The following is a 72,089-nucleotide window of genomic DNA, read 5'->3' as shown; positions in this document are numbered from 1 at the left end:
GGGTTTTTTCTGTTTCAACGAGGCAAATTTTTATATGACCTATGGGGTTTTTTAAATTAATGAAATATCCTTTACTCTCTCTTTGAATATCTTACTTTTAGTTATTTTATGTATCTTGTATGTTTTCTTAAAATGTTTCCTTGGGTATCAGGTGTTTCATTTGTTGCATTTATTGTCTCTCTCTCATAATATTTATTTTGTTCAGACGTTTTGTCTTTCTTGACCCTGCAATAATTTTTCATGTTAGAGTCTTTTGGACACCCTAGAGTTTCTATCTGTGAATCTGACTTCAGGATATGAATATGATTATCCTGCCATTTGCCCTTGGATTTCTTCTTGTACTAAATTTGAAGCATGCCTGGAACTACCACTCATATGTTTTAGTAGTATTATAGATGGTATTAAGTATACATTTTGAGTATTGATTTCCTTATTTAATATCATTCTTTATGTTATCTCTCCCCAAGAATTGTATATGAATCTAGGTCTATTGAGTTTCCCCTCACTGAATTTGAGTGTGGTTATAGATCTTTTAAAAAGAATTTCCTTGTGATTCTGAAAGTCTTGATGCAGAAGGGAAGATTCTATAGTGTCTATCTAGTTCACCGTCTTCAAATGGAGATCGGCAACATTTTTCTGCTTTTGAAAATCATACAGAAGCTTCCCAATGAAAAACAAGGAGATAATCCCTGCATTTTGGCATGAATATTTTATATCCTAATTCCCCCACTGTTGATCACTGCCTAGTTCTGGGGATTTGTGTCAATAACAATAACAAACAGTAAGCTATTGTTTCTTTGTGTTCTCATCTCAAACCCCTTTTCTCCCCTTATTTTACCATATATTTTAAGGCTGTCTTGTATATTTATTTCTTTATAATTGTAAGTTTCAAAAACCTTTCAGTTACAGATGTTTGGTGAAGTTCCTCAATAAACTAATAAGAAGAAACAAGATATGGCTAACCGTTTATGGTTTGTTTTTTGGGTTTTTTTTTTGCATTTTCTCAGGAGATAGAGAAAAGTTATAGAAAATTATTAAATTTAGGATTACGTGACAAACTTAATAGATCTCTTTCTACAATAGGCTGACTCCAGGGATCATTCTTTTGATGTTATGTAAATGGGACTGTTTTCTCAACTTTGTTTTTGGATTTTTTCAATATTAATGTATAGAAATTCAACAGATTTTTAAAAATATTTTTATTTAAATTCTAGTTAATTAACATACAGTGTAATATTAGTTTTGGGTGTACAATATAGTGACTTGACACATCCAAACATCACTTGGTGCTCATCAGACAAGCACACTCCTTAATCCCCATCACCTATTTCACCCATCCCCCCACCCACCTCTCCTCTGGTAACCATCAGTTTTTTCTCTATAGTTAAGAATCTGTTTCTTGGTTTGCCTCTCTTTTTTTCCCCTTTGCTCATTTGTTTTGTTTCTTATATTCCACATGTGACTAAAATCATATGGTATTTGTCTTTCTCTGACTTACTTATTTCTCTCAGTATAATACTCTCTAGCTCCATCTGTGTTGTTGCAAATGGGAGGACTTTATTCTTTTTCATGGCTGAGTAATATTCCATTGTATATATACCACAACTTCTTTATCCATTCATCACTCAGGGGACATTTAGGCTGCTTCCATAATTTGGTTAATGTAGATAAAGCTGCTATAAACATCAAGGTGCTTGTGTCCCTTCAAATCAATATTTTTATAACCTTTGGGTAAATACCCAGTAGAGCAATTGCTGGATCATAAGGTAGTTCTATTTTCAACTTTTTGAGGAACCTGCATACTGTTTTCCAGAGTGGCTGCACCAGTTTGCACTCCCACCAACAGTGCAAGAGGGTTCCCCTTTCTCCACACCCTTGCCAACCCCTGTTGTTTCTTGTGTTCTTTATTTTAGCCATTCTGACAGGTATGAGGTGATATCTCATTGTGGTTTTGATTTGTATTTCCCTGATGATCAGTAATTTTAAACATCTGTTCAGGTCTCTGTTGGCCATCTGTATGTCTGATTTTAGTGTGCTGATTTTGTATCCTGCAACACTGTAAATTTGTTTCTTAGCTCAAATAGGTTTTTTTTCTGGTGTATTCATTATGATTTTCTACATGATTTTATAATCATGTTATCTGAAAATAGAGATAGTTTTACTTTTTCATTTCTGAATTAGATGCCTTTATTTCTTTTTTATTGAGTAATTGCTCTGGCTAAAAATTCCAGTCAAATGTTGAATAGAAGTGGTGAAAGCAGACATCCGTGGCTTGTTCCTGATCATAGGGGGAAATTTTTCATTCTTTCACCACTGAGTATAATGTTAGCTGTGGGATTTTTATAAATACACCCTGTAAGCTGAGGACATTATCTTTTTTTTTAAGATTTTATTTTTATTTATGTGACAGAGAGACAGCCAGCGAGAGAGGGAACACAGCAGGGGAGTGGGAGAGGAAGAAGCAGGCTCCCAGCGGAGAAGCCCGATGTGGGACTCGATCCCGGAACGCTGGGATCACGCCCTGAGCCGAAGGCAGACGCTTAAGGACTGCGCTCCCCAGGCGCCCCAGAACATTATCTTCTATTCATATTTGATTGAGTGTTTTTATTATGAAAGGTGGCAGATTTTGTCAAATTCTTTTTCCGCATCTGTTGACACAATCATATATGTAATCTATCAATGTAATACATCATACAGTGTTGTGATGTATTACATTAACTTACTTTCTTATTTTGAACCGCACTTACATTCCTGGAATAAATACCACTTGGGCATAATGTAGAATACTTTTAATATGCTATTAGATTCAGTCTGCTAATATTTTACAAAGGACTTTTGCATCTAAATTCATAAAAGATATTAGTCTGCAGATCCTGTTAATTCTTCTTTAAATGTTTGATAGAATTCACCAGTGAAGTCATCTGGTCTTGGCCTTTTATTTGTTGAAAAGTTTTGATTTCTGATTAAATCTCTTGTTATAAATCTATTGAAATTTTCTATTTATTTTTTAGTCAGTTTTGTTAGTTTGTGAGTTTCTAGAATTTTGCCTATTTCATCTGGGTTATGTAATTTGCTACAGTACAGTTGTTCGTAGCATTCTATTTTAATTATTTTTATTCCTATCAGGCCATTAGTAATATTCTTACTTTCAATTCTAATTTTAGTAATTTGAGTCTTCTCTTTTTTCTTTAGTCTAGATAAACATTTGTTAATTTTGTTGATATTCTCAAGGAACCAAATTTTTGTTTCATGAATTTTATCTATTGCTTTTCTTTTTAAAAGCCATTTTATTGAGGTGTAACTGACATACAAAAAGTTGTACATATTTACTGTATACAACTTAATGAGTTTGGGAATAAGTCCATACCCATAAAAGCACCACACTGTATACCCATAAAATCACTACAATCTATGCTATAAATATATCCATTCCCTCCAAAAGCTTTGCTTTGTCTTCTTTATTTATTATTATTCTTATTTTCTTGTGATAAGAGCACTTAACATCTACCCTCAGCAAATTTTTAAGTATATAACATAATATTATTTACTATAGAATTTCCTTTATTTAAGGCTGAATAATATTCCACTGTATGAATAGACCACATTTTCTTTATCCATTTATTTGTCAATGGATATTTAGGTTGCTTCATTTCTTTTGGGTATATTTCCAGAAGTGAGATTAGTGAATCACATGGTAATTCTATTTTTAATTTTTTGAGAAAACTTTATATTGTTTTCCACAGTAGCTGCACCAATTTATATTCCCACCAATGGTGGACAAGTGTTCCCTTTCCTCCATATCAACACTTTTCATCTTTTGTTTTTTGATAATAGCTACTCTAACAGGCATGAATTGATCATTGTGGTTTTCATTTGCATTTTTCTGATGATAAATAATGTTGAGAACCTTTTCATTTATCTCTCAGCCACTTGTATGTCTTTTTTGGAAAAATGTCTATTCGGTTCTTTTGTCTATTTTAAACCTCTTGAGTTGTAGGACTTCCTTATGTATTTTGAATATAACTCTTTATGAGATATATGCCTTGCAAATGTTTTCTCCCACTCTGTAGGTTGCCTTTTCATTTTGTGCAGAAGCTTCTTAGTTTGATGTAATTCCACTTGTCCATTTTTGCTTTTGTTTTTGTTTTTTGTTTTTGGTCATATTGCCAAGGCCAAAGTCAGGAAAATGTTTTGTCTGCTTTCTTCCAGGAGTTTTTATGGTTTGGGCCTTATGCTTAAAATCTTTAATTCATTTTGAGTTAATTTTTTTAAAAAGATTTTATTTATTTATTTGACAGAGAAACATGAGCAGGGGGAGGGGCAGATGGAGAGGGAGAGGGAGAAGTAGGCTCTCCACTGAGCAGGGAGCCCAACATGGGGCTTAATCCCAGGACCTTGGAATCATGACCTGAGCCAAAGGCAGATGCTTAACCAACTGAGCTGCTCAGGAGCCCCATTTTGAATTAGTTTTTGAGAGTGGCATAAGATAGGGGTCCAATTTCATTCTTTTGCATGTGGATGTCTGGTTTTCCTAATACCTTTAATTGAAGAGGCTATCCTTTCCATGTGTATCCTTGGTGTCCTTGTCAAAGATCAGTTGACTGTAAATGTGTTGATTTATTTCTGTGCTCTTTATTCTGTTCTATCGCTCTGTGTATCTATTTTTATGCCAGTGTCATACTGTTTTGATTATTGTACCTTTAACATATTTTGATACCAGGAAGAATGATGCCTCCAGCTTTGTTCTTTCTCAAGATTGATTTGGCTATTTGGAGTGTTTTTGGTTCTAAATGAATTTTAGGATTTTGTTCACATTTCTGTAAAAATTGTCGTTGGAATTTTGATAGGGGTTACATTGAATCTGTAGATGACTTTGGGTAGTGTGGACATTTTAGCGATATTAGTTCTTCCAATTCATGAACACAGTATATCTTTCCATTTATTTGTACCTGTTTAAATTGTTTTCATCAAAGTTTTATAGTTTTAGGTGTACATGTCTTTCACCACCTTTGTTAAGGTTATTCCTAAGCATTTAATTCTTTTTGATGTTAATGTAAATTGGATTTTTAAATTTCTTTTCGGACAGTTCATTGTCAGTGAATAAAAAACTCTACTGATTTTTGTATATTGATTTGAAGTGATGAGAATGATTATCCTTGCTTTACTTCAGATCTGGTTAGCTTCTGGCTTTTCATCGTTGACTATGATGTTAGATATAGGCTTTTTATATATGGCCTTTATTGTTTTAGGTAAGTTCTTTCCGCATCTAAGTTGTTGGGAGTTTTTATCACAAAAGGGTATTAAATTTTGTCAAACGCATTTTTGGCATCTGTCAGAACGATCATGTGGCATTAGTCCTTTATTCTATTATTGTGGTATAACATATCGATTGATCTGTGTATGTTGAACCATTCTTGCATCCTATGGATAAATTCTACTAGGTCATGGTGTATGATCCTTTCAATGTGCTGTTGAATTTGTTTTCCTAGTATTTTGTTGAGGGTTTTTGCATATGTTCATTATGGATATTGCCCTGGTCTTCTTTTGTTGTAGTGTCTTTGTCTGTATTAAGGTGATGCTGGCCTTATAAAATGAGTTTGGAAGTTTGAATGGTTTATGACATAGTCGTATTAATTCTTTAAGTATGTGGTAAAATTCACCGGTGAAGCTTTTGCTCTTTGCCCCTGGCTTTTCTTATTGTTGGGAGGTTTCTGATTACTAGTTCAATCTTTGTGTTTGTTATTGATCTTTGAAGTTGTCTATTTCTTCTTAACTCAGTCTTGGTAGATTGTACATTTCTGACATGGTTCTTCTTCACTATTGTATTGACCAGTCTGGATCTTTTGATTTTTCATATATGCTGTAGAATCAGTTTGTCAATATCCACAAAGTAACTTGCTGGGATGACGTTTGGGATTGCATTGAATCTATAGATCAATTTTGGAAGAACCAGTATCTTAACAATATTGAATTTTCCTGTGCATGGACATGAAATATATCTCCATTTATTTAGGTATTTTAAAATTTTCGTTCCATGTTTTTCTTTTTTTCAGTTTTGGAAGTTCTCATTGATGTATTTTTAAGATCAGTTATTCTTTCTTTGGCCATGTCTAGTTCTGATGAACCCACCAAAGGCATTTCATTTCTGTTAGTGTTTTTGATTTTTAAGTCCCTTTTGAATTTTTCTTAGAATTTCTATCTTGTGTCTTACATTACTTTTTTTCATGTCTTACATTACACATGTATTCTTGAATTTGTCCAATTTTTCATTATATCCCTTGCATATTTTTCCTAGTTATTTTAATTCTCAGTCTAATGATTCTAAAATTTCTGCCATAGCTGAATCTGGCTTGATGAATTGCTTTGTCTCTCAGACTGTACTTTTTGCTTTTTAACATGACTTGTAATTTTTGTTGTTGTTGAAAGTGTGACAAGATGTATCACATAAAAGGAACTGAAGTAGATAGGCCTTTAGTGTAAAGTTTTAAGTTTACCTGTCTAGGAGTTATGCTGTATTTACTGTTTGCTGTAGTGCTGTGTTGGAAGCTAAGATTTCCCCTAGTGTCCTTATCATTGTCTCCCCTGTTGCCTTTGGGTTTTCTTAGAAACTTCTAAACTAGGGTTTGAGGCTTGCAGTTGTTTGGTTTTTTAAAAAGATATATTTCTTTCTTTCTAGAGAAATAGTGGTGGGGAGGGGAAAAGGGAAAGGGGGAGTCTTAAGCAGACTCTACACTGAGCATGGAGCCTGATGTGGGGCTCCATCTCATGACCCTGAGATCATGACCTGAGCTGAAACCAACAATTGGACACTTAACTGACTCTGCCACCCGGGCTCCCAAGGCTTGCAGTTGTTTTAGCTGTAATCCCCAGTTATTCTACAGGAGCCCAACTGATGTGTGGTGAGCTGTGGGGAGAAGGGAAGCATTCTATAGTGCTATGACTAGGTCTTAGTCTTTCGGTGAGAATCGAAGTCAAAGGGAGCTAGAGTTGGATATTTCTTTTTCCCTAGTCCACTTGGGCTTTAATAAAACTCTAGTAGATTAGGCTTGAGTAAAATAGTTTCCCTTGAGCAGACTTTGTGAATGACAATGGAGAGCTCTGTGCATATTTCAACATGGTTACTTTTCCCCTCCCCCTGCTATGAGCACAAGACGATTTTTCTTTGATCTTTAAAGTAAGATTCCTACAGAGCTCCTTAAGTTTCAGTTCAAGAAAGCTCCTTCAAAACTGATAATTCTCAGATTTTTTAACTCTCAAACTAGTCTATACTGAGCTTTGAGCATTTCATCAATTACAGTTTAAAGTGTTTCTACTAATATTGGCTTCAACTGCCGGCTTTTGATTCTGGACTTTTGTTTCTGGTCAGTTGTGATTCTCTGTATCTGTCTGTCAGACTCTTCAGGTTGGGGGACAGCAGTTTGCCCTGCGACTTCAATTCTCTGATGACGTTTAGGAAGAGCTGTTGATTTTCTGATTTTTTCTTATCGTAAGGACAAGAGTGATATCTTCTAAGCTTCTCCTATATCATACCATAAACTGGAAAGGTCCTTACACAATGTATTTTTTAAAAATAAATATGAAACTTCAATGTGCAGTTTACATGTTATAGCTTCATAAATTCATAATTATACCTTACCTGTTTGACGGACTCTTTTATAATACATGTTAAGCATTTTGTGTATATTCATTCTATCAAGAAATATTTGTTTGCTATCTACTATCGCTAGGTATTGCATATGCAATTATGGGAAAATGGAATGATGTGGTCCTTATCTTCATGATACCCTACTGTCTCACTTTTTTAAGTTAATAAGAATATTTAATTTTCACACATAATAGGAACTGTAGAAATGGACAAATCCAGAATTATGAGGTGGTTCAATAGTATGAGGACATTTAATTTGAATTTCTGCTATTTTCTTGACCTTGCCCTCATGGTTGTAAGACAGATGTTTCTCCAAGGCTCATAACTTATTTAAAGAGAATTCTCAAGGAAGGAACAGGGAAAATGTGGAAAGGGGGGATAATCCCCTTTTAAAAAAATTTTTTTATTATATTATGTTAGTCAGGGATAATCCCTTTAAATTAACTATTTTCTTTCACATAAACACAGAATCAAGGGGTTTGATTGCAATAAATATCCAGGTGAGGCTAAAGAGTCATTATTTTAGTATAATCAATGTGGGTATCTCCATTATAATTTCATGAAACCTACATGTCTTAACGATAGTATCAAATGTTCCCAGTTGCAAAAAAGGAATCTGATTAAAAATATTCAAATAAGTGCACAAACAAAGATATAGCCAAAGATGGTGGCAACAAGACAAAAGGTACTTAGTGGGGAACATAGTAATGAAATACCTCAAACTCTTTGACTGACACATGAAAATCAAATTTAACATGTAAGAGAATATGCTGTCTCTAAATTAAGTATGGGTAAAGTTAAACCCAGTGACATACTTTGTCCAACCAAACGCTAGATGAAAAAACCTGTATGTCAAAATACTGTAATATATAAGTACAGTGGAATATTATTCAGTCATAAAAAAGAAGTTATGATATGGATGAGCCTTGAAAGCATCATGCTAAGTAAAACAAGCCAGATACAAATGAACAATATTTTTAATTTCACTTATATGAGGTATCTAGACTAGGCAAACGCACAGAGATGGAAAGTAGAACGGAAGTTACAAGGGACTCAGGCAGCAGGGTTCCAGGAGCCACTGCTTATATAGTGCAGAGTTTCTGTTTGGAATGATGAAAAGGTTTTTGAAATAGAGATGATGGTTACATAACACTGTGAGGGCACTTAACTGAATGATGCACTGAATTATACCCTTAAAAAGATCATTAAAATGGTACACCTCATGTCATATATATTTTGCCACAATAAAAAAAGAAAAAAATTTAAAGAATCTAGGAAAAATATTAAAGGGATTGTTAGGAGCAAAAAAACCAACTAAATGGGAATTAAGTCTGAAGAATTGCTTTAACTAGGGTTATAAAACTATGTGAATATAACAAATAATCCTTGAAAGAGAAATGGAAAACCTAAAGAAAAATTAGTGATCATAACAACAATAATATGATTCTAAAATTATTTTAGACACCAAGTATGCAACAAGGTAAAGAGGAAAGAGGGGAAGCAAAATATTGAAATTTTTTAAGTGTTCAGACTGTTTTTTCATTATTGATGTTGCAAAAGTCAGTTTGAAACCCTTCCCCTAGAGAAGTAGCATTTTTCTTTTTTATCATTTGACCATAGGGCCTTAAACCCAGTGTGTACAGTGGGCGTAAGACAAAATTGGGGTGAATATCAATGGCATAAAATGCTCATATTCAGCACAGTCTTTCCCAACTCACTCCTTGGCACACAACCAGAGTTACACTTTTTTTTCTTTAAGATTGTACTTACTTATTTGTCAGAGAGAGAGAGAGAGCACAAGCAGGGGGAGAGGCAGGCAGAGGGAGAAGCAGTCTCCTCTCCATGCAAGGAACCCTATGTGGAACTCGATCTCAGGACCCTAGAATCACGACCTGAGCTGAAGGCAGATGCTTAAAAGCCACCCAGGTGTCCCGAACCAAAGCTACACTTTAATGTTCGTCTAATTTGTCTCAGTCAATGTGGTAAGCATTTTATAATCATTGCCTCATTTAACTTAACAGCATTTCTGTAAGGCAGGAATAATATGGAGGGGCATCAATATGGGGTAAGGCCAACTCATTGTCATCTCTCATTGAGACACAGATATGGAACAGTTTAAGGTTAGAGAGAGAGGAGGAAGGAAACGAGTTACCCTCTCTGGTAAATCAAGTTTTTGTAGGTCTAGAAGAGTAAAGAAAGAGGTAAGCAAGCTGAATAAACTAAATTCGAGATATGAACTAACAGGAATCTGACCTATTTGAAAGAGAGAGGTGGTGGGAACTACATAAGAGGACAAGATGCAACAAATGGAAACATTAAAGAGTAACATAAGTGAGGACCTAGGAAAAGAACAAAGAAATCCTAGAGAGAGGAAAGGTAAGAAGCAACAGGGGTTCGCTAAATTAGGATGTGTGAATTTCACTGATAGGCATCAAGAAAGAAAGATACGGTTGCACGCACGCACACACACACACACACACACACACACACAATCCCAGTAAAGTCTTAGCTAACAGAAAGACTAAGTGTGTACTTAGGGTACCATCAAATTAATGCAACTGGGGAAATTTTTCATATTCTAAATATAGAACAAACCATTGAAGGAGTAATTGTTGGGAAATAATCTAGAATCTTGTTGGGCTTCCTTACGTATTTTTATTTTGAAGTATGTATATGAAACAGCACCATCATGTCTTCAGACCTTGGAACAGCCTGAAGGTCTTGATCTTGGTCCTGTGTCCTACACAGCTCTCGCTACCATCCCTTTTCTGCCCTCCTTGTCTGTGTAAGGACCAGTAGTGTTCAAGTCAGGTCAGTTGAATCGTGTTCCACAACATAGTCTTATGAGCGAAAACTGACCTGGAAAATTAACAGTCCTTTAACCCAAAGTCATAGCCTTCCAAATCATATGAGCCTTTGTGAACACATTGTAACCCTCATTTTGATTGCTGTAACTCAGAGTTGCCCACTTTTACTTCCTTTCCCTGTTTAGGAAGAGGTCATAGTTCTTACATTGACTACATTTCCTCATTCCTTCCAGATTTACTTCCTCTTCATGATTACTTTCTCCTTCCCTTGCTAACCCTAGAGACAGTAGCCAGGGAAGGCAGACTGTGGAAGGAAGAAGAGCATGGCAAGAGGTGAAAAATTCAACCACAAATTCTCCTAAGTAATAAACTCAGCATTTCCTCTCGCACTTAGTTTCGCTGATTCCAGAAGGACTTACCCGGTAATCCTGCTGACACACATATTCTTCTGTCTCCCCTTGCTTTCCTCCTGTTCTGCTTTCCCATATCTTTCTTAGTTAGCCACTTCTATTGCTTCTTTCTGAAATAATTTTGGGCATTGTGTGTGAGTATATATTTTTAAAAACATTTAATAACTAAAACATTCTGCTGTCCTCACACATGACAGATGAGTTGATTGAGTAGAACTATTGGGTCATCAATATTTTAACAACGCATTAGTCTATATTCATCGTCACCTGTTGCAGAAAATAAGTCTGGGGGGCACCTGGGGGGCGCAGTCGTTAAGCGTCTGCCTTCGGCTCAGGGCGTGATTCTGGTGTTTGGGGATCGAGTCCCACATCCGCTCCTCCGCTGGGAGCCTGCTTCTTCCTCTTCCACTCCCCTGATGTGTTCCCTCTCGCGCTGGCTGTCTCTCTGTCACATAAATAAATAAAATCTTAAAAAGAAAAGAAAAGAAAAAAGTCTGGGGTCAGTGTCGTTCTGTTCCTTTAGTGTATGGGCTACCTATCTTTCCCCTTGTAGTTAAAACATGTTGCTGAAATAATATGTGTGATTCTCTTTTTATTATTTATTTCCCAAAATACAATGATCAATTTTAATCTACATATTTCACTATCTTTTTCTCTTTAGAAACCTTTTGTTACTCCAATTACATATTTGATACATATTTTCTTTTGTCCCATCTATCGCGATACTTAGAAAAGACCTTTACTTCCTAGGTTGTATTTCCACTCTCCGTCTCCTGTAGATCATTTTTGTCCTTCTCCTCAATCATCTACTTGAGTTTCTCAGATTTAGCTTCCCCTTATAAATTTATTTTTCTATACTGTTAATTACCTTCTTTACTTCCTGCCATACAGATTTTAATTACAATGTAACATCTTTAATGTTCTGCAAGCCTTGCTAACCTCACCAAGCCATCACCCCAACTCTTCCTATTATAATATGATGCTATCATGCTCTCTACCCATGTTTGATTGTTTATACCTCTTAAAGGCTACAGTATGTGGAAACCTATTGAGGATGACAAAATAATTTCTCAGGAGTTGCTTTTCCTCCATGTCGATACTCCTTGTCTTACCCAATAATCCTTCGTAGCATAAGGCTGATTTTTTTTTGTTCATTCAATATATAAGTTACAAATGTGTGTTACTCATGTTTACTTCTGCATATCTGTATGTTAATTTGTATTCTGTGACTTTACTGAGTTCATTTATTAGTTTTACTAGTTTTTTGGTGATTGAGGGTGCTCTCTCTATAGTATTATGTCATCCACAAATAGTGACGTAGAAGTTTTACTTCTTCCTTTCAATATGGATGCCTCTTGAGCTGTGGATCTTGACGAACATTTATATAAGTAAAATCCTTTGACCAGTATCTACATTTTAAAAAAAATCTTCCCGGGGCACCTGGGTGGCACAGCGGTTAAGCGTCTGCCTTCAGCTCAGGGCGTGATCCCGGCGTTATGGGATCGAGCCCCACATCAGGCTCCTCCGCTATGAGCCTGCTTCTTCCTCTCCCACTCCCCCTGCTTGTGTTCCCTCTCTCGCTGGCTGTCTCTCTCTCTGTCGAATAAATAAATAAAAATCTTAAAAAAATAAAATAAAATAAAAATTAAAAAATTCTTCCCAATTTTCAGTTTAAGGACAAATAACAGAAACATTAAGAGAAAAAAGAGGAGACTGATTATGTCACCCTTTACACAAATTAATATGTTTGCTCTTGGACATATTGTTCAGAACTCTTACTTTATTCTAATGTCTTCTTGATAACCTGTGGGACCAGAAATATACTTACAAGCACTGGATAGATCTAGGCAGTTCTAATATCTTGAAACCAAGGACATATGCTGTTCATACATGTTTTTTCTAGTTCTCTCTAGACATCATCAGGTAAGTTATTGTTAATTAAAAAGGCAAAAAAATAAATGTGGAAAAGAAACCATATTGTATCAAGTTCAGTTGGATGAAACGAAAGCAAATTGTGAGTATAAACTGCTTTTTCACAAAGAACTCTAGAAAGGGAAAAGCAGGAGTTGAAAGTCCATGCTGAAGAACACTGGGAAACTCAAACATGAAAAGCTGAAGATGTCAAGTATAACATGAGTAAGCTCCCAGGGATGAAATCCAGCCAGATTTGGAGCGAAGAGTTTATATTACAGAAGATGTGGAGAAAGACCAAGATCAAGAACAGGAGAAGGGTCAGTGTGGGATTATCTCTAACACGTAATTCACTAGCTGTTGTGTACACAGAGTATGATTGTTTTGACTAGCTTAAAGAGCAAATAAAATGTTAAGCAGATAATAATTTTCAAGGGTATCATAAATGTGTAAGGGCATTTATAATATCACTTAGTTGAGAAAAATAATGTAGATTCAATATGGGAGTAATATAGGCCAGTTGTAAACCATAAACCTTTGATGTTAGATAGTTTAACCATGGCAATGGTTGGTGTAAAGAGAAAAATACCCAGTTTCTGACTGGTAGTAAAACAGTATGAAGACGATATCTTGCTTCTGTCTCCTACATATTGGTTGTAAAGCAGGACCCCTAGTCTTGAAGCACTCAAGAATTTGGAGAGGTAATCAAGATAGTGTAAGTGAGGCATAAGTAGAGCATATGAAACAAATGATTGGCATTGGCACATGACAAAAGCTGTCACAAGGCTGGAGCAAAGTAGAAGTCCAACTGCTAGAATTGAGGGGAAAAAATCAGAGTATGACGGAATCAAAGCCAGCTATTAGTCAATAAGCAGCCTACAATGAACTATTTATATGCAAAAAGCATGTATCATATTATACCAACATGCACACTTCATATGTTCAGTGTAAATGATGAGTTTGCAAATGTGTAGCTTAACTTTCTGCTCAGTATGCTAGAATATTAAGTGAAAATAATCTGAGAATGAGGGCAATATTGAATGAGGGCCAGGAGCATGAAGGAGTCAGTAGACATTTCGCTCAGTAGTTTTGAGGGGGGGAAAAATCACATATGAGGGATGAAGAACTTTCTAGAAAGGCTAAAAAATAATAGTAGAAGAATTTGAAACCCAGGGAGTCCTGGCACTCTATCACAAAGGATAGTTGGGTATAGATGGCCATTCTCCATAAACTACAACAGAAAACTAGACAATTACTGTGAGTTCAGTCTAATTCTCTATCATTACTACCTTAGGTATCTCCTTTTGAGTAAATTCTGACAAAAGTTGTATTCTCTTTATAAAGATACATATTTCTTTTTTTATTTTTTAAAGATTTATTTATTCATTGGAGATAGAGAGAGAGAGGGGAGGGGCAAAGGGAGAAGGAAAGAGAGAATCTTCAACACACTCACTGCTGAGTATAAAGCCAGGCACAGGGCTCCATCTCACGACCCTGAGTTCATGACCTGTGCCAAAATCAAGACCCAGATCCTTAACCGATTGAGCCACTCAGGTGCCTCAAGATATGTATTTCTTATTCACTTAATATAATATATATTTTTTAATTTCCAAAAGAAGTTGCAAATGTTAATATTGTCTAATGATAGATTTCAAAAAATAATAAAATATTTTCACAGATTAATATTTTCCCTCTAATATAATCCAAAAAATATTTTTATATTATATATTATTTTCCAGCTGTATTGAAATATAATTGGCATACATCACTGTGTAAGTTTAAGTGCACAACATAATGGTTTGAATTACATATACTGTGAAATGATTATCCCAGTAAGTTTAGTTAGCACCCATTAGCTCATATAGATACGATAAAAAGAAAAATTTTTAAATTGTTTTTCTTTGTGACAAGAACTCTTAGGACTCTTAACAACCTTCACATATATTGTACAGCAAAGTGAGCTACTGTCACTTTTCATGTCACACATTACATCCCTTGTACTTATTTATTTTGTAAATGAGGGTTTGTACCTTTTGACCACCTTTCTCCAGGAAATATTTTAAAATCATCTGTTCCTGTGTCTAAATTCATGTGAACTACATCAAGTTCTAAAAAATATAGGGCCATCCGTAGCTAAAATTTTCCAATCCCTAGTGGTTATAATTTAAAATTTTTGGTATCTAGAATGATTTTGACCATATCCAAATAATTCATAATTCATCACTGTTAACTATGTGTCAGTCAGGTCAAATCCATCACAGGCCCTTTGTTCCAATTTCTTGAAGGCTTCCAAACTGTTCCCTTTAAAGTGTAAAATAGTTTAATGAGAATTACTAAATTTTCCACAATAGAAATTGAAATAACCTGTTATCTCATTTACTGATGTGAATTTTTTTTTTACTACTGTAACAAACCCCAGCGACTGGCTAACCAGTGGTGGGCAATAATTGCACTATTCCCTATTTCCTGACGTTTATATTCATAAAATGTTGGAAATTAAAATGGATCTTATATAAGATTGAGTTCAGTAGTTTTCAGACTGGAGTACCTGTATCTTTTGTGATATTTCCAAAGGTTCTGCTGACAAAGATAACAAAGGAAATCATTGTCTGGATCTTCAATTTCATATGTACTTGGCTAAAGCTTCTCTTTTCCAAACTCCCCCATCATAATTGCTTTTCTCTATAAAAGAAAGATATTTTTTTTCTTGATTTTTTTGTAATGCACTTTCCTGGGGTGTTGTAAGCCCCAGTGTGTCAATTAACATAAAATGAAATACTGGTACTTTTTAGAAAGGGAATTACTGTACTTATAGATGACAAATAGATTTGAAACTTAGAATATTTCCGTTTCTTTGCTATCAATAAAATTGAAGGGATATTGATTAGAGTGGTTAGCTGAGTCATCATTAATAATAATTGATGATAGTTCCTTGTATAATTTTTGGTATGTAACTCAAAAGGAGTTCCACAAATCAAATGGCATTGCTGTAACAAAACTTTTTCTATTCCTATTTCCATATTTATCTGAACAAGATTTCTCAGTACTTTGATTTATAAAAATTCTGGGAGAATATATGCTGAGTCCTATAGATTATGGTAATATATAACATTAATTATGAATACATGTTATAATTTTTTAAACTCAAATTCATTTCATTAAGAGAGGATTTTTAATAAAATTGCCTTTTTATGTTTAATAATTATACACCAACAGTTCAATGTAATTATGTTGCTTTGGTCGTTTCTATACTAATAAAAATTGTAATCATAACTAAATCCACAATAATTTTTGTCACCTAAATACAAATTAAAATAAAATTGCAAGTGGAAGTTTAAAAAGTTACAGACTTTTCTCCTCCAGGCTGGAATCAGCCATTTATCTAAAGTGCCCTGGTTCTTTATGTGGAAGATGGTAGGTAGAGACCAAAATCTCGACACTAAATGAGCTTATTGCTTCTAGGATGTCACTGCTTTTAGGCTGTCTAAGGCCTCAGAACTACTCACATGCACACACACACACTGCCCTATACCTATGTCTCTTTTTTTCTGTGAAAAACTATGAATTTATACTGATCTCTCCATTTCTAATCCAATAGCCCAGGATTCATTCTAACTGCTTTCATTCCATATTTGTAATTCTCTACTCTCATAGTGGAAAATCTGTCTCCCAGTATATTTGCTTGATTCTAGAATACACAAAAGCCTTAACCAAAGCTTCAGAGTCGACCTCATCAATAGTGAACAAATTGACATTCTTCATCCATTATATAATGCATTGAGGAGAATTTTGTAAATGCCTAACTCTGATTCTTCTGAATTCATTGTTATCACAATTTTTATTAGTGCACAAACAAGACAAAATAATCATAATAAAATATTGGTAAATAATTATTAAACACAAACAGTACAATTTTAGGGGAAAAAAGCCTCTCAATTAAATGGATTGGACTTTAAAAATGATAGCATGTATCCTAATTGAGTGTTAATTATAAAATATCAGAAAAACCCAAATTGAGAGGTCTTTTAAAATAACTGCCATGCACTTTTCAAAACTATTAATATATTCAAAGACAAAGAAACATTGTTGAACTATTTCAGATTAAAGAAGACCAAAAAGACATGGTAACTATATAAAATGATACTGCATAGTATCAGGTGGTAGTCAGGGGAGTGGGGTGGAAAAGAGAATATTTACACATTCTCAAAGTATCTTTCTCCACATTACTTAAGCACAAAAGGAAAAATTATAAATTTATACAATGGAAAAACCTGTAGACATCACTTAACCAAATGATCAAAGCAACACATGGTCTGGGCTTTTCTTGTGCTATAGAAGATATTATTGAGGAAATTAGCAAAATATGATTAAGGTTTGTAGATTAAATGAGAGTATTGTTCTCATGTTAATGTCTTGACACTTTAAATTTCTCCTGATTTTCATAACTGTACTGTGGTTATGGAAGAGAATGTCATTATTTTTAGAAAACACAAAGAAACAGGAAATACTTGCCTGTTTTAAGGAACCATTTAGGAGAAAATGAACATCATGTCTTAACTCTCAGATAGTTGAGAAAATAAAATCTGTATGAGAGAGTATATATAATTGAAAACATGTAAATGTACATTCATTCTCTAATCTAAGGCCAAGGTTACTCCTTTTTCTATTGGTTTTATGGACTGTAGTTGTGCCTCCTTATTCTTGAATAATCTTACATCAATAAAGCATTGTGTAAGATAACCAGTTTAAGATTATTTCAAATAGAATCAGAGCTTAAACACATTTTTCAAGTAATTTGTATGTAGGCTCTGCCTAGATTTTTAGGATTTTTGCTAATCTTTTAAAATTCTTATTAGCAACTCACTTTCTCCAAATCTCTATAGAAACGATTTCTTCATTTAATTCATATTCTATCCATTAGTGAAATTTTTATTTAACTACATAGAGGACAATGCCTGTAAGGGTGCAGGGCCTAAAATATCTCAACTAATGATGGTTCTTTAGTAAATACTTTTGAAAGGAGGTCCCAAGGGATATGATTAATGTCACTAATTTCTTTTTTTTTTTAAGATTTTATTTATTTGATAGAGAGAGACAGCCAGCGAGAGAGGGAACACTGCAGGGGGAGTGGGAGAGGAAGAAGCAGGCTCCTAGGGGAGAAGCCTGATGTGGGGCTCAATCCCAGAACGCCGGGATCACGCCCTGAGCCGAAGGCAGACGCTTAATGACTGCACCACCCAGGTGCCCCAAATGTCACTAATTTCTAAATTAAACTGATGATGTCCTAAAAAGTGGTTTAAGGTGCAGTGCTACATGGCTCTTCCTGTTACCCCAACCAAGTGTTAGTACCAATGAATGGCATTAGTTGTTGAATGCAGTGGGCAGACTGTTATGAGTTATACTAATGACAATATCTGGCACTAACTGGTTAAGAAAAAGTCATAATTGACTCATATTAGTCCACTCAAAAATTGTACCAAGTGGTTTACTAAGTGCTTGGAATATATCAGAGAGTGAATTCCTTCCCCATATAGAGCACATATTCAGATGTGTCTAGTTGGGAAGGGGAAAGACTGATACCCAGGAAAAGAAATAGGCCAAATAAATAAATTATATTGTATGTCAGAAAGTAAAAATTTTATAGACAAAAAGAAAAATAAATACAGCAGTGGAGATATGATAAGGAATTATTTTTTTCAAATGATTATGGGAAAGACTCACTGAGAAGCCCAGTTGAGATTTGAAGAAGTTGAAGGAATTTAATGTTGTAGACAAAGGAAACAACTAGGTGCAACTGCTAACAATTCTTTTCTAACATCTAAGTCAAATTCTGTATTTGGTAGTCAACATAATGGATGTCATTTATCTTGATCAGAAAAGCTGTCACAGAATTATTACAATGATTTATTTTTGTTCAACATAAAGTCTCTTTAAGCTTTCCATCACATTTTTTCCTTTTTTAAAAGTTTTTATTTAAAATATAGTCATTCCATACTTCCATGAAGCAACCGGTGCTCATGACAAGGAGTGCCCTCTTTAATCCCCATCACCTATTTCATCCTCCCACCCATCTCCCCTCTGGTCACCATCAGTTTGTTCTATACAGGTAAGATTGTCTGTTTCTTGGTTAGCCGCTCTCTCTTTTTTTCCCTTTGCTTGTTTGCTTCGTTTCTTAAATGCCACATATGAATGAAATCATATGGTATTTGAGATATCTGCAAATGATATATTCATCACATTTTTGCTTTTCTAATGTTTTTTTATTATATTATATTATATTATATTATATTAGTCACCATACAGTACATCCCTGGTTTCTGATGTAAAGTTCAATGATTCATTAGTTGCATATAACACCATGAAATACGTGCCCTCCTTTCTACCCATCACCAGCCTATCCCATTCCCCCACCCCCCTCCCCTCTGAAGCCCTCAGTTTGTTTCTCAGAGTCCATAGTCTCTCATGCTTCATTCTCCCTTCTGATTACCCCCCTTTCTTTATCCCTTTCTTCCCCTACCGATCTTCCTAGTTCTTATGTTCCATAGATGAGAGAAATCATATAATTGTCTTTCTCTGCTTGACTTATTTCACTTAGCATTATCTCCTCTAGTGCCATCCATGTTGCAGCAAATGTTGAGAACTCGTTCTTTCTGATAGCTAAGTAATATTCCATTGTATATATGGACCACAACTTCTTTTTTTTTTTTTTAAGATTTTATTTATTTATTCGACAAAGAGAGAGACACCCAGCGAGAGAGGGAACACAAGCAGGGGGAGTGGGAGAGGAAGAAGCAGGCTCATAGCAGAAGAGCCTGATGTGGGGCTCGATCCCATAACGCCGGGATCACGCCCCGAGCCGAAGGCAGACGCATAACCGCTGTGCCACCCAGGCGCCCCCGGACCACAACTTTTTAATCCAGTCATCTGTTGAAGGGCATCTCGGTTCCTTCCACGATTTAGCTATTGTGGACAATGCTGTTATGAACATTGGGGTGCATATGGCCCTTCTCTTCACTACGTCTGTATCTTTGGGGTAAATACCCAGTAGTGCAATGGCTGGGTCATAGGGTAGCTCAATTTTTAACTTTTTAAGGGACCTCCACACTGTTTTCCAGAGTGGCTGTACCAACTTGCATTCCCACCAACAATGTAGGAGGGATCCCCTTTCTCCACATCCTCTCCAACAATTGTTGTTTCTTGCCTTGTCAATTTTTGCCATTCTAACTGGCGTAAGGTGGTATCTTAGTGTGGTTTTGATTTGAATTTCCCTGATGGCTAATGATTTTGAACATTTTTTCATGTGTCTGTTAGCCATTTGTATGTCATCATTGGAAAAGTGTCTGTTCATATCTTCTGCCCATTTTATGATTTATTTGTTTCTCACGTATTGAGTTTGAGAAGTTCTTTGTAGTTCTTGGATACCAGTCTTTTATCTGTAGCATCATTTGCAAATATATTCTCCCATTCCGTGGGCTGCCTCTTAGTTTTTTTCACTGTTTTCTTGGCTGTGCAGAAGCTTTTTATCTTGATGAAGTCCCACAAGTTCATTTTATCTTTTGTTTCTCTTGCCTTTGAAGATGTGTCATGAAAAAGGTTGCTGTGGCCGATGTCATAGAGGTTGCTGCCTATGTTCTCCTCTAGGATTTTGATGGATTCCTGTCTCACATTGAGTCTTTCATCCATTTGGAGTTTATCTTTGTGTATGGTGTGAGATAGTGGTCAAGTTTCATTCTTTTGCATGTAGCTGTCCAATTTTCCCAGCACCATTTATTGAAGAGACTTTTTTCCACTGGATGTTTCCTGCCTTGTCAAAGATTAGTTACCCAAAGAGCCGAGGGTCCATTTCTGGGTTCTCTATTCTGTTCCATTGGTCTATGTGTCTGTTTTTGTGCCAGTACCATGCTGTCTTTGTGATCACAGCTTTGTAGTACAGCTTGAAATCCGGCAACGTGATGCCCCCAGCTTTGTTTTTCCTTTTCAACAGTTCCTTGGCAATTCGGGGCCTTTTCTGGTTCCACACAAATTTAAGGGCTGTTTGTTCCAGTTCTTTGAAAAATGTCATTGGTATTTTGATCAGGATGGCATTGAAAGTGTAGATTGCTCTGGGTAGCATAGACATTTTAACTATGTTTATTCTTCCAATCCATGAGCATGGAATATTTTTCCATCTTTTTGTGTCTTCTTCAATGTCTTTCAAGAGTGATTTGTAGTTTCTAGAATATAGGTCCTTAACGTCTCTGGTTAATTCTGAGATAACGTATGGTTTTGGGTGCTATTGTAAATGGGATGGATTCCCTAATTTCTCTTTCTTCAGTCTCATTATTCGTGTATAGAAATGCAATTGATTTCTGAGCATTGATTTTGTATCCCACCACACTACTGAATTGCTCTATAACTTCTAATAGTTTGGGAGTGGATTCTTTTGGGTTTTCCATATAGAGTATCATGTCATCTGCGAAGAGAGACATTTTGACTTCTTTTTTGCCGATTTGGATACCTTTTATCCCTTTTTTTGTTGTCTGATTGCTGTTGCAAGGACTTCTAGTACTATGTTGAATAATAGCGGCGAGAGTGGGCATCCTTGTCGTGTTCCTGATCTTAAGGAAAAGGCTTCCAGCTTTTCCCCATTGAGAATGATATTTGCTGTAGGCTTTTCATAGATGGTTTTTATGAGATTGAGGAATATAACCTCTATCCCTACACTCTGAAGGGTTTTACTCAGGAAAGGATGCTGTATTTTGTCAAATGCTTTTTCTGCATCTATTGAGAGGATCATATGAATGTTTCTTTCTGGATAAAATCTAAGACCCCAATCTATTTGCGAATGTTGAACCATACTTGCATCCCAGGGATGAATCCCACTTGGTCATGATGGATAATCCTTTTAATGTACTGTTGGATTCTATTAGCCAGGATCTTGTTGAGGATTTTGCCGTCCATATTCATTAGGGAAATCGGTCTGTAATTCTCCTTTTTGAGGGGGTCTTTGCCTGGTTTGGGGATCAAGGCAATATTGGCCTCATAGAATGAGTTTGGTAGCTTTCCTTCTGTTTCTATTTTTTGAAATAGCTTTAGGAGAATAGGTATTATTTCTTCTTTGAATGTTTGGTAGAATTCCTCAGGAAAACCATCCTGGAGTTTTGTTTTTTGGAAGGTTGTTTATCACTGACTCAATCTCTTCATAACTAATTGGCCTGTTTAAAAAATCAATTTCTTCCTGTTTCAATCTTGGTAGTTTGTAGGTTTCCAGGAAGGCCTCCATCTCTTCCAGGTTGCTTAATTTATTGGCATAAAGCTGTTGATAAAAGTTTCTAATAATCCTTCCAATTTCATTGGTGTTGGTTGTGACCTCTCCTTTTTCATTCATAATTTAATTAATTTGGGTCCTTTCTCTATTCTTTTGGATAAGTCTTGCCAGTGGCCTGTCAATTTTATTAATTCTCTCAAAGAGCCAGCTTCCAGTTCTGTTGATCTGCTCTACTGTACTCCTGGTTTGTAATTCATTGATTTCTGCTCTAATCTTGGTCAACTGCTTCCTCGTGCGTGGATTAGGCCTGTCCCTCTGTTGCTGTTCCAGCTTCTTGAGGTGAGAATATAAAAACTGCATTTTAGATTTTTCTATTCTTTTGAGTGAGGCTTGGATGGCTATGTATTTCCCCCTTAGGACTGCCTTTGCAGTATCCCATAGGTTTTGGACCGTTGTGTTTTCATTCTCGTTGGTCTCCATAATTGTTTAAATTGATTTTTGATTTTCTGGTTTATCGAGTCATTCCTGAGCAGGATGGTTCTTAGTCTCCAAGTGTTTGAGTTTCTTCCAAATTTTTCCTTGTGCTGAGTTGCAGTCAAAGCACTGTGGTCTGGGAATATGCAGGGAATAATTTCAGTCTTTTGGTATCGGTTGAGACCTGTTTTGTGTCCCAGAACATGGTCTGTTCTTGAGAATGTTCCATGGGCATTAGAATAGAATGAGTATTCTTTGGTTCTGGGGTGTACTGTTCTATATATATCTATGAGGTCCAACTCGTCGAGTATTGCATTCAAAGCCCTTGTTTCTTTGTTGATTTTTTGCATGGGTGTTCTGTCTATTTCTGATAGTGGAGCGTTGAGGTCCCTGATTAAAGTATTTTTATCTATATGTCTCTTTATTCTGGTTAAGTTAGCTTGTGTATCTTGCTGCTCCCCTGTTGGGGGCATATATATTTATAATTGTCATATCCACTTGTTGGATACATCCTTTAAGAATAATATAGTGCCCTTCTGTGTCTCTAGCTATAGTCTTTAGTTTAAAATCCAATCTGTCTGATATGAGAATTGCTACCCCAGCTTTCTTTTGAGGTCCATTGGTGTGAAAGATGGTATTCCATCCCTTTACTTTCAGTCTAGATGTATCTTTAGGTTCAAAATGAGTTTCTTGTAGACAGCAAATGGATGGGTCATGTCTTTTTATCCAATCTGCAACCCTGTGTCATTTATGGGAGCATTTAGGCCATTTACATTGAGACTGATTATTGAGAGATATGACTTTAATGATGCCATGTTGCCAGTAAACTCTTTGTTTCTATTGATTGTGACTTTCTGTTCTGTATCACTCTTGGGGCCTTTTTACCTTTATAGAACCCCCTTAATATCTCCTGTAGGGCTGGTTTCATGGTTACAAAATTGGTCAATGACTGGCGATTCTGGAAGGTCTTTATTTCTCCATCAATTCTGAATGACAGCCTTGCTGGATAAAGGATCCTTGGCTGCATGTTTTTCTCTGAAAGAGCTTTAAAAATGCCCCCCAACCCTTTCTCTCATTCCAGGTCTGTGTAGACAGGTCTGACCTAATTCTGATACCTTTGCCTTGGTACGTGAGAAATTTCTTTGACCTGTCCACTTTCAATACTGTATCCTTGGATCTCATATTTGCGAGTTGCACTATGACGTGACGTGGCGTAGGTTTGTCGTGGTGGAGCTTGGGAGGGGTCCTCTCTGCCTCTTGGACACGAATGTTTGTTTCCCTTGCTAAATTAGGGAAGTTTTCAGCTACAATTTGTTCAAATATCTCTTCTAGACCTCTGTTTTTCTCCACCCCCTCAGGGAAGCCGATGATTCTGACATTGGAACGTTTCATTGAGTCAGTAATCTCCCGTAACCTACATTCTTGCATGTAGATTTTTTTGAGTCCAGATTCTATTTTAGCTTTCTCTTCTACTAACCCATCCTCCAATTCACTGATACGTTCTTCTGCGTCATTCACCCTGGCCGTCAGAGCCTCTAGTTTTGACTGCATTTGGCTCATAGAATTTTTAATTTCTGCCAGATTCGCTCTCATTTCCACCCTTAGAGATTCTATATTCTCATTAACATTTTCGTTAATACTTTTTTCAAGTCTACACATCATCTTGACCATTGTTACTCTGAATTCCATTTCTGATAATTTGGTTATATCCATATCCATTAGTTCTGTGGCAGAGGCCACAGACTCATTGTCTTTTCTTTGCTGGGGGGATTTCTCCTTCTCGTCATTCTGATGAGGAGAGGTTGCGGGGCTGTCCAGAGCCCAAATTATTGACCGGGACCCAGGCCGTGCGCCCTTGTTTTATAGGGATCTTAGGGATGTGGGCTCCTTGATTTTTCAGCCTGCCTTCTGGGGGAGGGGCCTGCCGCGCCGATACTCAGGCAGCCCTGTTTGGGTAGAGTCTCCGTGTCCCCTGCGAGGGGGGATGGGGATGGGTACACTGTGAGCCGGTACTTCCAGGCTTTTGTTCTCTGGCGGTCTTCCCTGGCGGTTTGCTGTGCCTCTTCTGAGAGTCAGAGCAGCAGTGGCCAATTCTCAGCCTCTGTCTCAGAACAGAGGGATCACGGCCCGTTCTCCACTGATGTTCTGGCCACTTTAACTCCGTTACTGTTGGTGCTGCTCAACCCTGCAGCGTCCCGGCATGTGCGCCCCACACCCGGCGTCCCTGCCCTCACTTCCAGGGCCTGCACGTCTCTGTCCTTTGTGTTTCTAACACCGCCAGCCGCCAGCCACCCTGCGTGCTCCCGGAGCTCCCAGTCTCAGTCTGGATCCAGTGAGTGCACCGGAGCTCCGTTTCAGTCTGGTGGCGCACGTTCCCTGGCTCCGGTCTCAGTCTGCTCTCTCACAGGTGCCGGTCCTCGAGTCTACCCGCTCCCCCGTGCAGGTGGCTGCCGCTTCCTGGCGCCTGAACGCAGCGGCTCCTTCCCCCTTCCTCTTATCTTCCAATATCTGTGCATGGTTTCACGGTTCCCTGTTTCGTACCTCAATACTCAGCGCTGGAGATGTTCATTTGTAGAGATCCAGATGTATCTTCCTGTGTCTCAGGCTGATTCCGTGGATGTTCAGGCTGGTCTGGTACCTATCCAACTCGACTCAGGGGACCAGCTGAAAAAGGGGTCCCCTACTGCTCCGCCATCTTAACTGCAACTCCCACATTTTTGCTTTTTATCAACTTTTTTTCCTAAGAGAGAGAGAACGCGAATGTGAGGTGAGGGAAGGGCAGAGGGAGAGAGCGAGAATCCCAGGCAGGCTCCTTATCTGCATGACTACTATTGATGCAGTTTCAGATTAAGCAGAGGACAGAGTTTTCTTGACCCTGTTGATGTTAAGAGATGCTAATCCATGCTCTTAAAGTACCCGTATACACTGGCCATTCAAACCTATGCCACACTCTGTTGTAGTTGTTGATTTTCTTGTTTATGGCACCTTGTTCATCTATGAATTCATACCATCTCTCTCAGAGACTAGCATCTACTGGATGATTAGTAAATATTTCCTAAGTAAGTGATTGAAGAAATAAATAAATCAGGGAACCACATACTATTTTAAAAAAATACTCCCTTACTTTTAACATACAAATGAAATATATATCAGTCATAAATAAAGTATAATTCAATTTTTGATTACTTCTGAACTTTTATTACATGCATAACTCTGTGTGTGCAAATATTTTCAAACATTTGTAAAATGTAAACATAATATAATATTCTGTGTCTTGATTTTCTCACTTATAAAATAGCATGGATTTTACAGCTCTGCAGAAAAAAATGTGCCATGTTATTCTTGACAGCTATGTAGTGTTCCACTGAATGGGTGTTCTATTTTTTTTTTTTTTTTTTTTTAGTGCGAGAGAGAGCGTGAGTGGGGAGGGGCAGAGGGAGAAAGAGAGAGAATCTGAAGCAGGTTCCACATAGCACAGAGCCTGACATAGGGCTCAATCCCACAACCCTGAAATCATGACCTGAGCCAAAATCAAGAATCGGATGCTTAACTGACTGACCCACCCAGGCACCCCTAGATGTCCTCAATTTTGCTGACAACTTTCTCCTCTACTGGGAACGTGCTTGTTTCAAAAATTTCGCTATGCTAAATAACTCTGAATATTTATAGTGGTGTACTTGTCCACTTTCTTCCTTAAAATCTATGTCTGTACGTGAAATCCTAAATTTCTTGGACTCAAGGATTTAACAGTAAACACATGGGGGGGGGGAGTCTATGTTGTGTACATTTTGTACCGAATTCTTATTATGGCATAAAAGGCTGAGGTTTTTAGCAAATAACTGGGTGTGATGTTCCTGGTTTCTGCAAACAGCTGTTTTCAAAAAGGGAAGAACATTACACTCCTAAAAAAATCCATTTATGAAAAAATTCAACTCTATGCTGACAAAATACAAGGCAATTGTACAAGGGTGAACATAGAGCTCATATACCACTGTTGGAATTCAACAGGAAGACTAAGGGTAGTTCTCACCTTTTTTTGCTCTTTTTTTTCTAGAGAGAATTAGAGAAAAGATTCGTTTAACCAAAAATAGTAACAACATCCTCATACCAAGAGAGCTAACAATAAGAAAAAATCCTCATACCTCAGAACCCCACCAAGTTATAATTTGTCCATTTGTACTGGCACTTTTCTAAGGATTTAAGTTTTGCTAGGAATGTAGATTTTCCCTTCTTTACAACTCTTTCAGCCTAAATGAAAGTTCTGGTCATTGGAACTGTGTTCTTCATGATGGGAAGTCATTGTGAAATTTTCTTTCCCTTTACTTTAAGGATTTGGGAATCTTTTAAATTTTTTTATTTTTAATTTTAATTTTTTAAAGATTTTTATTTATTTATTTGACAGATAGAGAGCACAAGTAGACAGAGCGGCAGGCAGAAGGAGAGGGAGAAGCAGGCTGTCTGCCGAGCATGAAGCCTCATGCAGGCTCGATCCCAGGACTCTGGGATCATGACCTGAGCCCAAGGCAGACGCTTAACCTACTGAGCCACCCAGGCGCCCCTGGGGATCTTTTTTATAAAGAGTTCAAAAGGTGTTCTAACTTTGAGGAGGATATATTTAAATGGAAAGGAAAATAGGCTTGGAGTCAAAATGTCAGTTTCAATCCTTATTCTTCTACATAATAACCAAGTTGCGTAAGCCATTTAATTTATAAGCCTTGGTATTCTTATCTGCAAGATGAAGAAATTATTGTTTCACAAGATATTTGGCAAGATTAAACGAGGCAACCTGCCTGCAAGTATACAACACATCACCTGAGTAAAGAATGGGTCATCTACAATTGTTAGCAGACAAGATTGGCTTGATTTTCACTAAACCTTAGTTTCCTTCTCTTTGTTCATTACACGTCAGAATTCAGTATTTCCTATTCCCCTTTGTCCCTGGGAATGTTTTGCTTCCTCATGTTCAATATCTGATTTTTTAAAAGATTTATTTGCTTATTTTAGAGAAAGAGAGAGAACACATGCGGGACGGGCAAAGGGAGAGGGAGAGAAAGAATCTCAAGCAGAATCCCCAGCATGACCCTGAGATCATGACCTGAGCCAGAAACCAAAAGTTGGCAGCTTAACTGACTGCCCCACCCAGGAGCCCCTCAACATCTGATTTTTTAATGTGAATTTTTCTTAATTTTAAAAGAAAAAGTCTAATTCTTTCCAATTTTGATACCCATTTTCCAGACCTTATCATTTTGCAGGAAGTGAACAGACTTCTGCAATGTCTGTTTTGTCTCCTGGATATCCTCTTCGGCAACGCACGCACACTGACGATCCTGCTTTCTCGCACATGTACGGCATCAGCATATTTTAATGACCAAGGGAAGTGCCCTCATTCCTGCATTCCTGCCTGATGGATGGCTACAGCTGGTTTCCACCCCGCCTCCGAGTCTATGTTTCTGGTGTTAATACTCAAAGGAACACTTTTGCCCTGTCCTGTGTCCTAAGCGGTCTCTCTTACTTGGTCAGACTGCTATTTTCCCCCACTTAGTTATTCCTGATCCTTCACTATTTATTGGACCTAATTTTAAAATGACTTACTTTATATCCTGCTTTTTTTCTTTTAGCTTTACATCATAGTTGCCTGCACTGAAAATTAACTTATTATTGTGTGCAAGTTTGGCCGTGAAATAATGCAGCTGGAAAGCCAAAGCATCTAGCTCAAAGGACACGTTTGGAAATGCAGTGAAACCCCACCATTTGGTACAGTCTCCAGGGGCAACTTCTAATGTAATAATATCCTCAGATTTAAATGTTTTTAATTTTCTTTCACTTTATTACTTATTTACTCCTATCATTTAAAATAGGGTTATCTCACGTTATCTATTTAAAACAGGGTTTTAAAAACCTATTTAAAATAGGGTTATCTCAGAGTTTGTTTTGAAGACTTAAGTACCAAGAGCAGAGTTAATAGACCCTCCTTTTTTTAAAAAAAAAAAAAAGTTCTCATATGATTTTGTATATAAATCTTACGACATTGTGGGGCACCTGGGTGTCTCAGTCCATCGAGAAGCCAACTCTTGATTTTGGCTCAGGTCATGAGGTCAGGGGCATGGGATCGAGCCCTGAGTTGGCCTCCACACTGTGCAGGCAGTCTGCTTCAGATTCTCTCTCCCTCTCCCCTCCCCTCCCCATCTTTCTCTCTCTCTAAAATAAATAAATAAATCTTAAAAATCTTTAAAAAGATAAACATTAAAGATTTAATAAATCTTTTAAAAAAATCTTAGGACATTGTAATTAGCTAAACTCTAGATTAGACTGAAAATTCTTTGAGGGTAGGGACCATGCCTGTTTTATTCCTCGAACTTACCACAGCTGCTGGCATGGACCAAGCTGCATGAACCAAGTTACGGAATGAATGTGCTAAAAGATCCATTAAATGGAAATTTTCTCCATGGTATACTCAGACATCATCTTAGAACAAGACTCAAATGAGGGATTATATAAAAAAATGTTAAACAGAATACTTTGAAACTAAAATATATTCTTTTATTAATTTATTCAGGAAAAATATTTTCATGATATTTTCATGTAGTGCTTAATGTTATGTGCCAGGCTCAAACAAATTTCTGATATATGAGTGGCTCTTAACTCTATCCTATGACTAGTTTTGTAGAACTAAATTTTTTAAAAGACTTATTTATTTAAGAGAGAGAGCACATGCATGCAAGTGCACAGGGGAGAGGGGCAGAGGAAGAGGGAGGGAGAGAATCTCAAACAGGCACTGCTGAGCATGGAGCCAGACTTAGGGCTGGATACCAACATTTAACTGACTGAGGCCAGGCACCCCTAAATCTTGTTTTTGATAATTTTGTTCTGGCGTTTACATTCTACATGTCTATTGATATTTTCTCTCACAATTTTCTTTACAGATCTTGATGACACAGTTTTACCTTCCTCTGTATTTTATCCCAAAGTCCTGACTTTTTTAGAACTGAGCTTTTCTTTACTGTCCCTGAGTTTCACGTGCTATTAGCTACTTATTTGGTAAAGGAATTTCTGTTAGATTATTAATAGATATTAATGAGTTTATTTGTTATTACTCTGTGACATAATATTTGTATTTTTACCTCAGAATCAGCTCATTACCTTTTCCCCCATAATATTTCCTGATTCAGATAAAGTTTTCCCCAGGTAAAATTGCTTTGTACACATTTTAGCTTTATGTATGAAAAGGTAAAATTTGACACATATTTCAAAAATTGTTTTATCCAGATGGTTAAACGTTATAAATATCGTCTCACCTAAAGGTGAAGTTTTTACTATCTGCAAGTATCCTAGTAAAAACTACTGACTTTTAAAATTTTTTTATATTATTTTACTTTTTCCTCAACAACACAAGCCCCCAAGGACTTTTTTTAAAATTTTAAATTTAGTTAATTAACATAGAGTGTATTATTAGTTTCAGAAGCAAGTTCAGTGATTCATCAGTTGCATATAACACCCAGTGCTCATTACATCAAGTGCCCTCCTTAATGCCCGTCACCCAGTTTATACCTTCTCTCTACCCCCTCCCTTCCAGCAAACCTATAGTCTGTTTCCATGTAATTAAGAGTCTCTTATGGTTTGTCTCCCTCTCTGATTTCATCTTGTTTATTTTTCCCTCCCTTCCCTTATGCTCCTCTGTTTTGTTTCTTAAATTCCACATGCGTGAGATCATATGATTATTGTCTTTCTCTGATTGACTTATTTTGCTTAGCATAGTACCCTCTAGTTCCATCCAACTTTTTAAAAACTATAAACACAAAGTAAGTTGTAGGAAACTTTTGGTAAAAAAAGTGACTAGAAGCTAAAAGTCAGGTTTGATTGGACAACTTTTGAAAGAGGGTCAAAGAAAAGAAAAAGAAAATTAAAAATCTGTGGAACCATTTTTCTAAATTAAAAATAGTAGACAGGAAAAAAATATATATAAAATAGAATGTTTCTATATGCTGAGAAGTAAGATATAGAGTGCTATAGAACTAAGTAGAAACCTCAAATATGCATGCGGATTTTAAAGATGTCTTTTTAGGATGCAAGTGGCTGGAATGATCTTCCAGGACTGTGGCAAATAACAGAATTCATGCTTCTCCATCCTCCTCTTACCAGTTCAACCTAGCAGACCAAGAATTCAAATTCCTGTTCACGGTGATTCCATTTACGTCTCAGCATAAATACTCTCATTTCTACAAGGTCCCATTGGAGCTCCACGTGGGCTGTGGCGTTAGGACCCATATCAGCGCAACTATGTGGGGCCTTTCATCCGTTCCAGGTGGTGGTTTTTCTCCTTACTTGTCTGATGAGAAGTTTAAAATTATCTTCCCTGTAACTGTGCCCATACAAGTTGAACTTTTTGACATTCCTTCAAGACACATACTATTCCCCTTTCTGAAACCACTAACCCTTGAGTCTCCTTTCAGCCACACTGTGCATGTTGCTGGAAATTGCAGTGGTTAGTTAAGAGTGAGGCAAGAACTTGTCATCTCTAGCATTTCTTTAGAATGTTTTCACAGGGACTGGAGATTATTTATGCAATGGGCTTTTTTTTTTTTTTTTTTAAAGTGGGATGGAAAGAATGGGAAGTCGCCTTTTCTTGGTAGAATTGCAGTGTAATTGCTTCTGGAATTAGTAATAATGATGAATTGTTACACAATGATGGGGAAGTTCTGAGTGGGTGACCCAGAGAGACACTGAGGCTGGATTTTGTTCTGCTCCCAATGCTCATCTTGCTTATCTCCCCTGGCTGTGATCACTGCTGGAAAAAATTGAGCAGATAGAAATCATTTTAAATAATAATTTCAATCCTCATCTGGGCCTCCTGTTTTGTTATGCACTCACTCTCCCACAATCTGTGCTATGTCACGTGTTCATATTTCTCACACAAAAATGAAATTACTTTACTGAAATTCTACATCAATTCATTATTGACCTCTACATCACAAATCCAAAAAACTCTTTTTAGTCATCTCATTTGATATGTCAAATCATTTGACACATGGATTGTTTTCTTTTTGTGTTCCTAACATTTTTTTGACTATAGGGCCTCACTCTCCAAGATTTTCTCAACGTATCTGAGCATTCCTTCTCTGTTTCTCTGGGAAACTGTTTTTTTTCCTCTGTCCCATCATTCCACATTGGAGCTTTTTGGATGTTCATCACTACCCATGCTCTCGGGGTAAGTGATTTTTTTGATTTTTACATCTTCAATTGCCAGCTAAACACTTTGAAACTTACATCTCCAGCCTAGTTTGCTTCTCTACAATTCTTAATTGGGTGTATATTGCTTTCTCATTGCTTCCTCCTGGATGTTTCAAAGAGACTTCAACTGTCACATGCCCACTTGTAATTCACTGCCTTGCTTTCCAATCTTCCTCCGGAATTCCTTAACATAGTTAATGGCAACCTTATGGGTTGTTCAATCCATCATCTTGAATCCTCTCAAGCCTCATCATCAACCATCACAGTTTAACTTTTAGACTACCAGTGTGTATTTCACCCATGTCCACTTGTTTTCTTCTTCCTCTTTTCTTGGATCTCAGGTAGAGACAGACAAATCAGTGATAATCCTTTGGCTATGGCACCTTGTCATTATTGGTACATATATACACCTTATTTATTTATTTATTTAGTCAGTCAGTCATTTTTTAAAAAAGGTTTTATTTACTTATTTGATAGAGAAAGAGCACAAGTAGGCAGAGTGGTAGGCAGAGAGAGAGGGAGAAGCAGGCTCCCCATTGAGCAGGGAGCCAAATATGGGGCTTGATCCCAGGACTCTGGGATCATGATCTGAGCTGAAGGCAGATATTTAACCAACTGAGCCACCCAGGTGCCCCTAGTCAGTCATTCCACTATAGGAATAATTGAACACAGATGAACTCACCACCGCATCCCATCATCCACACCATATGTCACTCTTATTGAACACTGTAAGAGTCTCCTATCTGGTGTTATTACATCTACTTTTGCCGTTTTGTGAGCTCTTTTTATAACATAGCCAGAGTAATTGTTGAAAATGGAAATCTGATCATATTACTACTCATTCGCAACCACTCAACATCTTCTTTATGCCCTTAATGAAAAATTCTTAACATGGCCTGAAGATCTCTTTTATGAGATTTGTTTCTGCCCCGCCTCTGAACTCATCAAATGCTAATGTCATCCTGTTTCTTTACTGCGATTATCCTGGATTGTTAGTCCCTACAGTGCATCAGTCTATTTCTTACCTCCTGAACTCTCAAAATGCTTTTCCTTCTGCCTTGAAAATCTTCTACTTTTCCATTGTTGCTGTCTAACTGATCCTTTGGAGCTCAACTTAAAGAACACTGTTCCTGGGTGTCATACAAATCCTTCAGAATTGTTTGCAAAATGTTAAGTCTCCTTGCTATGTTCCTGACCTCCATCTTATATAGAATACTCTATTAGCTTGTTTCTGTCTATCATTCCCCCTAGACTGTATGCTCAATGAGATTAGAAGCCTTGAATGAATTAATTTCTAATGCATTCCAAGAAACTAGCAAAGTACTTGACACAAATAACATTTAAATATATTTGTTTATTAAATGCAAAAACAGAAAATATGGAGTAGAAGTCATATTAGACTGAGTTCAGTTAGATGAAAGGAAAGCAAATTGTGAGTAAAAACTGCTTTTTAATAAATAAATTATAAAAGGGAAAAGTTTGAGTTGCAAGTCTATGCTAAAGAACACCGGGAAACTCAAATATCAAATGCTGAGGGTATTGAGTACAACATGAAATCTAAGCTCCCGGGGATAAAATCAGAGGCCGGATTGAGAGCAAAAATTTTCTATTACAGGAGATTGGAGAAAGAGCAAGAAAAGATTGTGAACAAGGAGAAAAGTCAGTGTGAGATTATCCATAACTTGTAATTCAAAAGCTGTTCTGTACATAGGGTGCAGTTGTGTTTGACTAGCTTAAAGAACAAAATAAAGGGTAGGAAAATGATAGTTTTCAGGAGGCCAAAAATCTATAGCAGCATTTATAATGTTACTTTTAGAGAAAAGCAATTTAGACTCAATGGAAGAGTAATACAGGCTAGTTAAAAACCATAAAACTATGATATTAGATAGCTTAGCCATGGCAACTCTTGGAGTAAAGAGAAAGATATCCAATCCCTGGCTGGTAGTAAAGCAGTATGAAAACTATATCTTGCTTCTGTCTTCTACATACTGCTTGAAGCCCTCATTGATTTGGAGATGTAATCAAGATAGTAAGTGAAGCATAAATAGAGCATCTGAAACAAATTACTGGAATTACTTTGGTACATGACAAAGGCTGTCACAAGGCCAGAACAAAGCAGAAGTCCAATTACTAGAATTGGGGAAAAAATACCAGAGTATGATGGAATCAAAGCCAGCTATTAGTCAGTAAGCAGCCTGTGACGAGCTACTCATCTGCAACATGCACACTTCATATGTTCAATGTAATTGATGAGTTTGCAAACGCGTAGTTTAAACTTGTGCTCAGTATGCTAGAGTGTTAAGCAAAAATAATCTGAGAACAAGGGCAATATTAAGTGAGGGCCAAGAGCACAGAGGAGTCAGAAGACATTGCACTCTGGGGTTTTGAGGGGAAAAATCAGATGTAAGGGGTGAAGAACTTTGCAGAAAGCCTTAAAAATAATAACTGAAGAATCTGAAACCAAAGGAGTTTGGGCACTCTGTCACAAAGGGTGGAGACAACCATTCTCCATAAACTGCAACAAAGACTAGACAATTAATGTGACTGCTTATTCAGTAATTGGTAGAACCTAAGGAAAGAAAAAGCTGAATTTGAGCTTGCTTAGCTCTCTGGAGACGGTATCTTAGACACATTAGGAAGAGAATACAGATATTGTCTATGGGTGGCTGGTGGAAGACAAAGGAGAAAGCATGAATTTGTTTCTGATTTGTATAATCATACTATAAAACTGCAATTTATATGTAGAGATTTTAAGCACAGCAGTAAAGCTCATTTCATTTTAAACCACGAGGTGAAGCTAATGACTTCATTAACAGTAGAAGGGACACAATGACAGTATGGGCACAGTGGCTTTGCTAATAAGCCCCAACTCTGTTTCAAAATTCAAAAGGAGTTCCAAAATCTGGTACCACCCTCCTTCTCTATTTCTCTTCCTTCTTCCATACTGCACAGGCCCATATAAAAATGTCACAGATTTCCTACCAAATTATATTCTAATTTCCAGATCTACCGACATTTATTACATATCTAGTTCCCCCAAACCTGACTCTCACCGGAGGGTTTGCCCTGCCCCATGAATTGTTGTAAACATGGAAGATGGGGCTGCCCTCTCCCTTTCCTTGATCTTCTACTAATAATGGCTCACTAAAATTTTCTAAACAACTGTATTGAGGTACAATTTATATACACTAAGCTGTACATGCTTAAAGTATTCAATTTTTTAATTTTTTTTAAGTTTTTTTTAAAGATTTTATTTATTCATTTGACAGAGAGAGAGACAGCCAGCGAGAGAGGGAATACAAGCAGGGGGAGTGGGAGAGGAAGAAGCAGGCTCCTAGCAGAGGAGCCTGATGTGGGGCTCGATCCCAGAACGCTGGGATCACGCCCTGAGCCGAAGGCAGACGCTTAACGACTGAGCCACCCAGGCGCCCCCGATTTTTTAGTTTTGATATAGGTGTATACCTGAAGCCATCAACACAATGGAGACAATGAACATATGATTTGCCCCAAAAAGTTTCATCATAATTACTCTCTATTGTAACCCCCCCCTTGCCACCCTTCCAGTCACAATAGATTGATTTGCATTTTCCAGAATTCTATAGAAATAGAATCACAAAGTATGATTCATTCCTGCTGTAGCATGTGTCAATAGTTCATTTCACTGCTTGTTAACCCATTCACCAGTTGAAAGACCTTTAGTTTGTTTCTAGATTTTGTCTATTACAAATAAAACTGGCATCTTCATGTACAAGTCATTAAATGGACATATGTTACCATTTCTCTTAAGTGAAAACTGGAGAACTTGTTTAATTAAAAAAAAACCTGTCAAACTGATTTTAAAAGAGGTTGCATCATTTAATTTCCCTTTAAGACTGTATGACCGCTCCAGTTCCTCAGCATTCTCAACAACATGTGGTGTAGTCAGTCTTTGTAGTTTTGCACATTCTAATAGGTATGTAAGTTGTATCTCATTGTGGATTTCTCACTTGCATTTCCCTAAGGACTAATAATGTTGAGAATCACTCCATGTGCTTATTCGCCATCCTGTACATTCCTTGGTGAAGTGTCTGTACGTAATTCTTGTATTATTTTTTAAATAAGGCTGTTTTCATAGTATTAAGTTTTGAGATTCTTTATAAATTTTGAATGTAAGTCCTTTATCAAATACATGATTTGCAAGTATTTTCTCTCTCAGTCTGTGCCTTGGCTTTCCTTCTTTCGTGACTTTGAAGAGCAGAATTTTTAAATTTTGAGGCTATCCAGTTTATCAAATTGTTATTATATGACTCATGCTTTTGGTATTAGAAAATCTTTGTGGAACCTAAGGTCATAGAGATTTTTCTCCTCTGTTCTCTTTGAAAAGTTTTGTAGTTTTAGGTCTTCGATTTATGTTTCTGATCCATTTTGAGTTAATTTTTATACTATATGATGTAAGGATTGAAATTCATCTTACTTCACTAATTGGGAGCTGGCAAGAACCAATGATAAAACAAAGCAAAACCAAAAACAAAGCAAGGGGTCCCAGTTGGGCCAGGAGGAGGGTACAGGGAAAGACATGATGGGGACAAAAAAAAAGAAAAAATTCACTAAAGAAAATCTTTTATCTGTAAGTCAGACCCTGAACAACCCTTCTCATCCCCTCAAAATTTGTAAATCTCAATGCTCTAAAACTCAAAGAGTACTTATTACTGAAAACCTAATATCCCTCCCTAAAAAGCCTTCCAAAAAAGTAGTAGCCTACTGTAGTGATTTTGTTAGTGCTGAGGACAAGCTTGCTTTAAAGGCCACTATGATTTTAGAGGCTGGCTGGGTTTCTTCAACCCTATATCTCACCTTCAGAAGTACCTCTTATGGAAAGGACCCCATGTCAGAATAATTGAATCTCTCCTAGACCCACAAAATAGAGCAACAAAGAGCACCACCCCCAAAAAAATCAGACTTTCCTTTAATAGATAAGGAATCTCAGGTTCCACAACACAACCTACATATGCAAAGTGCAAATTTCTGGGACTTCTCTCACTGACACAGAGCCCTGTCCTATTATGTTCAGAGAAACTGTGTAGAGAGCAGCCCCCTCCCTGTTGGGAGCCTGCTTCCAAGCAAATGAGCACCACTGCGAACTAACTAGATGAAGGTGTTGGGAGGGGACTGAAGTGCCAGGGTCACAGGGGAGGAAGGTGAATCCTTCCTCTCCAAGACCCAGCAGGGAATAGAGGATATGGGTGTAAGTGAGAGAGGTAGGCATGCAGTTTTAACAGCTCATCCTGCTAAGGGGTCTAAAGTGCCAAGTCAAGCTGCGGGTGGCCTCCAGAGATTAGAACCGTATGCTAGATTGGGGTAAGTGTGCTGCAGTGGGAGGAAGCCAGAACCATAGGGTAGCAGTGAAGAAGGGGTTTAGAGGACAGTAATATATTATCAAGAGCAAAAAGCTGACCTAGAACACATCAGAGTTGCAGGTTGGAGAGGAATCTGCCGGTTCTCTTCTTTTTCTAAGGTGACAATTGGTGTCATTTATTTGTCTGTCTTTTTAAATGTAAGAGTTTAGTGTTATAAATTTCCCCTAACGTAGTGTTTTAGTGACATCCCACAAAGTTTGATGTGTTTTGTTTTCATTTTTATTTATTCTGAAATATTTTTTAATTTCCTTTTTGATTTCTTCTTTGACCATTGGATTATTAAAAGTGAGCTATTTAGTTTCCAGATATTTAAAGTTTCCTAAGATATTTTTGTTATTGATTTCTAATCGCAGTCCTTTTTTTTTTTTTTTAAAGATTTATTTATTTTAGAGAGAGAGTGAGAGCAGGGGGAAAGGGAAACAAGCAGACTCACTGCTGAGAGGGGAGCCTGACTTAGGGCTGGATCCCAGGACCCTGAGATCATGACCTGAGCCAAAATCAAGAGTCAGACATTTAACCAGCTGAGCCACCCAGGAGCCCCTAATTTCATTCCATTGTGATCAGAGAAGATATTTTGTATGATTTGAATTACTCTGAATGTGTTGAGAATTTTTATATGTCCAGAAATATCATTTTAGGAAATGTTTTTGCATGCACTTGAAAAGAATGTATATTCTCTTGTTATGAATAAACTGTTCTCTACATGTTTATCAGGTTAAGTTGATAATTTTGTTTAATTCTACTATCTTCTTACTGATTCTCTGCCTAGTTGTTCTATCAATTATTGAGAGAGAGAGAGAGAGAGAGAGAGAGAGAGAGAAGTCTCCTACCATAATTATGGATTTGCTATTTCTTCTTGCAGTTCTATAACTTTTGCTTCATGGGTTTTGAAGCTCTCATGTTAATTTCATAAGCGTTTAGGATTGATATGCACTCTTGATAAATGGACTCATTTACCATTATGAAGTGGTTTTCTTTGTCACTGGAAATCTTTTTTGCTCTGAAATCCACATTCGCTGATTTTAATATAGCCACTCTGCCTTTCTTTCCATTGATGTTAGCATGGCATATCTTTTTTCATAATTTTACTTTTAGCCAATTTTTTTCTTTATATTATTTAGGCATCGTATAGTTGACTTGTGCTTTTTAATTCAAGCTGCTGATCTCTGCCTTTTAGTTGGGTATGCCTAGACCATTTACATTTAACGTAATTATAAATACAGTTGAGTCCAAATCTATTATCTTATTCTTTGTTTTCTGTTTGTCCAATCTATTCTTCATTCCTTTTTTCTCTCTTTATGGCTTCTTTTGGATTAAATACCTTTAATGCTTACCCAACTGCAACACCCAGGCGCACCAAGATGTTTTGTGTTTTACGTTTTGTCTTGGTAGCAATACTGAGGATGATTGGAGGCAGGGGTGGTAATAGAAAGGAGGGCAAGAGTAAAATGCAGCAAAAGTAGAATATTATTTTTTAAAACTACTGAGAGCATAAGAAAAGCCTAATTGAAAAAAAAATAGTAGGGGAATGGAAGGAATAGACCAGTGCAAAATTCAAAAGATAAAAATCTTAGTGAGCAAAAAATTTCTGCTTCCATTAAAAATGAAGAAAAAGGAAGTGCATTTATTCTCCCACCAAAAATTACTGCAAAACAGACAAAATAGGTGAAATGACAATTTTCAAGACACTGAATATCAGGCAACAAAGGACAGTGACCCATGAGAGGTGATAAACTAACAAGTTAAGTCCCATGATTACTCTGGTTTACTGCCTTGAGAGAGTTTCCATGCCAAGGAATATGCCTTTATAATATAAAGTTCAAATTCTTTAACATGGTACAGGATGCCCTTCTTCATGTAAACTTCATGTTGCAGTTTACCTCTGCAACAATAACAGCATTATCAATCACATTTGTCATGGTAACAAAAAATATGTATTATCAAGTGCCTACCCTTTGGCAAGGGCTGGTGGATGTCTTGTTGAAAAAGAAGACACGTTTCCTATCCTTGGTGTTTTAAGACCAGCAAGTGAGATGAACAATAAATAATTATGAAAAGTATGAGTTATAATCTTCAAAGCACAGGTTACCATGAGTGCAAATTTTCCTGAATAATTCAAGGTTAAGTTTATTTTTCCTAGTGAAGTGGTGTTTAACGAAGATACAAACCTCGATGAGTAAGGATTAGCTCCAGAAAGACAGTGGCGGGAAGCAGTACACACGGAAGGAATGAATGTACACACGGAAGGACCAATGTAAGAGATTAGTCATGTCTAAGAAATGGAAAGAAGCCAGTGTGCCCTTGTTGACCAGATTGTAGTGAGTATCTCCTTGCAATACTGGAGATGCTTCTTTAACTCCCCTGTTCTGGCCCACCACTAATACCTGAGAATATTTATGCCATCACAGACCATCAAATTTCCATGTTTTCACATGGCTGTATTGTTTTGTACGTGTCATTTCTTATGCCTTAAATCCTTTTATCTTTTTCTTTGGGGCAAAGCCCTTCTCATATTTTAGGACACAATTTAAGCATCTTCTCACAGAAAAGAGTTCTCTGTACTGTTCATTCCTCTCTCCCAGTTGATATGACCATTTTTTCCCTCTGATTTTTCACTCTGTGCTTTGAACCTCTGTTTATTATTGCTAACGTATATGTTTCCTCTCACTTGAATTTGAGTTATTTAAACCTAAAATAATGTCTTGTAAATGTGTATATACGATTTGTGAAATCTGTAATGGTCATGGCTAATTTTATTGCAGCTCTCCATCTCATTAGAAAAAAAAAAAAAGCAAGTTCTGTCTGTAGACAGTCTACAGAAAATTATTCATTCGGCACATTTGATTATAGTCATAGTATTACAAGTGATTATAATGGTAAGGCATTATTTAATTATGATTTGCTTATTTCACTTTAGTTTTTCTACATCACTACATAATTGTCATTTCTGTTTCTATTAGTCCAAAACAAAATACTGAAATCAAAATATTCATTTCAATAGCAATAGGACATGAGTTAATATTTCCCCTTAATTTTTGTAAATCTGTAGTAAATGTTTCTCAATTTCTTTTGGCCATTTCATGTCCCATAGTGAAGAAAACATGAGTATGAAAGGGAACCTCAGTTTATGAATGACTTCCCTTTTTTCATTGACTGACTCCACCTCCATTGTGTAGCCTTTCTGGGTTTTTTTTCGGTTTGTTTTGTTTTGTTTTGTGGAAGTGAGGTGATTTTTAGAAGTCTTAGTGGTCCTCCTCTTTAGCAGAACATTTCCAAGGAATAATACAAGAAGATATAGATATCATTAAAACCTTGGACTGGACAAACTCAGAATGGTCCCCCATGGAAACTCTGGATCTGCTGGTAAACATTTCTCATTTATTCTCATTTACCTTTTAATGTAGTATAAAGTTAGCAGTCAGTGGATCTTATTTAATAGTGATTGGCATTGGGAGAGTAAGGAAGGGGAAATGGGCATTAAGCTTTAATGGCAGTAACTCGTATCTGCCATAGATTCAAAATTGAAGATGGGGGATAAAGATTTGGCATAAAAAAAAAAGATTAGATTTGGCAACAATTTTGTAAAACTGCTGAGGTAAAATTAAGAAAGGAGCTGAAATGAACTGAATTGAATTGAGTAGGAAAACAACAATTGTTAGAAAACGTATATAGACCATACAGGAATGAATATTGATTGCAAGTTGATCACTGAGGGAAATTTAGAATAACATTCCTGAGTGTTGAAATCTACTTCATGATTTATATGGAGATGTTAAATTCATTAAGCATTTTAATTTTTTTCAAAGTTTTTTTTTTTTTAAAAAAACATTTTGTTTATTTATTTGAGAGAGAGAGGGAGCACAAGCAGAAGCAGAGGGAGAGGGAGAAGCAGACTCTGCTGAGCAGGGAGCCCGATTCGGGACTCGATCCCAGGACCCCAGCATCATGACCTGAGCCATAGGCCGATGCTTAACTGAGCCACTGAGGGACCCGTTATTCAAAGCTTTTTAATCACAGTATAGCATACCACATGAAAGCACACGTCCTAAGCACACAGTTCAGTGACTTATCCCAAAGTGCATGCTTCAGTGTGGCTAACCAATGCATTCTTGCCTTTACATGAGTGTCGGGTTAGAGTAAGAATAAGGAGTAAGAGTAATAAAAGCTTTAGAGCTTTATGCTCTATCTAGGGATAAAATCCAGTATTTTGGTTTTTCAGATATATTCCATCAATGTTCAGCTACTGTTTAGCAGGTACTGTGCCAGGTACTGGTGAAGTAGTGTTGAGCCTGATATATAGAATCCATTCCCTCCTGGAAATTACCACCTAACCATCTGGGTCCAGTGGGCTTGGAGACGGGGACCTCAGTAGCTGACTATCATTCTGTGGCCCTGCTAAGCTTTTTTGATGCTTTTTCAGTTTTCCAGGTTTTACGGTCTGCTCTTGAAATTCTTTTCCATCTGCAACTTGCTCCTAATTCCTCACCCCTAGGTTGCCTCTAAACATGAACATTTCCGAAGCTATTTCACTGAGAATATGTGATCCTGGGTATGAATGTTTCCTGTCCACCTTGCCATTTAGAAGGATGGGTTCTTTGTCTTGGTTTGACTTTCCTTGTTAACCTCAAATCTCTGAAACCATCTCTCTTCTCCAAAGTCTCTTTTTGGGAAGGCAATACTTTTGTCTTTTTCTTTCTTTCTTTCTTTCTTTCTTTTTTTCCCCCCACAGACTGTAGAAGATGTTTCGCCCTCTTGAGTTCCTCCACTGTGGCTGTGGTCTCAGTTCTCAGTGCCTGTTTGATCACCAGTTCTCTAGGTGAGTGCTTTGTCAAATGCAAATAATTCTCCTGAAGGTTCTGCAGCATCTCAAAACATGCTGCATGATTTCAAAGGATCAGATATTAAAAGCACAAAATAAGATCCTAATCATGTGACACCAAAATATGAACAAAATAGCATGGTTTCCCCAAAAATAAAATAAACTTTCACAGGAAAAAAATGTGCATTTTGCTTAAAGATTTAAAATAATATCTACCTAAAAAATAGGGAACAATACAGAGAAGAAAAATACCTCAGAATTACTGAGATGAAATGGAATTTGAAGAACGCTTTAATAAATTCGATTGTCAAAATTTACCTTAAAATGTATTGAGGGAGGCCAGATAGATATCAGTGAGACCATAGGTTCCTATGTTAGTTAAAGTAATCGTAGGATGGCAGCTGAGACATTGGGGGTGGGGGGTGGTTTGGCAGAGGGAGAGAGATTTTTTTCATGATGGGAGATAAATATCTCCATCTCAACTTCCATTTAAGTAGAAAAGTTTCAGCCAGATTTCAACTAGTATTTTAAGAATTCTTGGTGTTTTCCATATATATGTATAATGGGCATTAAATTCCTTAAGGCTAGTCTTTGCATCCTCATCATGAGTGAGCCTTCTTTCTATCAATCTTAAGAATTTGGAGAAACTTACATAGCTCATACGTATAAAATTTTGTAATATATTACTTACATAGTAAACTCTCTGTGGAGATTATATAAATTGACATTATAAAGAATCTCACACTTGCGTTACTTAGCTTAACTGGTTTTATGTCCTTTCTTCATCTGAAGCCTGTGATGCTGATATATGTAGTTGCATTCCCATGAAATAGCATCCTTCTATTGTATCATGGATGAGTCTGGAATGTTTCTCAAATCTGGCTTTGAAAAATAAATAAGTAATCTAAGGAATAATAATTCTCCACTCGTTCTTTGGATCCCGAACAATCGTTGCCTTTTTGCATCATTGCAGGGGGAGCAGAGAAGGAGCTGAGGCTAGCAGATGGTGAAGACAAGTGCGCCGGGAGAGTGGAGGTGAAAGTCCAGGAGGAATGGGGAACTGTGTGTAATAATGGCTGGGGCATGGATGAGGTCTCCGTGATTTGCAGGCAGCTGGGATGTCCCACTGCTATCAAAGCCACTGGATGGGCTAATTCCAGGGCAGGCTCTGGACGCATTTGGATGGATCACGTTTCTTGTCGAGGGAATGAATCTGCTCTCTGGGACTGCAAACATGATGGATGGGGAAAGCATAACTGTACTCATCAACAGGATATTGGAGTCACCTGCTCAGGTAGGATTTGTGAAAGTCAAAGCCTCGACATGAAATGTTTTGTGGGGGGAAACTATGTAGATGGGTTAAAAATGAAAAGGAACCAGTTTTCTGTAAGTCATCTACTCATATATAAAATCACCCAATCCGTTGCTAAAAGACCAGAAGATGCATGACAAGCTCCATTAAAAAATCGAAAAAGATTCTGAATACCACAATCAATGAGGAAGTGACCAGCCTCAATTTTATAGTCAGTAATCTTACTGTAAGTCTCTACTCCTACATAAAAGTATCATGATATCTAAGTGAATTCTTTGTCCTTTTTCTCAGTAACATGCTGCTTTTGTGCATTGACCTTTTTGTCCATTCACTGATAATGAACTTACTGAAGTGAGAAATAAATATTCCTAGAACTAATCCTTTGTTGGAAGAAGGATGTTTTGCCAAGTATAATTGCTTTTTCCAGTACATAATGTTATTTATTTCATTTAATGGTGGTTTGTTGTGGGGGTTTTTAAGATTTATTTATTTATTTTATTTGATTGAGAGAGAGAGAGAGAGGTGGGGGAAGGGCAGAGGGAGAAGGAGAGAGAGAGAATAGAGAACAAATCCTCAAACAGACTCCCTGCTGATCACAGAGCTCAACACAGGGCTCGATCCCAGGACCATGAGATCATGACCTGAGCTGAAATCAAGAGTCAGATGCCTAACCAACTGAGCCACCCAGGTGCCCCAGGTGGTTTTGATTTATGAAACATTTCATAAATTTTATCTCAGTTACCCTTACAATAACTCAGAAAGTTCTGTGTCAGACCTTTCTGCTGTAAATCCCAAGGTCATATTTATGACCCAATTCAGATTCTTGGGCTTCCCATTTCTCCTTGTTCATTTCACTGGCCTCTCTCTGAGCCTCTTTCTTAAAGACCATCTCCTCCATGGGACTGATTTTTAGAAAGGACTAATCTCTCCCCAAGCATTGCGGTGTATTGGGAACAACACAGGCTAGTATCTAGGAAAAGTGCAGGATTCAATTCCAACTCAGAAGCTCATGAATGTTATTTTGATTAAGTTGTAAAATTTTTCTAAACTTCAGTTTCTGAAAACTCAGTGTTTTAATACACGTAGAGCTCTACTTTTTCCTTCTTCCTTCCATCCTTGCACTCTTCCTCCTCTTCCTTCTCCTCCTCCTCTTCCTCCGTCTTCTTCTCTTTTACTGTTAATCATTACAGGGGAAAGAAAGGGAATAACAATAGTAACATCTACACGGAGCATCTACAGCAAAGTTAAAAACCGTAATAAATCTTGCCAGGCTCAGGGAGCGTTTGTGGCTCGGTCGGTTGAGCATCAGACTCTTGATTTTGGCTCAGGTCATGATCTTGGGGTGGTGGGATCGAGCCCCGGTCTGGCTCCATGCTCAGCGCAGAGTCTGCTTGTCCCTCTCCCTCTGCTCCCCCCCCCACTCTCTCGCTCTCAAATAAATGACTACATAAAATCTTTAAAAAATTCTTGCCAGGCTCCTACTATAATTATTGCAGCCTACAGAGCTATTTAAGCTCAGACATCAATGTAGCACTTTTAACTCTTGTTTTCTGTTTTTTCATAGTTCAGGATAGAATTAATCAAATTTGCTTATCGAAGTTTATATAGCAAATGCACCAACTGGTGCATGCCTAGGCCCCCAAGGGCTCCCTAGTTTCATGAGGTTTCAGAGGCTGTATTTCTGAGATTTCCCCACCCTGACTAATGCTCAGTCCTCAGAGCCTCTACCTCTTGGGAGGTTTTGTTATTATCACACTCTCAGGGACAATAGAGTATAACAGGAGAATAAACGCTGGTGTTAAACTGCTTTTTCTTTTCATCTTCTGGCTCTACTATTTTCTAGGCATATGATCCTGTGACAGTTAGGCAAACTGAGAATGCTTATTGGTGAAGTAAGGATAGTGGGAATAACACATAATGCTCAATGTTGTGAAGATTGATAGCACAGGTGATACACTGAGAACATCAGATGTATATTTTAATTGTGAACTATTATTTTTATGATTATTAATTGTCCGGAACAAAAAATCCTGTTAAGTAGAGGCCTCTGCCTGGTATTTAGAGCTTTTAAAAGTGAATCCCTTTCTCAAAAAGAGAGCCCCTAAACATTTTGTTCAAGCTCAAAGAGTTTTTGTTTTTTACATGTCCCCAGATTTCATCCCAAATCTCCTTTTCTTGGGTATTTTAATCCTCATAGAAAATCTAGAGAAGAGTGTATAGAGAGAATTTCCTTTATGAAAAACTGTTCTTTGCTAAAAATGTACCAGATGCTTTGGGGGAGGGGAAGCTTTGATTCAAACAGGAGATTGGTAAGAAATGAGTCATTTTGATTTATTTTTTCCTAAATTCTTATTAATTTGGTATACCATAGGATGCTTTTGCAAACTACTGTGCATGCTTAGGCATTTTTATTTTTCCCTTTTTCCTGTTTTCTAATTTTATATTTGACTTCAGATAATTCTTCATGCTCTGAACTGTAGATAATAGAGAAAGATTAAAATAAAGATTTTAAATGTTCAACAAATGACCAGTTTGCCATTTTTGCTACTTTGTTGGACGAGTTCATTTTATTTTCTCTAGTTTTTAAAATAAGTGCTTTAAGTCAAATTAATCAGTTTCTATATAAAAGAATGCTTACTTTGTCTTAGCAATGGAAGGAAATAAAAACAAAACAGAAAGCAAATTTTAAACTATAAAACATTTTCCTTGGTAAGTAGGTATAGATGAAAGTCCTAGTTGTTAGCTGGTCTTTAAAAGATTAAAATTCCCTAATATGTAAAGATGGGCAGCACCCAAAAGGAGGCACCATTTTCAAGGACAGCATCACATCTCGAGCGTCTAGAGGAATCTTATTTCCTAAAGTCACTTCTGAATGAAATATCACTTCTGAACTCTAGTCTTTTTTCTGCTCTAGATGGATCCAATTTGGAGATAAGGCTGATGAATGGAGGAAACCAGTGTTCTGGAAGAATAGAGGTCAAGTTCCAAGGACAGTGGGGAACAGTGTGTGATGATAACTTCAACATAGATCATGCTTCTGTGGTTTGTAAACAGCTCGAATGTGGAAGTGCTGTCAGTTTCTCTGGTTCAGCTAATTTTGGAGAAGGTTCTGGGCCAATCTGGTTTGATGATCTTGTATGCAGTGGAAATGAGTCAGCTCTCTGGAACTGCAAGCACGAAGGATGGGGAAAGCATAACTGTGATCACTCTGAGGATGTTGGAGTGATTTGCTTGGGTAAGGACTGATCCGAGTTTGTTCTGTTCTTTCTGAGAAGCAAAAAGAAAGGGGGTAAGAGCCTGAAAAAGTCTGAACTGAAAAACAGAATGAGGACTGCTTCCTCAATCACCTTCTTATGACCTAATTTCAGGTTCCGCCTCTGATACTTGTGGAGATTTTACCTGAACTGAAATGAGAATAACTAGGTTAGGGAAGAAGGATGAACAGTGAAACTGAGATCCCAGTCATAAGGATAGAAGGAGGTGTTCAGAGAATAATCCAATCCTCCCTCTTCCCCCCAACACCCCAAAAAAGAGAAGAAAGAAAAAAGAGAAAAAGAAAAAAAAAACAGCTTAACTAGCAAATTGTACTTTTAGGATGAATTTTAAAAACAAATCACACTTCTTATCAACCTCTCCCTGCAAAGAGTTTAAGCCACCTCTTCCCAAAATATTAGTTCAAATTCACAGAATCAAGTGATAAAAAAATAGTTTGGTTTTCTATGAAAACCTCATTTATGCTAGTGTTATGGTGTGAACAGACTCTGTGTCTAGAGACTTCCATGTTCCATGTCTGTTCAGGGCACAAGGACAGTGGATTTTTGTGTGCAGGGATGATGCCCCTTTTTTCACTTGAGTTCTTAGTTTGAAGCAGACCTAGTAGGTCCTGAACCCCAGAGAACATTCAGAAAAACAGAGTAAAAGTGTCCCTGTATTCACCAGATATCTTTTTTTTTTCCTAATGATGAAAACTCAACTCAAATTTTAACTAACTAACTAACTAACTTTAAGGAAAGAGGATGCTGACTAAGAAAACTGGGGAGTCCAGAGGTCCCGTTGGCTTCAGGCACAGCTGGATTCAAACACTGAAACAATGCCATGGGGGTTCTGGCTCTTTTTCTATTTCTTACATTGGCCCTTTGCTGTTGTTGGACAACATGACCATCTATTGTTTGAACTACAAAGAATGGGATTCCTACAGAAGAGATGGGATTTGTTAGCTGAAGAAAGCGAGAGGGATTGGGGATTGAAAAATGCACAGGAGTTACCTTCCATTCTCCTTTACCCACCAAAATCTTTCTAGGTCCCCAATCAGCACATTTCTTCTCAATGCTGAGGACTCACAGTAAATAGTATTGTGGCAACAAATGCTAAAACTTCCAGAAGAAAGGGGCAACTTATTTATTACAAGAAATTGCTCAGGATCAAGCTCTGACTGGGGGAGGTTCTTTGAAGAATATCGATTGGGGGAGATGAAAGTGGTAATGATGAGGTCCCCTTTTCTCTTTGCTTGCTTTTAGACTAAGGAAGTGGTCACAAAGGGACCAGGCATATAACGCAAACCAGGTAGTTATAGATAGGTAATGAGTCAGAGGTAAAAGTCAGTGTTGAGTCATGGGCAAACCGGAGTGTGTGCATATCACCTAAACACATGCAAATATATATTTAACAAGAAAAAACAATCAATTCCAATAAAAACTCCGTGATAGTCAAACAAATCTCTAGATAAAATATGGCCTCTGGATCTCCTGTTAGTAACATTTTCCTTTTTTTTTTTTTTTAAGATTTCATTTGTTTATTTAAGAGAGGGAGAGAGAGTAGGGGAAGCAGCAGGCAGAGGAAGAGCAGACTCCCCGTTGAGCAGGGTGCCCAATGCGGGGCTCGATCCCAGGACCCCGAGACACGACCTGAGCCGAAGTCAGAGGCTACCCAGGCACCAAAGGAACTCTTTTTATAGCACATACTCTCTGTACTGAAAAGTCGTGTCTTCTTTTTCTAAAAAAGTTCTTATTGAAGCATCATTGACATAAATGTTATATTAGTTTCAGATGTACAACATATTGGTTTGACAATTCTGTGAATTACTCGCTGTTCACCACAATAAGCATGGTCACCATTTGTCTCCGTACAAAGTTATTACAGTGTTATTGACTATATTCCCTATGCTATACTTTTCATCTCTCTGACTTACTTATTTTATAACTGGAAGTTTGTACCTCTTGATCCCCTTTATCTATTTCATCCATCCCCTTGCCCACCTCACCTCTGGCAACCACCCGTTTGCTCTCTATAGTTAAGTCTGTTCATTTGTTTTGTTTTTTAGATTGCACATATAAATGGAATCATTTGATATTTGCCTTTCTTTCTCTGACTTAATTCATTTAGCATTATATCCTATAGGTCCATCCATGTTGTTACAAATGGCAAGATCTCATTCTTTTTTAACGTTGAGTAATATTCCCTTCTCTTCCATATCCTGACTATTGTAAATAATCCTGCAATAAACATAGAAGCGCATATGTTTTTTCAAATTAGCGTTTTCATTTTCCTTGGGGAAATCACCGGTAGTGGAATTACTGGATCATATGGTATTTCCATTTTTAATTTTTTTATTAAGTTCTTAATTTTAATTCCAGTGTAGTTAAAATATAGTATCATATTAGTTTCAAGTGTACAAATTGGTGATTCAACAACTCTATACATTACTCAGTGTTCATCATGATGAGTGTACTCTTAATCCCCTTCACCTATTTCACTCATCCTCCCACCCACCTCCCCTCTGGTAACCATTAGTTCTGTGTAGTTAAGAGTCTGCTTCTTTGTCTCTCTCTCTTTTCTTTCCTTTGCTCATTTGTTTTGTTTCCTAAATTCCACATATAAATGAAATCATGTGGTATTTGTCTTTCTCTGACTGACTTATTTTACTTATAGTATTATACTGTCTAGCTCCATCCATGTTATTGCAAATGGTAAGATTTTATTCTTTTTATGGCTGAATAATATTCTGTCATATATATACCACACCTTCTTTAGCTATTCATCTATTGCTGGACACTTGAGCTGCTTCCATAATTTGGCTATCATAAATAATGCTGCTATATACATAGGAGTTCATACATACATCCCTTCAAATTAGAGTTTTGTATTTTGGGGGAAAGTATCCAGCAGTGAAATTCCTGGATCATAGGTAGTACTATTAGGAATTTTTTGAGGAACCGCCATATTGGTTTCCATGGTGGCTGCATCGGTTTGCATTCCCACCAACAGTGCAAGAGGCTTCCCCTTTCTTGGCATCTTTGTCAAGACTTGTTATTTCTTATCTTTTTGATACTAGCTATTCTGAAAAGTCCTGTCTTCTTGCCCACGCCCCTCTTTCTTCATCTTTAATGATTTTCAGTGGTATTATATCACTGTTTTCTCTGTGTCTACTTGTAGTCCCCCCTTATTCTTGTTTGGTTGTCATGATTTGCTTTGTGTCCCTCTTACAGATGGAGCAGATCTCAGCCTGAGACTGGTAGATGGAGTCACTGAATGTTCAGGAAGACTAGAAGTAAAATTCCAAGGGGAATGGGGGACAGTGTGTGATGATGGCTGGGATAGTAACGACGCTGCTGTGGTGTGTAAGCAATTGGGATGCCCAACTGCCGTCACCGCCACGGGTCGAGTGAACGCCAGTGAGGGAACTGGACACATTTGGCTTGACAGTGTTTCCTGTCACGGACACGAATCTGCTCTCTGGCAGTGTAGACACCACGAATGGGGAAAGCATTACTGCAATCATAATGAAGATGCTGGTGTGACATGTTCTGGTAAGTTAAAATAAAAAGAAAAACAGAGAAGGAAGGACCTGTGTTTTTTAGGAGTAAGAATGGGTGTGAGATGGGAGAGACAGAAATAATTAATAATTTCCTTATTGTAAGGAATCTTAAACACATTCTTTTTTTTTCTTTCTTAAAAGATTTTATCTATCTATCTTCTATCTATCTACCTATTTATATCTATTTATTTAGAGAGCATGAGCAGGGGGAGAGGCAGAGGGAGAGGGAGAGAGTGAATCCTCAAGCAGACTCCATACTGAGCTGATAGCCTGACCTGGGGCTCAATCCCACAACCCCAAGATCAGGATCCAAAGATCACAACCCTGAGATCACAACCTGAACCAAAACCAAGAGTTGGACACTCAACCGACTGAGCCACTCAGGCATCTGCATTCTTTATTTGACTAATTTGGAGGGTTGTCTGACTATTTTCTGTAGTAATTATTCAGGCTGCTGTTAGGGGCCACATTTCAGATTCTTAAATCTACATGGATCTCTGAGACATAAAATGTTCTGTCTTTTTAAAAAATCTCCAACTTGTTCATATTTTTCTGCCATTGACAATTTCTATTAACCCTTGCAACTATAATCCTGTTTCTACCGAATTCATGGCCTCTACTGGCTGTTAAAAAAAGCCAGAAGATAGAGAAGTCATCATTTCCAATGCCTCAGTATCTGGGAAGGAAGATAAAAAATCTATTCTTTGGGAGCTAACCTCCATATGTATCTATGTACTAAGTTTATGTTTCTTTTGCAGATGGATCCGATCTGGAGCTGAGACTTGTCGGTGGAGGCAGTCGCTGTGCTGGGACAGTGGAGGTGGAAATTCAGAAACTGATAGGGAAAGTATGTGACAGAGGCTGGGGACTGAAAGAAGCTGACGTGGTTTGCAGGCAGTTGGGATGTGGATCTGCTCTCAAAACGTCCTATCAGATTTATTCCAAAGTTAAGACAACAGACACATGGCTGTTTTTAAGCAGCTGTGTTGGAAATGAAACTTCTCTTTGGGACTGCAAGAACTGGCAGTGGGGTGGACTTAGCTGTGATCACTATGAAGAAGCTAAAGTTACCTGCTCAGGTAAGACTTTCAATTGACATGTTAAGAAGTTGGATTCCAAGAGTATAAATTTCCAGTAAGATCCTTGAAACTGATGAGAAACATTGGTCCTTATGACTATATCTCACTCAAGAAATGTCTAGTTCACAAGTGCCCTCCTTAATCTCATCTGCCCCACCTCCCCTCTGGTAGCCATATTTTGTTTTCTACAATTAAGAGTCTGTTTCTTGGTTTGCCTCTCTCTCTCTTCTTTTTCCTATGCTTGTTCATTAAGAAACAAAGCAAAATAATTGAGTCATTTTTAAATCCATGGAAGTATGAAAGATTAAGAAGTATTAAAATTGAAGGTAGAACTTAAATACGTCTTTCATGGAAATGTCTCCAAATGATTTTAATAATATGTTGGATAAGCTGGCATGACTGAACCTTAGGTTCTTTCTTTTTTTTTTTTTAATTTGTTATTGTTATGTTAGTCACCATACAGTACATCATTAGTTTCCATGATTAGTTTCCATAGATTACATTCCATGATGTAGTGTTCCATGATTCATTGTTTGCGTATAACACCCAGTGCTCCGTGCAATATGTACCCTCCTTAATACCCATCACCAGCCCAGCCCAACCCCCAACTCCTCCCCTCTGAAACCCTCAGTTTGTTTCCCAGAGTCCGTAGTCTCTTGCGGTTCATTCCCCCTTCTGTTTACCCCTCCCTTCATTCTTCCCTTCCTTCTCCTACAGATCTCACTGTTATTCTTTTGTTCCACAAATGAGTGAAACGATATGATAATTGTCTTTCTCTGCTTGACTTATTTCACTTAGCATAATCTCCTCCAGTCTAGTCCATGTTGCTGCAAATGTTGGGTAATCGTTCTTTCTGATGGCTTAATATTCCATTGTATATATGGACCACATCTTCTTTATCCATTCGTCTGTTGAAGGGTATCTCAGCTCCTTCCACAGTTTGGCTATTGTGGACATTCCTGCTATGAACATTGGGGTGCATATGGCCCTTCTCTTCACTACATCTCTATCTTTGGGGTAAATACCCAGTAGTGCAATTGCTGGGTCATAGGGTAGCTCTATTTTTAACTTTTTAAGGGACCTCCACACTGATTTTTCCAAAGTGGCTGTACCAACTTGCATTCCCACCAATAGTGTAAGAGGGTTCCCCTTACTCCACATCCTCTCCAACATTTGTTGTTTCCTGCCTTGTCAATTTTTGCCATTCTAACTGGCGTAAGGTGGTATCTCAATGTGGTTTTGATTTGAATTTCCCTGATGGCTAATGATTTTGAACATTTTTTCATGTGTCTGTTAGCCATTTGTATGTCTTCATTGGAAAAGTGTCTGTTCATATCTTCTGCCCATTTTTTGATTTGATTATTTGTTTTTATCTGTGTAAGAATTTCTTCTTTCTGAATGTTTTTGTGTATTTCACTGTAACCTCTTTTAGCAGTTCCACAGTGAGCTGTGAGTTGGCCAGGTATAAGGAAAATCTCTAGTATTTAATGCTAATCACATTTATACAAACACTAACATTGTTGAAAAGTGATGCCTTTTTAACAACTGTAAGGTAACATATTGACATAACTATTACTTATATAGTAAAAGAAAGACTTCAGGGAAAGAAACATAAGAGCAAAACCATTAGCCATGTAGAGATGTAGTCGTATGGAGCTGCATGTCCACTAACCAATGGCTTTACTCCAGATACATCCTAATCTAGATGTGCTCCCATGTGCATTACCTGATGTTACAAATTGTGTCTAATTACATAGAAATTATCCTCTGATTGGAAAAAGACAATCTTTAAAGATACAAATTTGAATATACATAACTGCTTTCAACCGTCGTCTTTTCTTTTCTAAAGAGGTTTCTTGATTCGACAATATATTCACATAGTGCACACTTTGTTTTTGTGTGTGTGTGTTTTCGTGTGTGTTTGTGCTTTTTTTTGTTGTTGCTGTTGTTCACACTTTGAAATGAAAGTGTAAGCTCTTCCTGAAAGATATCCCCACCTGTCCAGTCCTACTCTTCACAGACAACTTACATGACTGGGGTATTTATATATTCTTTAGGAGATATTTTATGTAAATACAAAAAAAAATCCATATATAAGTTTCACCTCATTTTGTTTGTTCAAATGTTGGCATATTATATATAATATTGTTCTGTACCATAGTATTCACTTAGTAGAATATCTTGACCATTTCATATCAATATTTAAAGACCTTTCTGAAATTACTTCTCTACCCATGACATCTCTCTTCTTATCATTTACTACTGTGTGGCTTTATTTATATTTTTAATTCCTTTTATTAGATAAAATTAGCTTGGTTTTGCTTTTTTTTAATGAACCAGCATTTGGATTTTTTAAGATTAATACTATTTTCATTTTCTAATTCATTATAATTTGTTTTTCTTTCTATTAATTCCTTTATGATTTCTGACTGATTTAACTTCTTGAGTTCAGTGCTTAAATAATGTTGATTCTTTCCTAGTTATTAATATAAATATGTGAGGTTGTAGGTTTTCCACTGAGTATACCAGTGACTGTATCATATAATTGACTAACTGATGCTCTGTGAATCTGGGACATAGATCTTCCTGTGACTGTAATGTGGTCGTTATGAATTGTTCTTTTTAGTATTACAAAGTTTCCCCTTTTCTGTGGTTGAATGATTTTTCTTCTGAATCAAACTTGTCTGATAGTAATATCACAACTATTGCTTTATTTATTTTCTATTCTTTTATTTTCAACCTTTATGAATCATTTGTATTCATCATAGAATTCAGGTTAATTTTAAAAGCATAAATACATAAATACAAGCATCACTTTTTTCATCATTGAATTCAGATTTATTTTAGAAAGAATATTATTTATTTAGAAAGAAATTGGATTACTTTTTAGAGATGAGAGGCATATTTGACCTTAACTTAGTCATATTATGCACTTCCATGTTGTCATATTATGTATACATAATATTTATTGTCAACATGTATCATGCTACAACTAACCATGAGCTGTATTTCTCTACATAATTTTGGGGGGGGGAGCTTTGTGTTTGGGCATATGTAAGTATAATTGTATGTCTGATCATTTCCTTCTAAATATTTTCCTATTAATTGTATTTTATATTAGTTAGCGTGAAGTTTAGCAGCATCCAAAAGAAAGCCAAATAAGAGTGGATAAAGAAAAAATTTACTTCTTTCTCACTAAAATAAGTCAAATAGGTAAGCAGTTTAAGGTTATTTGGGTGTTTCTGTGGGCACCAAGAAGTACCTAGAGTTGTTTTTCTGTGGTAATTATCAAATCCTATTGGTCAAGAATGGTAAGTTGCCCTGGAACTGAGTGAGTTCCCTGGTAAGCCAACCTGATAGGCCAGGTTCTGCCCTCTGAGAAGCTGTTCTCTGTCCATTGTCCTTCCTGGGCCCAGGTGCTATTCTGAGGGCAGATCCTTCTACTGCGTGCTTTCCACAGTCATACCTGAGTGCGGTTTTGGGGGCTGCACACCTTTCACAACCCACTTTCTGCTGACATTGTCTCGGGGACCCTTGGATTGCTTTACAGATTGAATTATTATTGGCTGATGTCAGCTGTCCTCAAAGTCAGCGAAACAATTCTCTCCAAACTTAGTACCCTTCTAGTTGACTTTCTTTCATCTAATGCCACCTGAAGGTAACCAGAGTCAGGGAATATATTTACAGACTTCGATCTATGCTGTGACCAGCCCCTTCCTCTTAATTTATTGCCTGATGCCCTGAGGTCATTTAAAACTTGAGGTTTGGGAGGAAAAGCAAGACCAAAGTCCTGTCTTTGCTGGTAGGCTCATGGATGTTGTATATGGAGTGTCAATTCTATTTTCTGTTAAGCCTACAGTTTTATCACCACCCCAGTTTGGGGGGTAGGATACTTAGGGTTTGGTTTGGTGTTTTTTGTTTTTTTTTCGATCCTGCAAGTTCCAAATTATAGGTCTCTCAATTCATTATGTAGTAGCTACAGGCAGAACGTGCCTTCCTTACAAAATTGGTATTTTTCCTTCCATTTGTTTCTTGCAGTCTGGCTACTTCAAGTCTAAGTTCATCTCTCTCTTGTAACGGCTGAAAGTGGCAGAGGATTTATGTCATGCCAGCATTCTGATCTTTTTTTTCAGTTTTTTTGTTCTCCGAGTATGTTCTCTGATTTTTCAGCTTCAGAGAGCACATGGTTTTCTTTCCAAGGTGACATTTATCTGAATACCTTACCGTGGATAATAAGACATTAGCTTTCCAGTCTATAATATCTGAGTTATTATATATTTTATCCCTCCATTCCATTCAACTGCATCCAAAATTTAGGTTTTATTACTAGACCACTTCAGTTTTGGTAACATTCTGAATTATTTAGGATTCTATTCAACTGCATATTATAGAAATCCCAAATAGTGTACATTTGAAGCTGAAGGTGGGCCCTTCTGTTTACAGAACTATATTTTTATTTGCTACGTATGCCGTGTGTGCTCTTTGCCTTCTTTTGTAAACTCTTTTGTTATATTGTGTAGTTTTAGAAGCTCTTCTACTTACATGGGCACATAGGTTTTAGCACTCTTTTTGCTTTGCTAGAAATAGAATTTATAATTTTGTTTCTTTTTTGAAAGATTCATTTATTTATGAGAGAGGGCACACACAAGTAGGGGGAGGGGAAAAGAGAGAGGATCCCAAGCAGACTTCCCACTGAGCAGGGAGCCAGAAGGGGGGCCTGATCCATTGACCCATGAGATCATGACCTGAGCCAAAACCAAGAGTTGGTCACTTAACTGACTGAGCCACCTCGCCGCCCCTGAAATTTTGTCTCCTGATTTCTTGATACTTTCAGAAGATTTCCAGGGGGGGAAAAATCATGGAAATATCTCTGTGCCTGCCAAGTTCAAACTACAAATTCCATTATCTGTTTAAATTCTTAGAATTAGTTTTGTAGAGCACAGGGCTTTAAGGCTGAAAAGGGCCAAAGAACTCAATAAAGCAGGAAGATTAGAAAGATAAAGCAACAATTTCTCTCTGATGGGAAGTTTTGATAAACCAGCCACAAATGGGTCCAAGAAAATTCACTACAAAATTACTTTGAATCCCAGACATTTTGTTGGTGATGGCATGCGTAGGTGCCACAGAGAACATCTGAACTTAGCAAACAGTTCATATGAGTTGTGCTGTATTTACTGAGATGTTTAAGATTAATTTTTATTTTAGAGAGACGGAGAGAGAGCACAGTGTGGGGGAGGGGCAGAAGGAGAGGGAGAGAGACGCCCACGCAGACTAAGCACTGAGCACAGAGCCTGACTCGGGGCTTGATTCCAGGACCCTGAGATCACAACCTGAGCCGAAACCAAGAATCGGATGCTTAACCGACTGTGCCACCCAGGTGCCTCTGTATTTACTAAGGTTTGAGAAACAGTTTTGGTCCTAGAATGACTTCTACTTCTTCAGAGTCTGGAAAGGAATTAATGATTAAAAAGTGTTAATGCTTCTTTAAGTCATATTGTGGATTTTACCTATTACTAAACAAAAAGAAGTAATTCTAATGAATTCTTTCTTCTATTTGTTCTTCATGTCTTCATTTATCCGCTTCTAGAGAAAGAAATACAAATTTAGTTACTTATTCCAGGGGAAAGTTTAAATTATTGATCAAAGGAGCTAAATCCAGGTACAAAAATCAAATTAATGGGTTTAACATTAAAATGCAGTCACAGGTTTAGCAGGAAAGAAATCTCTTAAAGGAGTAAATCTTGACTATTATAACCATATACACAGAGTAAATGACATAAGGAAGCCAACTCATGGTGTAGAGTAATGTGTTACTAACAGATTCATGGAAAAAAAAAAAGCTAGAATGGAATCTCCAAGTCATTTCTGCATGGAAGAATTTCCCTCTGCCCTGGATTCAAATGTTTTAGGACAAAGGAAACGTTTGGTTTCATGTTTTGGTTTGTTTTGGCACCGGCTGGGTTTTATTTTGTTCGAGTTGGATCCAGATAAGAGAGCAAGAGGTTACAAGAAAGCTGACTTTGGCTCATTCATTGCCTTTGTTTAAAGGTTTATATCTCTCCCAAAGTGGAATGGAATCATATGCATACGAGGTAATGATATCTTAGAGGAATTCCATGCTCAGATAATGAAATAGTAAGAAGAAGTTAAGGACGCAACTCAAGAGTCTTTCATTATTTGTGGGGGAGAGACATTATTTGCTTTAAACTCGGAGCTGTTTTTAGAAAGCAAGGTTTTCTTCAACTCACGTTTGGGAAGAAACTAGCTTTGTACTGATTTAACGGGCAAGTGGTGAAATTTTAATGTGCTGGGGTATTTTATACTGCTACTATAGAGAATATAGTCAGATCCGAAACATTCTCGGAAACTGGCAAGTGCTGATAGGATATCTGTGTCACGCTGAGAGTAATATCAAGGGAATTAGTGCTCTTTGACAGCAGGCATTTCTAAAAGATGTATGTCCTTTAGAAGGTCCTTCAAATGCGCTTCCTTTTTTTACAAAATTAATTAAAGGAAATAGTTTGTGTCTTCCAAATAATTTGAATCATCTCTGGGTATGTTAAAACAAACTTTTATCTTGATGATTGTACTCCTCAACTTGGCAAAAAGTGTCCTTAAAACCCGAGCTCCATTTCTTTAGCTTTATTTCTGGTGTGCCTTTTCTTTACATGTTACATCCCATCCATGCTAAATTATTCATAATTCCTCAATTACACCACATTTCATGACTGCGTCCTTTATTTCTTATATTTTATTTATTTATTTTTTTAGAGAGGGAGAGCCGGGGAGGGAAAGAGGGAGAGAAAGACTCTTAAGCAGGCTCCACATCCAGCACAGAGCCTGTCGCAGGGCTCAGTCTCACAACCCTGAGATCATGATCTGAGCTGAAATCAAAAGTAGGACACTTAACCAACTGAGCCACCCAGGCGCCCCTACGACTGTATCCTTTAAATGTGTATTTACACATCACTTACTTGGCAAACTCCTTATCTTTTTAATTCAAAACTCAGATTGAATTTATAGCACTCTCTATAGTTTTCTTGCAAAGCCTCAAATAGAGCTGATGACTCCTTCATTTATTAGTTTTGTATCTAACATATATTTTTAGTTTTGGACTCATTTTTTTAAATATTTTATTTGAGAGAGAGAGCACAAACGGGGGGGGAAGGGCAGAGGGTGAAGCAGACTCCCCATGAGCAGGGAGCCCGACGGGGAGCTCAATCCCAGGACTCCAAGATCATGACCTAAGCCGAAGGCAGATGCTTAACTGACTGAGCCGCCCAGGCGCCCCTGGACTCATCATTATTTGAACATGTATTATCTTCTGCTCACCTGTGCATTTTTGAGGGAGAGGGTGATCAATGAGAAATTAAGCAGCCTTGAAAAGAAGGAGCTTTTTCCCAGGTACATAGGTTCAGAAATGCATTGTAAGTGGTGAGAAAAGTGTTGGCAGAGGCGCAGAAGCCTGGCATGACCAGGCTTAAGGTTGGAGCATCAGGTACAATTGATAAAGTAATAGACATGAAAACCTAAAAGGTGACATCATCAAGTATTTTAAAGTATGCTAAGAAATTACTGTTTATCATTTCTCTTTAATTGTCATAGATGGGTGACATTGGAGAATCTACCAAGCTCTCTGTGCTTCAATTTCCTTAAAAGAAAAGTGGTAGTTATCGTACTACCTGCTCCACAGGAATTACACAGCAAGTGACCAATACATGTTAACTGCGGTGGTTATGATTACTATTAGTAGTAGTAGTAGTATCTATTTTCACTGATGAACTGAACTGTTTCAGACTTTTGAGCCCACCCAAATGCCTAAAACATTGTAGGTCCTTGATACTATTTGGTGAAAGGATAAATTACTGCATAAATAGTAAAGAAACATTGAACTGCCTTGAAGACAATCGTGTGAAAATACTTAAAATGTAATAATATATCTGTAGGCATGACATAGATTTATTAGAAAGAGAGCTTAGAAACAAGATTGGAGGGGGGTGGGGGAATGGGATAGACCAGTGATGGGTAGTAAGGAGGGCACGTATTGCATGGTGCACTGGGTGTTATACGCAACTAATGAATCATGGAACTTTACATCAGAAACCGGGGATGTACTGTATGGTGACTAACATAATATAATAAAAAAACATTAAAAAAAAAAAGAAACAAGATTGCTTAGGAAACCATTGCAAGGGTCTACCTGACATATGATGACCAAAAAAAAAAAAAAAGACAAATTACATTAAAACAGTAGCAACAGGGGTGCCTGGGTGGCTCAGTCAGTTAAGCATCTGACTCTTGGCTCAGGTCATGATCTCAGGGTCCTGAGATTGAGCCCTGTGCCAGGCGCCAGCTCAGCGAGGAGTCTGCTTGAGATTCTCTCCCTCTCCCTCTGCCCCACCCCCTGCTCGCACTCTCTCTTCCTCTCTCTCCGGGTTTCTCTCTAAAACTAATGAATCATCGAACTTTACATCAGAAACCAGGGATGTACTGTATGGTGACTAACATAATATAATAAAAAAATTAAAATAAAAAAAAAGAAGACAATCAATAAAAACAGCTTACAAGAAAAAAAATTAAATAAATAAATCTTAAAAGAAAAAGTGGTAGCAACAAATAAGGAGGAGACATATCCTGGAGGACTGCCAGGTCTTAGTGAATTTCCACACGAGCAGTGTGTTGAGAGGATCAGGAGCCTACGTTTTGGAACGTGCTGCCTGCTTTCAAATCCTGGCCCTTCGGCAACTCCCTATGTGACTGCAGCAAATTACTACACCTCTCTGCTTTATTTTCCTTGTCTGTAAAATTGGAATGATATTAATAATCATCCCCTGAGGAGATTGTAAAGATTAGGTGAAATAATGTTTGTTCCATGTTTAGTAAAGTGCCATAAATAACATAGGTGCTCATTTAATGTTTGCTACTGTCATTATCAGTACCATTATTTATGAGATAAAGAAGTGGTTCGACTTTTAAGTGATTCTAATTTGGTCTGGATATCATTAGTTGAGTAAAGAATACTGTGGTCCTGTCAGTAAAATAATGTATTCAATTTTGAACACCTTATGTCCAAGTAGATATGTTTATGAATATAAATTTAAAGAGAAACATAAAGATGAAAACATATTTATTGGCAGTTAAGAGAAGGTGAGGGAGTTGAGGACAGAATTTTGGCCAGGGAACGCATGAAAGGTTCTGGTAAAGCACTGTCAGACGGGTAGGAGGAAAAAACAGGAGAAAGGAGTATCTCATGTGTCAAGTGTAACACATATCAAAGGGAAGAAGAAATCCCATGTTCAGTTCGAAAACAGGAAGTATAGTGCAACACTTTATATAAAACCATTCAAAAAGGTTGGGGCCAACACCAGACTGTGGTGGGTAGAGAAATGAATATAAGACTAAAAAATAAAAAAAGAAGATACATATCACCTACAGTCTTCAGTGTTGCAAATAATATACACAAAATATTAAAAGAAAAGAGTTATCATGCTTCTAGGAATGGTTGATGCCAAGAAACAAAGTTCTAAAATTCTCTCAGACGAATTGGTCCAGTGAGGAATGGGGAGATCTAGAATTTGCCATCCCCAACTCCAGGCAGAAAAGCCAAGGGGAACAAGTATGGAAAATCATTAAACACCCCAGCCTCCCCTTTCCACTCCCATCATGCAGGAAAAATCTGGGAATCATGTCATTTCTCACTGAAATAGTATCATTTTTCAGCCCACAGGGAACCCAGACTCGTTGGAGGAGAAGTTCCCTGCTCTGGTCGTGTTGAAGTGAAACATGGCGACAGGTGGGGCACCGTCTGTGACTCTGACTTCTCTCTGGAAGCTGCCAGTGTGCTGTGCACAGAGTTACAGTGTGGCACAGTCATCTCCATCCTAGGGGGAGCTCACTTTGGAGAAGGCAATGGACAGATCTGGGCTGAAGAATTCCAGTGTGAAGGGCAGGAATCCCATCTTTCACTCTGCTCAGTAGCCTCCCGGCCAGATGGGACTTGTAGCCACAGCAGGGATGTTGGAGTCGTCTGCTCAAGTGAGACCCAGAGAACATGTTCAAATTGTTCCCATACTGTGAAGAGGGTGGGGTTAGGTAATTGCAGACATCTTTTTAAAAGCCCTATTTCCTTCCAGGATACACAGAAATCCGCTTGGTGAATGGCAAGACCCGATGTGAGGGAAGAGTGGAGCTCAAGATACTTGGGAACTGGGGATCCCTCTGCAACTCTCACTGGGACATGGAAGATGCCCACGTTTTCTGCCAGCAGCTCAAATGTGGAGTTGCCCTTTCTACCCCAGGAGGGGCGCATTTTGGGAAAGGAAGTGATCAGATCTGGAGGCACATGTTTCACTGCACTGGGACTGAGCAGCACATGGGAGATTGTCCTGTAACTGCTCTGGGTGCATCGCCATGTTCACCTGGGCAAGTGGCCTCTGTAATCTGCTCAGGTGAGAGGATGACAGACAGCAAATGATGAGCCTTTCTCATGGTGGCGTGTCTTCAGAGCAGGTGTACCTATAGGGATGAAGAACAAAAGTCAAAGGGCATGATCTATTTTAGGGATCATGAAAAGTGTGCCAGAATATTAACCTCATGTGTCTTTTTAGAGGAAAAGTAAACTTAATTTTCACAAAACTCATAATTACCTACCTGGTGCTTACCACATACCGGCCCTTCTCAAAGCGCTTGATTCATTTCCAGCCTAGTTGACCTGCCACCTTCCCCTCTCTCTAAAGCTGTTTGTTCTCGGCTCATCTGTCTCACACTCTGTTGGATCTCCCTTCCTCACCCTACGTTTTTTGTATCTCGTATGACTGAGCAGTTTGGTGTTTGCAGGAAATCAGAGTCAGACATTATCCCCATGCAACTCGTCATCTCCGGACACAACGAGGGCTACCACTCCAGAAGAAAGTGGCATTACTTGCATAGGTGAGAATCAGTGACCAATCTATAAAAATGACCTCAGTCCTCATGAATGTGTTTTATTAATATTTTATTTTCCCTTTCCAGGGAGTGGTCAACTTCGCCTGGTAGATGGAGGTGGTCGCTGTGCTGGGAGAATAGAGATCTACCATGAGGGCTCCTGGGGCACCATCTGTGATGACAGCTGGGACCTGAGTGATGCCCACGTGGTGTGCAGACAGCTGGGCTGTGGAATGGCCATTAATGCCACTGGCTCTGCTCATTTCGGGGAAGGAACAGGGCCCATCTGGCTGGATGAGGTGAACTGCAACGGAAAAGAATCGCGTATTTGGCAGTGCCGTTCGCATGGCTGGGGGCAGCACAATTGCAGGCATAAGGAGGATGCAGGAGTTATCTGCTCAGGTAAGTTCTGTGCAGAAGATCTGGTCACAATTACTTAAGGAAGGACTGAGAAGGAGCCAAGTAGAGTGAGGGATATTAAACAGAGAAAATTCCCTGAAAAGCAGGTTTAGAGGGAACTATTGCTTGAGTCATGGTCCCAAAGTGTGGATTTGATTACTTAATGCTACCCCATGTGCAAGGTAGTATAATATCAGAAAGGGAAAAATACAGAAATAGGCTTGCATATCATGAACATGACAACAAAACTAAGATCGAGAACTTCTTTTATGAATATATATGGAGCTACATTCAGCGCACCACTTGATACCACTGTATAAAGGGACAAGAAGAAATAAATCCAGCACTACATTCTACAGGGCAAAAGATAATTACCATACCCAAGTAATTTTTCATGATAGGCAAATGAAATGTACTTGTCATAGGAGCAAAATTTGTCATAAGAGGCCACTGCCTTTATTCTGTATACATGGCAAGCTTTAGAAACTATTGTGAAGTTGAAAACTGTACTCAGTTGTAATATATTGGGAAAAAACAGAACTATGACTCAGTTACTTAGGGAAGTGAAAAATTCTATATGCCAGAGGTGATTTGATATCATTCACATTTAATGACATAACTGGTAGAGTACATACACAGCCAACTGTGAAGAGTCAGAAAAGGAAATATTTCATTTTAACATAATGTACACAACATTGGTTTTAGTGTCTGAGTATCTCACCAAATGTTAACTATCAAGAGAGCCACAAAAAATATATATATATATATACATACATATATATATATATATATATATGTGTGTGTGTGTGTGTAAATGAAATGTTTCTTGAGGCTAAAACAGTAGTAATTTAGGGAGAAAAATCCAAACTATATGACTGATATGAAAGGCTCTGAGCCCTTGATTAAGATTTAGAAATCAATTTAGAATCATTAGTGGTCTTCTAAAGAGGTCCCTAAGCACAAACCCAATACTAGAACACCATAAGCTATTTATAGAATTATACTATATTTACTGTAGAAATACTACATTTTATCAAAATCTACTAAATCATCCACAAGTTACTAAAGAATTGCTAGTATTTGACGTAGTATACCTATTTTTAAAACCATTCTCACCTTAGAGTAAAGGGAAGGGAGCCCTGTGAATCTTCAGAGAAGATGTGAAACTGCTAACTCTGTATTTCATCCCAGAGTTCATGTCTCTGAGACTGATCGATGAAACCAACAGACACAGCTGTGCAGGGCGCCTGGAAGTTTTTTACAATGGAGCTTGGGGCAGCGTTGGCAAGAGTGGTATGTCTGCAACCACCGTGGAGGTGGTATGCAGGCAGCTGGGCTGTGCAGACAGAGGAGACATCATCCCTGCAGCTTTAGACAAGCCAACGTCCAGGCACATATGGGTGGACAATGTCCAGTGTCCAAAAGGACCCGACATGCTATGGCAGTGCCCATCTGCTCCATGGAAACAGAGAGTGGCCAGCCCTTCAGAGGAGACGTGGATCACATGTGCCGGTGAGTATCTGCTGGCTGGTATGAGAATTTCATTTTGTAATTCCACTATCATCTTCTGATCTCATTAAGTAGGAATGAATAACCTCTGCTACCTATTCTACCCAGATGGTGTAATTGATTTCATTTAATTTGGCTTATAGGTATTCGGGATCATGGATTAGTTGTCCAAAAAGCATTACACTCCTCGTGGTCTTCTTGAAAGTTTTATTTAATTGCTTTCTCTGAGAACACATGAGGAGCAGAAAATATAAAATTCGGTAGTTGACTATTGAATGGTCTACCTTACCGTTCCCACTTTTCTTTCAAATACTATCTCGCTTTACTAACAGAAGAAGGAAAGCAGTCAAAAAGATCAATCCTGAACTATTTTGCCATCCTCCATCTTCTTACACTGGAAGAGGTTTTTTTATGTACCTGGAAATCTCCTAAATCTTTATTCTTTGAGAGAAGCTAACACTATACAGTGTTAACTTTGTTTATTTAACATTTCCTGAGTCACACTAACGTTCTTTTTTTTTTTTTTAATGATTTTATTTATTTATTTGAGAGAGAGGGAGGGAGGGCAAGCACGAGAGAGAGAGAGCTCGTGCACCAGCAGGGGGAGAGGCAGAGGGAAAGGGAGAAACAGGCTCCCCACTGATTAGGGATCCCAATGCAGGACTCGATCACAAGACTCTGGGATCATGACCTGAGCCGAAGGCAGACCCCTAACCAGCTGAGTCACCCAGGTGCTCCCACACTAATGTTCTTATGTCCAGGATGAAATACACTCAGTTTACTGAAAGGATATAGGCTTTCATAAGGGATAAATTTTGTTAAAAATATATTTTTAATTGCACATTAAATAAGCAAGTATTAAAATAGAGATTTAAAAAGAATTTCAAGTCTTTCTTTTCCTCTGTGACCTCTTAGATGTTTTTATGTTCTCAGAAGTGATCTAGGTGTCTGTGATTTTTTCAGACAAGATAAGACTTCAAGAAGGAACCTCTAATTGTTCTGGACGTGTGGAGCTCTGGCATGGAGGTTCCTGGGGGACAGTGTGTGATGACTCCTGGGACCTCAAAGATGCACAGGTGGTGTGTCGACAGCTGGGCTGTGGCCCAGCTCTAGAGGCACTAAAAGAGGCAGCGTTTGGTCAGGGGACTGGGCCCATATGGCTCAATGAAGTGACGTGCAAAGGAAATGAGTCTTCCTTGTGGGATTGTCCTGCCAGACCCTGGGGGCACAGTGACTGTGGGCACAAGGAAGATGCTGCTGTGAGGTGCTCAGGTGAGTGCCAGGAGCCTGGAGTAAGCTTGGAATCTCGGGCAGCAGCAAGGGGGTGAACAGTGAGGTGCTTTGTGTCAAGACTGGGCACCGCAACACGGGATCCGGTGGGGAGAGAATGATGATGTTTCAATCCGAAGGAACGATGAGAACATTTGTTGTTATACATTGGTCTCACCAAGGAAAAGCATTTGACTTATATGTGTCTTGGTACAGAAGGAATAAGGACAAGGGAACCCTAGTTTTAGGTGGGAAGGAGTAGTTTACTTGGTTGAGAGGCACCAGTGGCTCATATAAAAAAATAGAAAATTTTGTTCTACACATTACTCCCCAAATTGAGGCTCCTTCTCTTTCCTCCTACAGAAATTGCCATGGCCCAGAGATCATCAAATGCTGGAGGTATATCATGGGGTTTATGAGCATGGGTCCAATTATCTGCATTATTTAGAATCTTTTTTGTTAAGAGACTTTGGGTCAAAAGTCATTCGGAGGATTGGGAAACTTACTTCAGCCATCCTGTATCTAAGAGAGGGATGGTAACAGGGACTTTAGCCTGTTAGCTAAGACATCATCTCTTGTGATACTTACTTGCACTTAGGTCACACGTCCATTGTTATATTTGGGATCCTTGGCGTCATCGTGTTGACCTTTCTCGTTGCTCTCCTCTTGTGGACTCAGAGGCGAAGACAGCAACAGCGGCTTACAGGTCTGAGCCAAGTTATGGTCTTTCTAATGTCTCTATGGGATAAGAAGGTTCTTGGATACAATACATATTATCTGAAATATATATACATATTAAAAGCAAGTGTACGCATATTAGACTCAAGCATCAAACAGCCAAAAGGTTGGAACCTAGAAGAGGTTTAAGCAGTTTCTCCAAAAGAGGGAATAAGATTTCAGAGGAGAAAGGGGTTTTGGTTCATTGATGATTCCTGTACTCTAGCTGCATGTTTAATTGGGACATTATAGAATTGGTAGTTTAGAATGAATGTGCTTATATGGTTTAGGAGGAATGCTTTATTGCCCAAATATTTATTTGCTCTTACTATATACCTAGTAGTCATTTTACTGTTCTTTTAAGCAATATACTAGGCTCTGAAGTTATAGACATCAATAGTCAAGTGTTTTGGTCCCCATGGAATTTCAAGTCTAGCAGAAGAGATAGATATGCAAACAATAAGGTACTACGTAGTATTGCACGTTCATGTGACTAAGGAACACAAGTGGCGCAGAGAAGACAGTAATTAACTAGGGGAGGGGCAGGGGGAGAATTGGAGTCTTCTAAAAGGTTTTTGAGACGTTTTGAAAACCAAATTCAAAGAATTAGGTAAGGTGCATTATAGGGAAAGAGAAAAATATGTACAAGTGTGGAGAAGCTTAAGGGATGGCCACCTGCCATTTCGAGGGGAAGTAAAAGTTGAGTTCAAGGAGAGAAGCTACTGATAAGGTTGTAGAAGGATGAGGAGCAAAGGATGAATCATGTACTTCATGGTAAGAAGATGACTAGTCAAAGAGTATTATGTGGTGGGGGAGGGTGAAATAGTCCAGCTGTGTTTTGGAAAGTTCTGTTTGATGACGGGATATGTGAGAGGTTGTAGGAAGACCACATTATTGACAGGGGTAGCATTTTGAAATAGTTGACATAGAAGATGAAAAGGACTTGATAGCATGGAGAAGAGAGGACGGATAGATTTCAGAGAGATCTTTTTTTTAAAGCTCCCATGAATTAGCGAAGACTGCTGCCTGCTTAGGGGAAGAAACTGGGGTATCATATGATGGCAGTAGAGATGGTTTTGCCTCAGCCTACTGCATTTGAGTTTGTAGCATTATAAGGGAAAAGCTTGGTAGTAGAAGGGATGGAAACAAGACAAGGGCATGGATAAAGATTGAGTACGTGTGCACTGCTGGGAAAAAGCACCGGTAGTGAGGGCAAGTTTTATTATGATCAGCTGATCCCTAACCTAGGACCTCTGTTGTCAGTTTCTTTGAGAGGAGAGAATTCTGTCCACCAAGTTCAATACCGGGAGATGAATTCTTGCCTGAAAGCAGATGATCTGGACGTGCTGACTTCCTCAGGTCCGTGGGGTCTTTGAGGGTCTACAGCCCTGCGGTTCTGATCAGTAGCTACAATTGCAGCTGAGGCATTGTACTTTGCATAGCAGTGGAAAGAAATCTCAAACATGTAATAGGAAGCTTATGAAGCATATAGGGAAGAAAGGCAGGAATGATCTACAAAGTGACTCTTAGAGAACGTAAAACTGCAATCTTGTTGTCTGGCTTAGAGGTCTGTGATTATTTCTGGTGGAGGTACAAAGAACCATGCAAGTCGAATATTATGACTTGGACCTCATCTTATTGATACAAATTAATCTAAAAGCATTCACTTTTCACATCTCTTTCACAATTCTTACATCCTGCTCCTTTCCTTTCTCTAACTTGATATTTATATTATTTTCCCCTAAAAATCTAAAAGCTTGAACTTCCTACATCTTTTTCCCATAGAAGCCATCACCGTTTCCCATTACATCATACGGCTTTCTTTGTCCTCCAACTTCTGTTTTTAGCACCAATGCACTAATTCTGCCTCTGAGCAGCGTAATTCTGCTGGGTTGGAAGAAATAGCCCAGCACTCACTTACTCCACGAAGGCTCAACGCCTTCTCTGTATTCCTTACCTTCTGAGAAGGGCCTGCCACACTTCTTCAATCCCAGGGACTTGGTATTTGCTGCAATTATGTCGGGAAAACATATTTAAGGCATGGAAAAGACTTCCTGTGCCCCGTAAGTCACACGTTTGCCTTCCTAATTGTGGGCAATGCGTTTAAATGTTCAAAGAGATTCTAAGGCACTTGAGGGGAGGTCTAATTTATTTCCCAGTAATTATTTTCTTCCTTTTAGAAAATCCCAGTGAGTCAGATGATTTTAATGATGCTGGGCTAATTTCTGTGTCTAAATCTCTTCTTGTTTCTGGATGAAAAAGAAGACCATCCTGAGGTACACTGAAAAGGAAAATGGGAATTACAACCCAAGAAGGTGAGTGAGGAGAAGTTATTCAGTGTTGTTCAAAACAGGTACATTTTTTTGAAAATTGAGTATTCCTCTGGTATTATAAAAAAAAAGAATGTATATACCCACATTTCCATGCATAAGTATATATATTTACATATGTATGTATATCCATATTCAGAATATATAACAGCTCTTTATAAATGTGACTCTAATCCAACTCTTAGTTATATATTATTATTTTTAAAGATTTATTTACTTATTTGAGACAGAGAGAGAGAGAGAGAGAAAGGGGGAGACGCAGAGGGGGAGGGAGAGGGAGAGAATCCCAAGCAGACTTCTGGCTGAATGGGGATCCAGACTCAGGGCTTGATCCCACAACCCTGAGATCATGATCTGAGCTGAAATCAAGAGTCAGATGCTCAACTGACTGAGCCACCCAGGCATCCCAACTCTTAGTTACATATTCTAAACAATAACAATGGTACTTCATGGAGCTAAGGAGAAACTGGGTACATTTATATGATTAAATCTTTTCAGTATCTTGTAACGGTCATTTTGGGAAAAAGAAAAGACTTATGTCAACACTTATGACAACACTATGTTATGGTAAAGGTAGTATAAGATGCCATAAGAACATGGAAAGTTTTCCTAAGAAATTGGAGGAGATTCTGAAGATGTGCTATTCAAGGCAAACATCAAATGATTGAAAGACAGACAATTTTAGGGCAAGGACATAGCAGGTACAAAATATGGAGGCATAGAAAAGAACCACATCTTTGGAGAATGTTAATAAGTTTCTCATTCAAAAATATATATTGAACTGGGGTGCCTGGCTGGCTCGGTCAGTAGAGCATGCATCTCTTGCTCTCAGGGCTGTAAGTTTGAGCCCCACATTGGGTGTAGAGATTACATAAAATTAAAAACCTTAAAAAATATGTATTTATCATATTTATGGTGACAAATGGTGTTCTGAGCACTGAAGACACATAAATAAAAGATACTACTGACAAAGACATGATTGTTTAATGTAAATCTCAAGAGAGAAGAAGTAGTGAGAATCTAAGCTGAAAAGGCTGCATAGAGCCCTATCATGAATGGCCTTGTCTGCTATATTTCACATTCGTATTTTATTTTAGGGACTGTTAGGGAGACAGTGGGCTTTGAAAGATTAAGCTGGGGCAAGACACAGTCAGATTTGCATTTTATAATTTGCTTTCATGCAGAAAGTATAACAGAAGAAAATAGTGAATAGACAAGAAATTTGTTAAGTTATACATCAAAAGGAAAAGATGGTGAAATGAGATAGTGAATATATTTTCCATTAAAAAAAAATTGGGGGAGGACTATATATTTAGAAATGATATATGCCAAAGTATGGTTTTTTTGGTGGATATAAGAAATACAGATTGAGACACAGGATTAAAGATGGAACTCTTAAAAGTATATAAATGTAAAGTGTTAAATCATATATTTACACATACACACATAGAAGGTAATAAATTGGGGGCGCCTGGGTGGCACAGCGGTTAAGCGTCTGCCTTCGGCTCAGGGCGTGATCCCGGCGTTATGGGATCGAGCCCCACATCAGGCTCCTCCGCTGTGAGCCTGCTTCTTCCTCTCCCACTCCCCCTGCTGTGTTCCCTCTCTCGCTGGCTGTCTCTATCTCTGTTAAATAAATAAATAAAATATTAAAAAAAAAAAAGAAGGTAATAAATTGTATATAGCATGAAAGGGATAAATATACATATATATGCATCTTAATATATATCTTAACAATTGTTAAAGGATAGCATCTGATGGATCATCATTGGGCAAAGCTATGAAAAGACAGCTCACACAGAATGAATTTCAAGTGACAAATAGACATTTATAAATGCTCAAATTCACCAGTATGTCCAGGCAATTCAAATTACAACTAACACTGAGATGTCACTTTATGTAAATCAGACCACCAAAAATTTAAAACGACACCAATATTTATCGCTGGTGGAAATAACAGAGAAAAATCATAATTTCAAATATTGTTATTGGAAATGGGAGGTGTGGTAGCCTTTGCAGAAAGCCATCTGGAAATGTCTATGGAACACTTTTTAAATGTTCCACAGATCCTTTCATGCAAAATTCTACCCCTGAGAATTTCTTCCGGACAGATAAAGCCACTGGTGTGTAAGGACTTATAATGATTCCTTTTTACAGCATTGTTGGTAGGGGCAAAAAGCTGGAAATGGAATGAATGTCAGTGAGGTAATGGCTAGAAAAGTATGGTACGGCCGACTGAAAAAGGAAAATTCATCCACAAAAATGCAGTATTATTCCTTTATGTGCTCATGTTATCAAATATAATTAAACGTTTACACCTATAAGATTATATGTGTCTATACATATATAGAAACATTAAAAATCGAACTTTGTGAGATTAGAACTACAATAGACATGATTTATAATCTTAAACGTATGAATATTATTCCGATGTAATGAATAAGGATTAAACTACTTTTTCCTTGAAGAGGAGTCACTGCTGAGTCACTGCTTCAGAATCATGTGGGGGTACTTTTGAAAATGGCATTTTGGGGTGCCTTCCTAGTTCTACAAAATAGAAATAATTCCTATGAACGCTGAAGTTTGCAAATCATTGCATTCAAGTTTTCTGTTCAGGGAAGTAGTATGCTTTTTAATACATGTGAGTTTGTGTGTGTGTTTGGAGTGCACACGTGTGTGTGTTGTAACACATTATATTACATTATAACGTAATTCTTCTGTGCAAGCGTGTATGAAGAGGAAAATAGCAGTTTTTCCATTTATGATTTCAGTTCATCCTTTAAGATCCCATGATGAAGATCTGAACTATGGAATGGAGCAAGAATACACCTCGTTCACTGAAGACTACAATACAGTCCTTTGTCTCCTGGTGTCCCAAAGACTGCTGCTGAATTTATAAAAGTTAAATTGGTGAATGTGACTATTACAAGCTGTTTATAAGACCTTCAAGGGGATTAAATAAAAAGGAATATTGCTGATTTGAATGTCTTAACTTCCTGCTCTTGATTTTATGAATTTCTGAGTAGGCTTTCTGACTTTCAAAGGGTTTCATAAATATAACATGATGTCTTTTCATTTGACCATGTTTCCATTTGCCTATATGTGTTTTCTACTTTGGTTAATATAATAATTTTCTTCTTATTACCAAATCAAAACAAAATGTTTTTCTTTAGTTTTTTTTTTAAGAAAGGGAAAGTTAATGATTATTGAAAGGTTAATAATATATTGTTACCTCTACAAGGCATGAATCTCATTGGTTCTTAATTGCTTTTTGTTATTGTAATTCTTGTCGCTGACAAAATACGCACAGCAATGCCTGGTAAAGGTACAAAGACTCAATGATTCACTTGCTTGCTCCTTAGGACAGTGTAACTAAAACTGAAATGAATGTGTAAATTACATCTTTTCTATATAAATGTAAGTTGTAATGAAAACTCATATTCTATTAAAAATCACATATCCATATTATATATTAACATAGATGATAACTTTTTAAAAGATTTACTTATTTATTCGAGAGAGAAGGAGCAGGGAGAAGGGCAAAGGGAGAGGGAGAAGCAGACTGCCCATCTAGTGGGGAAACTGACATGGGGCTCGATCCTGGGATCATGACCTGAGCTGAAGGTGGACACTTAACCGACTGAGCTACCCAGGCACCCCAGAAGATAACATTTAAGGAAAGACTTATAGGGGCCTCTGGGTGGCTCAGTCCTTAAGCGTCTGCCTTCAGCATGATCCTGGCGTTATGGGATCGAGCCCCACATCAGGCTCCTCTGCTGGGAGCCTGCTTCTTCCTCTCC

At 37.7% G+C, this 72,089-nt stretch overlaps 1 protein-coding gene across 4 annotated transcripts; it reads left to right on the top strand.

Annotated features, from left to right (window-relative positions):
* The first annotated feature begins 40,304 nt into the window (after positions 1-40,304).
* CD163 (CD163 molecule) lies at positions 40,305-71,281 on the top strand. 4 transcript variants are annotated; one of them, XM_044385252.3, is made up of 17 exons: positions 40,305-40,481; positions 41,848-41,934; positions 42,911-43,231; positions 46,164-46,484; positions 49,735-50,055; positions 50,822-51,142; positions 60,863-61,177; positions 61,276-61,590; positions 61,979-62,071; positions 62,153-62,467; positions 63,656-63,976; positions 64,937-65,245; positions 65,606-65,641; positions 65,841-65,948; positions 67,223-67,318; positions 68,225-68,274; positions 71,061-71,281. In XM_044385252.3, exons 1-16 carry the CDS (start codon positions 40,451-40,453, stop codon positions 68,242-68,244), a joined length of 3,330 nt encoding a protein of 1,109 aa, XP_044241187.2. In that variant the 5' UTR covers positions 40,305-40,450; the 3' UTR covers positions 68,245-68,274; positions 71,061-71,281. The 4 variants fall into 4 exon arrangements, with proteins under 4 accessions (XP_044241187.2, XP_044241186.2, XP_044241188.2 ...); XM_044385251.3 differs by having other exon boundaries at positions 68,222-68,274; XM_044385253.3 differs by lacking the exon at positions 67,223-67,318 and having other exon boundaries at positions 68,222-68,274.
* The last annotated feature ends 808 nt before the right edge of the window (positions 71,282-72,089 follow it).

This window comes from Ursus arctos, unplaced genomic scaffold (genome assembly GCF_023065955.2).
Source record: "Ursus arctos isolate Adak ecotype North America unplaced genomic scaffold, UrsArc2.0 scaffold_26, whole genome shotgun sequence".
Taxonomy (NCBI): Eukaryota; Metazoa; Chordata; class Mammalia; order Carnivora; family Ursidae; genus Ursus; species Ursus arctos.
The sequence above is the reverse complement of the archived record's forward strand: the minus strand, read 5'-3'. Positions and strand labels throughout refer to the sequence as shown.

Excerpts from the sequence above, each read along its gene's own strand:
- CD163 (XM_057318930.1), top strand. The coding sequence starts at position 40,451 with ATGGTCCCCCATGGAAACTCTGGATCTGCTG. Across the intron at positions 43,232-46,163 it reads TATTGGAGTCACCTGCTCAG|ATGGATCCAATTTGGAGATA; the intron begins GTAGGATTTGTG and ends TTTCTGCTCTAG. Across the intron at positions 50,056-50,821 it reads TGCTGGTGTGACATGTTCTG|ATGGATCCGATCTGGAGCTG; the intron begins GTAAGTTAAAAT and ends TTTCTTTTGCAG.